This window comes from Heterodontus francisci, chromosome 12 (genome assembly GCF_036365525.1).
Source record: "Heterodontus francisci isolate sHetFra1 chromosome 12, sHetFra1.hap1, whole genome shotgun sequence".
In the NCBI taxonomy this organism is placed as follows: domain Eukaryota; kingdom Metazoa; phylum Chordata; class Chondrichthyes; order Heterodontiformes; family Heterodontidae; genus Heterodontus; species Heterodontus francisci.
In genome coordinates this window covers 17224609-17296697 of record NC_090382.1, presented here as the reverse complement: position 1 = coordinate 17296697, position 72089 = coordinate 17224609, and positions in this window count along the sequence as shown.

Genomic DNA, 72089 nt, shown 5'->3' with positions numbered 1-72089 from the left:
AAAGGGCGGGGGTGCGGGCGTGTCATGCTCTGAAATTATTCAATTCAATGTTCAGTCTGGCCCGGTGTAGAGTGCCTAATCGGTAAATGAGATGCTGTTCTTCGAGCTTGCGTTGATGTTCACTGGAACACTGCAGGAATCCCAGGACAGAGATGTGAGCATGACAGCAGTGAGGAGTGTTGAAATGGCAAGCAACCGGAAGCTCGGGGTCATGCTTTCGGACTGAGCGGAGATGTTCCGCAAAGCGGTCGCCCAGTCTGCGTTTGGTCTCCCCAATGTCGAGGAGACCACATTGTGAGCAACGAATACAGTGTACTAAATTGAAAGAAGTACAAGTAATCACTGCTTCACCTGAAAGGAGTGTTTGGGACCTGGGATAGTGAGGAGAGAGGAGGTAAATGGGCAGGTATTATACCTCCTGCGATTGCAGGGGAAGGTGCCGTGGGAAGGGGATGAGGTAGTGTGGGTAACGAAAACAGATTGTAAGAACATTTACAAGTATATAAAAAGGAAGAGAGTATCTAAAATAAACCTTGGGCCCTTGGAAGCAGAGACAGGAGAAATTATCGTGGGGAATGAGGAAATGGCAGAGACGCTGAACAAATATTTCGTGCCTGTCTTCACAATAGAAGACACCAGAACCACAGGGTAAACTGGGGGCAAAAAAGAGTGAGGACATTAAAATATTAATATCAGTAGCGTATTGGAGAAACAGAAAGGACTAAAATTTGACAAGTCCCTAGGACCTGATGGCCTATATCCTAGGGCTATAAAAGAGATAGCTGCAGAGATAATGGATGCACTGGCTATGATTTTCCAAAATTCCCTGGATTCTGGAATGGTCCCAGCAGATTGGAAGTTAGAAAATGTAACATTTTTTTATTCGTTCATAGGATGTGGGAGTTGCTGGCTAGGTCAGTATTTATTACCCATCCCTAAATGCCCTTGAGAAGGTGGTGGTGAGCTGCCTTCTTGAACCGCTGCAGTCCGTGTGGGGTAGGTACACTCACAGTGCTGTTAGGAAGGGAGTTCCAGGATTTTGACCCAGCGACAGTGAAGGAACGGCGATATAGTTCCAAGTCACGATGGTGTGTGACTTGGAGGAAAACTTGCAGTTGTTGGTGTTGTCATGCAACTGCTGCCCTTGTCCTTCTAGGCAGAGGTCACAGGTTTGGAAGGTGCTGTCGAAGGAGTCTTGGTGCATTGCTGCAGTGCATCTTGTAAATGGTACTGCCGCCACTGTGCTTCGGTGGTGGAGGAAATGAATGTTTGTGGATGGGGTGTCAATCAAGCGGACTGCTATGTCATGGATGATGTCAAGCTTCTTGAGTGTTTTTGGAGCTGCACCCATCCAGGCAAGTGAAGAGTATTCCATCACACTCCTTAATTGTGCCTTGAAGATGGTGGACAGGCTTTGGGGAGTCAGGAGGTGAGTTACCTGCCTCAGAATTCCTAGCCTCTGACCTGCTCTTGTAGCCACGGTATTTATATTGTTACTCCAGTTCAGTTTCTGGTCAATGGTAGCCCCTAGGAGGTTGATAATGGGGGAATTCAGTGATCATAATGCCATTGAAAGTCAAGGAGAGATGGTTAGAATCTCTCTTGTTGGAGATGGTCATTGCCTGGCACTTGTGTAGCGCAATGTTACTTGCCAATTAACAGGGCAAGCCTGGATATTGTCCAGGTCTTGCTGCATTTTTACACAGACTGCTTCAATATCTGAAGCATTGCGAATGGTGCTGAAAATTGTGTAATCATCAGCGAACATCCCCACTTCAGACCTTATGATTGAAGGAAGGTTATTGAAGAAGCAGCTGAAGATGGTTGGGCCTAGGACACTACCCTGAGGAACTCCTGCAGTGATATCCTGGAGCTCAGATGATTGACCTCCAACAACCACAACCATCTTCCTTTGCGCGAGAGAGTTGTCCCCCTGGTTTCCATTGACTCCAGTTTTGCTAGGGCTCCTTGATGCCATACTCGGTCAAACGCTCCCTTGATGTCAAGGACAGCCATTCTTACCTCACCTCTGGAGTTCAGCTCTTTTGTCCATGTTTGAGCCAAGGCTGCAATGAGGTCAGGAGCCGAGTGGCCCTGGCGAACCCAAACTGAGCGTCACTGAGCAGGTTATTGCTAAGCAAGTGCAGCTTGATAGCATTGTCTACGACACCTTCTATCACTTTACTGATGATTGAGAGTAGGCTGATGGGGCAGTAATTGGTTGGGTCGGATTTGTCCTGCTTTTTGTGTACAGGACATACCTGGGCAATTTTCCACATTGCAGGGTAGATGCCAGTGTTGTAGCTGTAGTAGAACAGCTTGGCTAGGGGTACGGCAAGTTCTGGAGCACAAGTCTTCAGTACTATTGCCGGAATATTGTCAGGGCCCATAGCTTTTGCAGTATCCAGTGCCTTCAGTCGTTTCTTGATATCATGCGGAGTGAATCGAATTGGCTGAAGTCTGGCATCTGTAATGCTGGGGACTTCAGGAGGAGGCTGAAATGAATCATCCACTTGGCACTTCTGGCTGAAGATTGTTGCAAATGCTTCAGCCTTATCTTTCGCACTGATGTGCTAGGCTCCCCCATCATTTGAGGATGGGGATATTTGTGGAGCCAACTTCTCCAGCTAGTTGTTTAACTGCCCAACACCATTCACGACTGGATGTGGCAGGACAGCAGAGCTTAGATCTGATCCGTTGGTTATGGGATCGCTTAGCCCTATCGCATACTGCTTACTCTGTTTGGCACGCAAGTAGTCCTGTGTTGTAATTTCACCAGGTTGACACCTCATTTTGAGGTATGCCTGGTGCCTCTCCTGGCACGCCCTCCTGCACTCTTCATTGAACCAGGGTTGATCCCCTGCCTTGATGGTAACAGTAGAGTGGGGAATATGCCGGGCCATGAGGTTACAGATTGTGGTTAAGTAGAATTCTGCTGCTGCTGATGGTCCACAGCACCTCATGGATGCCCAGTTTTGCATTGCTAGATCTGTTCGAAATCTATCCCATTTCGCACAGTGGTAGTGCCGCACAACATGATGGTGGGTACCCTCAATGTGAGGACGGGCCTTCATCTCCACAAGCACTGTGTCGTGGTCACTGCTACCAATACTGTCATGGACAGATGCATCTGCGACAGGCAGCTTGGTGAGGACGAGGTCAAGTATATTTTTCCCTTACCACCTGCCGCAGACTCAGTCTGACAGCTATGTCCATTAGGACTCAGCCAGTATTGGTGCTACCGAGCCACTCTTGGCGATGGACATTGAGATCCACCACCCAGAGTACATTCTGCACCCTTGCTACCCTCAGTGTTTCCTCCAAGTGCTGTTCAACATGGAGGAGTACTGAGTCATCAGCTGAGGGGGATCACAACAGGTGGTAATCAGCAGGAAGTTTCCTTGCCCTTGTTTGACCTGATGCCAGGAGACTTCATGGGGTCTGGAGTCAAAACATAAAAACATAGAAAATAGGAGCAGGATTAGGCCATTCGGCCCTTCGGGCCTGCTCCACCATTCAAAAAAAGATCATGGCTGATCATTTAATTCAGTACCCTGTTCCTGCTTTCTCCCCATATCCTTGATCCCTTTGGCATTAAGAAATATATCTATCTCCTTCTTGAATCTCGATGTTAAGGACTCCCAGGGCAACTCCCTCCCGACTGTATACCACTGTGCCGCCACCTCTGCTGGGTCTGTCCTATGGGTGGGACAGGACATACCCGGGGATGGTGATGGCAGTGTGATGGTTAGGACTCCTTGATGCCATACGCGGTCAAATGCTGCCTTGATGTCAAGGGCAGTCACTCTCACCTCACCTCTTGAGTTCAGCTCTTTTGTCCATGTTTGAACTAAGGCTGTAATGAGGTCAGGAGCTGAGTGACCCTGACAGAACCCAACCTGAGTGTCACTGAGCAGGTTATTGCTGAGCATGTGCTGCTTGACAACATTGTCCACGACACCTTTGTCACTTTCCTCATGATCGAGAATATACTGATGGGGCGGTAATTGGCCAGGTTGGATTTGTCCTACGTTTTGTGTACAGGGTATACCTGGGGAATTTTCTTGGTAGTAATCCAGAGATTATTACTTTGTGGTTCTGCTTTTTAATTTAGCCCCTAGCTACTCAGTGTGCCTGAGCAAACCTTCTTTCTTAGTCCTACCTATGTCATTGGTACTCACGTGGACCAAAACAACAGGATCCTTCCCGTCCCACTCCAAGTTCCTCTCCAGCCCCAAGGAGATGTCCTTCACCCTGGCACCGGGCAGTCAACACAGCCTTCAGGACTCACGCTCTCAGCTGCAGATAATAGTATCAATTCCCCTAACTATACTGTCCTCTACTACTACTACATTCCTTTCTACTTCACCACTTGAATGGCCCCCTGCACCATAGTGCTGTGGTCAGTTTGCTCATCCTCCTTGCAGTCCCTGCTCTCATCCACACAAGCTGCAAGAATATTGAATTTTTTGGACAAGTGCAAAGGCTTGGCTCCTCCATTGCTACCTTCTGGATCCCCATACCTGTCTCACTTGTAGTCACACCCTCCTGCCCCTGACCATAGACCAGATCTGAAGTACTTAACCTAAGGGTGGTGACTGCCTCCTGGAACAAAGAGTCCAGGTAACTTTCTTCCTCCCTGATGCATCGCAGTGTCGGAAGCTCAGACTCCAGCTCATCGACTCTGAGTTGAAGTTCCTCGAGCTGCAGACACTTTCTGCAGATGTGGTTGCTGTGGATCACACTGGTGTTCACCAGCTCCCACATGCTGCAACTGCAACACATAACCAGCCCTGCCATCTTTATTTAACTAATTCAGTTTCAAATTTAGAAATATCACTCAATGATATGCATGTACATGCGCCGCCACATCTACACACTTGACTTCTCTCTCCAGAAGCACCACCTCACCTTATCTCAAAGCTGTTCTACTCCGCAGTTTCATTTCAACCTTCGTCTTATCTGACGCATCAACAAAAAACGTTCTCTCTTCCTTTCAGGTGTTAAGGAATGCAAGCTCCAGCAGCTCATGGGTACCAAACACCCTTCCGGATCCTTCTTCCCCTTCACTTCCCCCTGACCCCATCCCTTTTGATCTGACCCCTTGCCGTGTATTCACTATACTCTCTGACCTTCCCATTTCTGACGCTGAACATTTTCTAATTAACAGAAGACTCAGTTTTATCCCCTTACGCCCCCAACTTAATGAATTTCCTACTCAGCATGACGTTGATCTCTTCTTCCGTCGTCTTCATCTCTGAGCTCACTTCTTTGGCCAGGAGTCCTCCCCCTGACCAGCGGACCCTTTCACCAATCTCCAGTATTCTCCCTCCACCTTGACCCCTCCCTCTGGCCTGTTGCCCACTTTTGATCTTTTCATTAAGAACTGTCAACGTGACATCGGCCGTCTCAATTTCTCTGCTACCCTCGTTCACTCTAACCTGTCACCAGACTTGCTGCACTCCGTTCCCTCAGGTATAACCCCAAAATTGTGACAAAGATGGTGATGTTGTTGTCTGGCGTACCGACCTCCACCTTGCCGAGGCTGAGTCCCAACTCTCAGACACTTCTTCCTACCTCCATCTGGACCAGGACCCCACCACAGAAGATCAAACCACTGTCTCCAGGACTGTCACTGACCTCATCTCCTCTGGAGATCTTCCCTCTACAGCTTCCAACCTCATAGTCTCACATCCCTGGACAGCTGCTTCTACCTCCTTCCCAAAATCCACAAACAGGACTGTCCTGGCAGACCCATTGTTTCAACCTGTTCCTGCCCCATTGAACTTATTTCTTCCTATCTTGACTTTATTTTTTCTCCCCTGGTCCAGTCTCTTCCCACCTACATCTGTGACTCTTTGGAAGCACTATGCCACTTTGACAATTTCCAGTTTCCTGGCCCTAACCATTTCCTCTTCACTTTGGACGTCCAATCGGCACGGTGGCGCAGTGGTTAGCACCGCAGCCTCACAGCTCCAGCGACCCGGGTTCAATTCTGGGTACTGCCTGTGTGGAGTTTGCAAGTTCTCCCTGTGACTGCGTGGGTTTTCTCCGGGTGCTCCGGTTTCCTCCCACATGCCAAAAAAGACTTGCAGGTTGGTAGGTAAATTGGCCATTATAAATTGCCCCTAGTATAGGTAGGTGGTAGGGAAATATAGGGACAGGTGGGGATGTGGTTGGAATATGGGATTAGTGTAAGATTAGTATAAAAATGGGTGGTTGATGGTCGGCACAGAATCGGTGGGCCGAAGGGCCTGTTTCAGTGCTGTATCACTAAACTATATCTCCATCCCCCACCAGGACAGTCTGAGGGCTCTGCGCTTCGTCCTTGAACAAAGGCTCAACCAGTCCCCATCCACCACCACTCTCCTCCGCCTGGCTGAACTAGTTCTTACATTGAACAACTTCTCCTTCAACTCCACTCACTTCCTTCGAGTAAAAGGTGTTGCTATGGGTACCCGCATGGGTCCTAGTTATGCCTGTCTTTTTGTGGATCGGTCCCTCCGCCACACCCTGTTCCACTCCTCCATTACCCCCGACACCTCGTCCTCTTCCCACGGCACCTTACCATGCAATCGCAAGAGGTGTAATATCTGCCCTTTTACCTCCTTTCTCCTTAGTATCCAAGGCCCCAAACACTCCTTCCATTTTAAGCAGTGATTTACTTACACTTCCTTCAATTTAGTATACTGTATTCTCTGCTCACAATACAGTCTCCTCTATATTGGGGCGACCGCACGCAGATTGGGGGACCGCTTTGCGGAACACCTCCGCTCAGTCCGAAAGTATGACTCCGAGCTTCCGGTTGCTTGCCAGTTCAACAGCCCCCACCTGCTCTCATGCTCACATGTCTGTCCTTGGCCTGCTGCAGTGTTTCAGTGAACATCAACACAAGCTTGAGGAGCAGCACCTGATCTTTCGATCAGGTACTCTACAGCCTTGCGGACTGAACATTGAGTTCAATAACTTCAGAGCATGACTGGCCTTTTCTATATTTATACATATTTATTTTATTTTATTTTATTTTTTCACCATGTGCCTGTTTTTTTTTTATGTAGTCAGAGCTGCTGATTATTCTACCATTAACATTGTCTCTGGACTAATGCTTTGTCTTTCACCATAAGCATTAACACACTCGTTGCCTTTTTCCCAGGACAGCTTTGTTCTTTCATCTCTCCTGCTCTCTGCCCTATCACACACCTTACCTTTTGTTCTCTTCCCCACCAACACCAACGCCCCCCCACCCGCCACTTCACTTGCTTAAAACCTAATTCTTTTATAACCTTTGCCAGTTCCGATCAAAGCTCTCAGATCTGAAAAGTTAACTCTGCTTCTCTCTCCACAGATGTTGCCTGACCTGTTGAGTATTTCCAGCATTTTCTGTTTTTAACCGGGATGTCGAAGCGGTTTGGGTCAAGATGAGGAATGATAAAGGCAAGAAGTCTTTGTAGGAGTGGTGTACAGACCTCCTAACAGTAACCACACAGTAGAATGGGTATAAAGGAAGAAATAATGGATGCTTGTCAGACAGTTACGGCGATAATCATGGGGGATTTTAATCTACACATAGATTGGAAAAGTCAGATGGACAAAGGTAGCCTAGATGAAGAGTTCAAGAATGTTTTTAGGATAGTTTCTCAGAACAGCACATTCTGGAGCCAACCTGAGACCAGGTTATACTAGACTTGGTGTTGTGCAACGAGATAGGATTGTTTAATGACCTCACAGTTAAGGCACCCCTAGGCAGCAGCGATCATAATATGTTTGAATTGTATATTCAGTTTGAGGGAGAGAAGAGTGGCACTAAAACTAGTATTTTGAACTTAAATAAGGGCAATTATGAGGGCATGAAAGCAGAGCTAGCAAAAGTGAACTGGCAAAGTAGGTTAAGGGATAGGTCAATAGAGATGCAGTGACAGACATTTAAGGGGATATTTCAGAATATAAGAACACAAGAAGTAGTAGCAGGAGTAGGCCATTCAGCCCCTTGAGCCTGCCCCGCCATTCAATAAGATCATGGCTGATCTGTCCCAGGCCTCAACTCCTCTCTCGGGCCTGCTCCGCATAACCTTCGACTCCCCGAGATTTCAAAAATCTATCTACCTCCTCCTTAAATAAAATTAGTGACCTAGCCTCCACAACTCTCTGAGGTAGAGAATTCCAGAGAAACCCTGTCAGAGAAGAAATTCATTCGCATCTCAATTTTAAATGTGTGCCCCCTTATTCTGTAAATATGTCCCCTAGTTCGAGATTCCCCCACCAGTGGAAACATATTCTCAGCATCTACCCTGTCAAGCCTCCTCAGAATCTTATATGTTTCAATAAGATCACCTCTCATTCTTCTAAACTCCAATGAATAAACGCCTAACCTGTTTAGCTGTTCTTGATAAGACAACCCCTTCATCCCAGGAATCAACCTAGTGAACCTTTTCTGAACTGCCTCCAATGCTAGTATATCTTCCTTAAATACAGGGACCAAAACTGTACGCAGTACCCCAGGTGTGGCCTCACCAACACCCTGTACGGTTGTAACAAGACTGCCCTATTTTTAAACTCTAACCGCCTAGCAATAAAGGCCAAAATTCCATTTGTCTTCAAATTTTTACACAGAATAGATACATTCAAATGAGAAAGAAAAATTCCAAGGGGAGGACTCACTATCTGTGGTTAACTAAAAAAGTTAAAGATAGTATCAAACTTAAAGACAAAGCATATAATTGCGCAAAGATGGCAGGTCAGAAGATTGGACAGAATATAAAAAGCAGTAAAGAATGACTAAAAGATTAATAAGGAAGGAAAAATAAGAGTATGAGAGAAAGCTGACAAGAAATATTTAAACAGATAGTAAGAGATATTCAAAAAAAAGAGTTAACAAAGTGAGTGTTGGTCCTATAGAAAGTGTGTCTGGGGAATTAAATAAGTAGATGGCAGATGAACAGGTATTTTGCACTGGTCTTCACCATAGAGGATACAGAAATAGCTGTAAATCAGGAAATGGAAGGGAGGGAGGAATTCAAGAAAACTACAATCACCAGGGAAGTGGTACTGAGCAAATTGTTGGAGCTGCGGGCTGACAAGACCCCAGGTCTTGATGGACTTCATCCTAGGGTCTTAAAAGAAGTGACCAGCGAGACAGTTGATGTGTTGGTTTTGATTTTCCAAAATTCCCTACATTCGGGGAAGGTTCCATTAGATAGGAAAATAGCCAATCTAACTCCTTTATTCAAAAAGAATGGGAGACAGAAAGCAGGAAACTACAGGCCAGTTAGCTTAACATCTGTCTTACGGAAAATGTTAGAAGCTATTATTAGAGATGTTATAGCAGGGCATTTAGAAAAATTCAAGGTAATCAGGCAGAGTCAACATGGTTTTGTGAAAGGGAAATCATGTTTAACCAATTTATTGGCGTTCCTTGAAGAAGTAACATATACGTGGATAAAGAGGATCTGGTGGATGTACTGTATTTGGATTTCCAGAAGGCATTTGATAAGTGCCACCTCAAAGGTTATTGCAGAAAATAAAAGCTCATGGTGTAGGGGGTAACATATTGACATGGATAGAAGATTGGCTAGATAACAGGAAACAGAGATTAGGCATAAACGGGTCATTTTCTGGTTGGCAAGATGTAACAAGTGGTGTGCCACAGGGATCTGAGCTGAGGCCTCAACTTTTTACAATTTATATAAATGACTTGGATGAAGGGACCAAATGTATGGTTGCCAAATTTGCTGATGACACAAAGATAGGTAGCAACATAGGTTAGGAGGCTACAAAGGGATATAGATAAGTTAAGTGAGTGGGCAAAGATCTGGCAAATGGAGTATAATGTGGGAAAATGGGAAATTGTCCATTTTGGCAGGAAGAATAAAAAAGAAGCATATTATCTAAATGGTGAGAGATTGCAGAGCTCTGAGATGCAGAGGGATCTGGGTGTCCTAGTGCATGAATTGCAAAAGGTAAATATGTGGGTACAGCAATTAATTGGGAAAGCTAATAGAATGTTATCATTTATTGCGAGGGAAATTGAATACAAAAGTAGGGAGGTTATGCTTCAGTTATACAGGGCATTGGTGAGAATATGTACAGTATTGGGACAGGACATAGCCAGGGATGGTGATGGCAGTGTCTGGGACATTGTCTGCAAGATATGATTCTGTGAGTATGACTATGTCAGGCTGTTGCTTGACTAATCTGTGAGAGAACTCTCCCAATTTTGGCACAATCCCCCAGAAGTTACTTAAGGAGGGGTTTGCAGGGTCACCAGGGCTGGGTTTGCTATTGTCGTTTCCGGTCCCCAGGTTGATGCCGTATGGTCCATCCGGTTTCATTCATTTTAGACTTTGTCGCGGTTTGGTACAATTGAGTGGCTTGCTAGGCCATTTCAGAGGGCATTAAGAGTCACATGGAGGCCAGACCAGGTAAGGATAGCAGATTTCCTTTCCTAAAGGACATTAGTAAACTAGTTGGGTTTTTACAACAATCAACAATGGTTTCATTGTCATCACTAGATTAGGTTTTAATTCCAGATTTTTATTAACTGAATTCAAATTCCACCATCTGTCGTGGGATTCGAATCCATGTCCCCTGAGCATTAGCCTGGGGCTCTGGGTTACTAGTCCAGTGACATTACCAATACGCCGCCACCTTATTGTTATTGAGTATGTTGGGATATAGTTAATGAGTAATGAAGTTTAATGTCTGGTGTATTGGGATGTTGAAGTCTAATGATATCATTTTTGATGGGTACAGACCATGGGTAATGAAGCCTAATATCAGGGGTGGTGGGATACAGTTAAAGAATAATGAAGTCTAATGTTATCAGATGGTTTGGGATACAGTAAAAGGGTAATACAGTCTAAGGCGATTGGTTGTGTTGAGATAGAGTTAACGGGTAGTGAAGTCTAATGTCTCTTTCATTGGGATATATTTAATGGGTAGTAAAAGCTAATATTATTGGGTTTATAGGAATACCGTCAACTGGAAATGAAGTCTAATGTTCTCTAATGTGTTGGGATAGAATGAACAGGTAACGATGAATAATTTTATCAGGTATGTTGGGATAGAGTTATTGGGTAATGATGTCTCATTATATCTGGTGTGCTGGGCTATAGTGAAAGGGTAATGATGTCTAATGTCATCAGGGGCATTGGATACAGCTAATGGGTAATGAAATCTAATGTTATCTTGTGGGTTTGGAGACAGATATTGCATTATGAAGTATAATATTATCTGGTGCATTGTAATACAGTTAACAGATAATGAATTTGAATGATATTGGGTTTGTTGGGATACCATTGAAGGCACATGACGTCTAAAGTCTGTTCTGTTGGGATAAAGTTAACCAGTAATGAAGATGTGATCAAGTTTGTTGGGATACACATAACTCATAATGAAGTCTAATATTATCGGGTACATTAGGATAGACTTAATGGGCAATGAATTCTCATGTTATTGGGTGCTTTGGTTTACAGTTAATGGGTAATGAAGCCTAAAGTTACATGTTGTGTTGGGATATAGTTAACAGGAAATGAAGTCTAATGTTACTGGTGTGTTGGGATCGATTTAACAGGTAACGAAGTTTAATATTATCAGGTGCGTAGAGATACCATTAACTTTTAATGAAGTCTCGTGTTTTCTAATAGGTTGGGATACAATTAATGGGTAATGAAGGTTATTGTCTGATGCGAGGTGATACCTTTACAGGGTTATGATTAATAATGTAATCGGGTATGTTTGGATACAGTTAACAAATAATGAAGTCTAATGTTATCAGGTGTGTTGGGATACATTTGAAGGGAAATGAAGTCTAAAGTCTGCTATGTCGGGAAACATTTAATAAGTAATGAAGTCGAATGTTATCTGGTGTTTTGGGATACAGTTAAGGTGTAATGAATCTAAAGTTATTTGGTGTGTTGGAAGACAGTTGATGGGTAATGAAGTCTAATGTTATCTGGTGCATTGGGATACAGTTAACAGGTAATGAAGTCTATTATTATCTGTTGTGATGGGATATAGTTAATGGGTAATGAAGTCTTATGTCAGATGTGTTGGGATGCAGCTACAGAATGATGAAGTCTAATGTTATCGGGTATGTTGCAATACAATTAATGGTAATGAGGTCTAATGACTCATTCGTTGGGATACAGTTAATGGGTAATAAAGACTCATGTTATGTTGTTATGTAGTTAACAGGTAATGAAGTCTGATGTTATCAGGTGCATTTGGATACAGTGAAAGGATAACTAAGTCTAATGTTATCGGGAGAATGAGATATTGTTAATGGGTAATGAAGTCTCATTTTTTCTGGTGCATTGTGATGCACTTAATGGGTAAAAATGTCTAAAGTTACCTGGTGGTTTGGGATACAATTAACAGGTAATGAAGTTTGATGTAATATCTGGTGTGTTGGGACGCAGTGAATTGTTCATGAAGTCTAACGTTATTCTGTATGTAGGGATACAGTTGAAGGGAAATGAAGTTTAAAGTCTGGTGTGTTGGAATACAGTTAACAGATAGTAAAATCTAATGTTATCAGTTATATTGGAACACAGTTAATGGCTAATGAAATCAAATGTTATCTGTTATGATGGGACGCAGTTATTGGGTAAGGAAGTCTTTTGTCAGGTTTTTTGCAATACAGTTAACGAGTAATGAAGTCTAATGCTATCGGGTGTGTTGGGGTACAGGTAACATGTAATAAAGTCGAATGATATCTAACACATTGGGGTACAGTTAATGGATAATGCATTCTAATGATATGTGGTGCATTGGGATACAGTTAACTAGCAATGATTTCCAATGTTATCGGATGGCTTGGGATACATTGAATGGTTAATGAAGTCTAATGTTATAGGGTGTGCTGGGATACAGTTATTGGGTAATGGAGTAAAACATTCTCTCTTTGGACATAGTTAATGGATAATGATGTTGATTGTCTGATTTGTTGGGATACAGTTAACGGGTAATGAAGTCGATTGTCTGGTTAATTGGCATGTTGGGATATGGTTAACAGGTAATGCAGTCTAATGTTATCTTGTGTGTTTGGATACAGTTACCGGGTAATGAAATCTATCTCATGTTATCAGATGTGTTGGGATACACTTAATGGGTAATGAATTCTAATGTCTGGTGAGTTGGGGCACGGTTAATAGGGAAGGGATTCTAATGCCTGGCATGCTGAGATACAGTTAATGGGTAATGAAGTCGAATGTTATCAGGTTTGTTGAGATACAGTTAACGGTAAGAATGTCTAATGTCTAATTGCAAACATACGGCAAGTTTCCGGTCATAGACACACGGGCTTTTGCAAGTCCAAGCTTTTGGAAAAACAAGGCTTTGCCAAACAATCAGCTTTGGTAAGGATCAGCACTGTGCAGTTAACTGTATACAAGCGAAACCTCTACATTTCCCACTGAAAACAAAGTAGTATGATTGTCAAAACTTTTTAATGTCAGTACCGTAATAGAAAGTTTGTTAGCGTAAACAAAAATTGTATGCTGCTGTACTAACTGCCTTTTGAAACCTTTTCCCCAGGCGAGACAGCAGTGAGATCTCTTGATTGTGTAAAAGATCCTGTTGGTTTCCATTCCTACCAAAAGCCTATCCTTAAACAAACAAGGAAGATGCAATCTTTATTTTCATTAGGAATTCGTGGGGATTTTTCAGGTGGCTACACTACATTGCTGGGTCCTGCTAATGGTAATGTTGCACCTCTGTCTGCAGACACATATCTCTCTCTCACCTTCAAATAAGTGAATATACCTGTATATAATGTGTTTTTTGTGCAAACGTTAAAAACAAAGCATTTTCCATTTTATGTCTTTCTTTCTGTCTTAGACAATGGACCCACAATTAAACTGGCAATGCTTTGACATGATAAATTGTGATAAATACTTTTCTTGCTCTTTATGTGTGGTGCTGTATAAAATGGAACAGAGAATGACATAGATATTGTGAATTATGCAGTGCATGTGAGCCACAAAAATGTCAGTTGTAAGGGTGAAAGAGCTGTTGTCTTGCAGCATTCAAATCTGAATCTTTGCGTAATCTTTAGTTTTTTTGGGGTGAGTATATACACTTCTGTCCATTTCTTGTTACTTTTCTCCGTCCCTTGATTTAGATATTTGCGACCAATGTGCCAACTACAGACACTAGCTCTGACACCGACAGTTATTGTCCCAACCTCTGGGAGATGTGTAAATGTAACCCAGAACATGACATGTGTTATTGTGCATCAAGGTTATGTCTTGACACCTGTGATTGACATTTAACACCTGACATTCTGATAATATGGACTGAGAAGCCGAAAATCTGATGTTTTGTATGCCTATGAACAAAGTCACTGGACAATAGGAATAGCGAATGATTTGTGCTATTGGTCAAGGATGCTGTCAGTCTTTTAGCCGAATTACTGCAGCGACCTATCATATTGAAATGGCAGTCGTTGTGAAGTTGTGATCATTCTAATTGTTAAACCAATATAAATGCTTTATTAAGTAGTTGATTTAACCTATGCTAACACTGGCAGTCAAAAATAAAAGGGGAAGAAATAGGAATAAAAGAAAAATGAAAGGGGAAGAAATAGGAATAAAAGAAAAATGAAAGGGGAAGAAATAGGAATAAAAGTGAAGGGGGTATATTTAGGAGTAAGAAAACATTAAGCCCCTTGAGCCTGTTCTGCCATTCAATTAGATCATGACTGATTTGCATCTTATCGCCAGCTACTGGCCTTGGTTCAATAACTCAAAAATCTATTAATCTCACTTTTGAAGTTTTCAATTGACCCCCAGCTTCAACTGCTTTTGGGGGAAGAGTTCCAGATTTCTGCTACCCTTTGTGTGAAGTACTGCTTTCGAACATCACCCTTCAACTTTATAAGGTTGTTCACTGCCACCGAAGGTAATAGTTTATCTCTACCTACCCTATCAAATTCATTAATCATCTTAAACACTTCAATTAAATTACCCATTAATCCTCTATATTCGGGGGAATACATATCTATTCTATGTATCCTGTCCTTATAATTGAACCTTTTTAGCCTCTGTATTATTCTGGTGAATCTCTGCTGCATCACCTCCAAGGTTAATATATCCCTTCTGAGGTGCGCTGCCCAGACCTGAATACAATAAAATTTGACAGTGCATGAGGGCTGGTGGAGATATTGAGGTAATTAACCATTCAGTTTATTGTTGAATGGCCTTTGACTGAAGAATAGTGGTAGACAAAATGACATCTGCACTGTGACTTGGAGTTGGGGAGGAAAGTGCAGCAAAGAGATGCAAATGGTGGGAGGGGGTAAAAGAGAGATCACAAATGAAACCTATAGGCCATCTAAATGGTCTTTAGCCTCCCATAGCATCAGAGAACTCTACATCTTAAATAGTAATTTTAAAATGCAGCTTTGCAATTTATAGGCTTTTTGATTAAATGTTATTCAAATTAGTCCTTTAAAAAGCACCAGTAAAATGAAGTAAGTGTTTCAGTTGGTTTCATCATTATAGATCTTTGGAATACACAAAACTGTAATGAGCACTTTTCATTACACCATTTAATCTGCCCTGACAGATCACCTTTAAGGAATGAACTTTTCCCAACACGTGAACGGAACCTCTTCGCAACACACGACAGACATAGAGAGCACAATCTAATCAGGCTGTATTTAGGACTATTTCATTTGTTCTCTCTTATTGAGAGGGACACATACAATATTCAGACAGCATTATAGTGAAGGGCCACTTAACTGAGGTATTGAGGTAATAGCAGAATTGGGTGTACGATTTTATGCAGCAATATACTGAATCTCCTTTTGTACAAGTATGTTTGATTTTAAATAATGCCATGAGTGAGGTACAGTGATGCACTTTTCATGAGGTATAATCAAGATTATGCTATCTCATTGCCAATCATGCCATCATTCTTACTTCTATTGACTTAACAAATGGGTTGGTTTGCAAGGCAATTTATCAAATGAGAAGGCATTTTTTTTCAGTGTACATATATTTCAGTGAATGTAGTTGAGGTGAAAAATGGTACTTCCGGAGAACCCAACACCTTCCCATTTTTAGTCAGTGTCACCATCAAGCAGTCCCAGTCAGGTATACGACAACTCTGCCCCAACAAGTTGCAGTAATATTGTTGCAGAAAAGCACCTCTTAAATGGCCTTTTCATTTCCAACATCATTGTGGTTTCACTGAGTAAGATGTCCAGTTAATGTCGACAAGGAGCTGTGTTCAGACTTTTCAGGGTGGCACAGTGGCACAGTGGTTAGCACCGCAGCCTCACAACTCCAGGGACCCGGGTCCAATTCTGGGTACTGCCTGTGTGGAGTTTGCAAGTTCTCCCTGTGTCTGCGTGGGTTTTTGCCGGGTGCTCCGGTTTCCTCCCACCTCCAAAAGACTTGCAGGTTGATAGGTAAATTGGCCATTATAAATTGCCCCTAGTGTAGGTAGGTGGTAGGAGAATGGTGGAGATGTGGTAGAAAATATGGAGGTAATGTAGGGTTAGTATAAATGGGTGGTTGTTGGGCTGCACAGAGTCGGTGGGCCGAAAGGCCTGATTCACTGCTGTATCTCTATATAAAAAAAAATATTAAAAATCCCTTCCATTCAGTCGAGAGTAGACCTTGATTCTATCCATCTGAGCTAGGATCAAACCTGTGTATCCACATGGTGCTTTAACACATGTCATAGTTTTCAAGAAAGAAAGAATATTCACCATGAGAAAAATTAGAAATTAAAATGAAATAACTTAGCTGGATTTAATTAAACTTTTTTTCTATTATTTGTTCATGGAATATGGCCATCGCTGGCTAGGCCAGAATTTATTGCCCATCCCTAATTGCCATTGAGAAGTGGTAGTCAGCCGCCTTCTTGAACCGCTGCAGCCCGTGTGGTGTAGGTATGTCAACAGTGCTGTTAGGGAGGAAGTTCCAGGATTTGATCCAGTGACAGTGTCGGAATGGCAATATAGTTCCAAGTCAGGATGGTGTGTGGCTTGGGGGGGAACTTGCAGGTGGTGGTGTTCCCATGCATTTGCTGCCCTTGTTCATCTAGGTGGTAGAGGTTGTGGGTTTGGAAGGTGCTGTCTAAGAATCCTTGGTGAGTTTCTGCAGTGCATCTTGTAGACTGTACACACTGCTGCCACTGTATGCTGGTGGTGGAGGGAGTGAATGTTTAAGGAGATAGATGGGGTGTCAGGCAAGTGGGCTGCATGGTCATGGATGGTGTTGAGTTTCTTGAGTGTTGTTGAAGCTACATCCATCCAGGCAAGTGGGGAGTATTCCACCACACTCCTGACTTGTGCCTTGTAGATGCTGGAGAAGATTTGCGAGTCCAGAGGTGAGTTACTCACCAAGAACACCCAGCCTCTGACCTGTTCATGTAGCCACAGTATTTATGTGGCTGGGTCAAAATCCTGGATCTCCCTCTGTGGGTGTGCCTACTCTACATGGACTGCAGCGGCTCAAGATAACGGCTCATCACCACCTTCTCAAGGGCAATTCGGGATGGACAATAAATGCTGGCCTCCTGCGATGCCCACATCCTTTGAATGAATTTTAAAAATGCTCTTCTACATTCCTTGTTGAACCAGGGTTGGTCCCCTAATTTGATGGTAATGGTAGAATGTGGGCTATGCCGGGCCATGAGGTTACAGATTGTGGGGGAATACAATTCTGCTGCTGCTGATGGCCCACAGCTCCTCAGGATGCTCAGTTTTGAGCTGCTAAATCTGTTCTGAATCTATCCCATTTCGCATAGCCGTAGTGTCACAGTAGCGGCACAGTGGTTAGCACCACAGCCTCACAGCTCCAGCGACCCGGGTTCAATTCTGGGTACTGCCTGTGTGGAGTTTGCAAGTTCTCCCTGTGTCTGCGTGGGTTTCCTCCGGGTGCTCCGGTTTCCTCCCATATGCCAAAGACTTGCCGGTTGATAGGTAAATTGGCCATTATAATTTGCCCCTAGTATAGGTAGGTGGTCGGGAAATATAAGAACGGGTGGGGATGTGGTAGGAATATGGAATTAGTATAGGATTAGTATAAATGGGTGGTTGATGGTTGGCACAGACTCGGTGGTCCGAAGGGCCTGTTTCAGTGCTGTATCTCTAAACAATGGAGAGTGTCCTGAGTGTGAAGAAAGGATTCTGTCTCCACAAGGACTGTGTGGTGGTCATCCCTACCTCTACTGTCATGGGCAGATGCATCTGCGACAGGTATGTTGGTATGAGGATGGGGCTCAAGTAGATTTTTCCCTCCTGTTGGTTCTGTCACCACCTGCCACAGATATGTCCTTCAGGACTCAACATGCTTGATCTGTAGTGATCTACTGAGCTGTCCTTCATGATGGACATTGAAGTCCCCCACCCAAAGTACATTCTGTGCCCTTGCTACCCTCAGTGCTTCTTCCAAGTGGTTTTCAACATGGAGAAGACTGATCAGCTGAGAGAGGGCAGTAGGTGGTAATCAGCAGGAGGATTCCTTGTCTGTGTTTGACCGGATGCTATGAGACTTCATGGGGTCCGGAATCAATGTTATGGATCCCCCCACAAGGAGAATAGGGCCTCTTTATAAGGCTATGGACCAAGAGCCAGAAAATAGGATTAGCCTGGCACAGAGACGATTGGCCGAATGGCCTCCTTCCCTGATGTAAATTTCTATGACTCTATGGCCCTGGGAGTCCTCATATTAAAATTCTCCAGTCCAGGCAGAATCCTCGTCGATCTCCTCTGTACCATCTCTAGTGCAATCACATTTTTCCTATAGTGCGGTGACTGGAACTGCACACAGTCCTCCAGCTGTGGCTCCACTAGTGTTTTATACGGCTCCAGCATAACATCCCTGCTCTTATATTCTCTGCTTCAGCTAATAAAGGCAAGTATCCTGTAAGCCTTCTTGACAACCTTATCTATCTGTCCAGTCACCCTCAGGGATCTGTGGACATGCACACCAATTTCCTCTACACTTCTCAGAATCTTACCATTTATTGTGTATTCCCTTGGCTTGCTAGCCTTCCCAGATGCATTACCTCACACTTCTCCAGACTGAACTCCATTTGTCACTGCTCTGCCCACCTGACTACTCCACAGATATTTTCCAACTGTCTGCGGCTTTATTCTTCATTATCAACAACATGGCCAATGTTTGTATCATCTGCAAACTCCTTAAATAAACCCCATACATTCAAGTCCAAATCATTGATTATCACCACAAAAAGCAAGAGACCTTGTACTGAGCACTGCAGAGCCCCATTGGAAACAGCCTTCCAGTTACAAAAACACCCTTTGACCATTACCCTTTGCTTCCTGCCTCTGAACCATATTTGGATTCAACTTGCCGCTTTGCCTTTGACCTCATGGGTTTTTATTTTTGTGACCTTTCTGCCATTTGGGACCTTATCAAAAGCCTTGGTAAAATCCACATAGACTGCACCAAACACTCTACTCTCATCGACCTTCCTTGCTACCTCCTCAAAAAATTCAATCATGTTCGTCAAACATGACTTTTGCTTAACAAATCCATGCAGACTATCTTTTATTAATCCATGTCTCTCTAAATGAAGATTTATCCTATCGCTCAGAATTTTTTCCAATAATTTTCCCACCACTGAGGTTAGGCTGATTGGCTTGTAATTACTCAGTCTATCCCTTTCTCCGTTTTTAAACAATGGTACCATGTTAGCTGTCCTCCAGAACCATGCCTGTAGTCAGAGTGGTTTGGCCACTCCCTCCCGGCTGTATACCAGTGTGCCGACACCACTGGTTGTTCTGTCCTGCCAGTGGGACAGGGCATACCCAAGGATGGGATGGAATAGCGTGGGACATTGACTGTAAGGTATAATTCAGCAAGTATGATAATGTCAGGCTGTTGCTTGATTAGTCTCTCAATTTTGGCACAAATTGCAAATGTTAGTGAGCAAGACTTTGTAGGGGCGACTGGGTAGACTGTGTCTTTGTCATTTCTTGTGGCTAGCACAATGCCAGGTGGTCCATCCAGTTTTAATCTTATTGTTTTTCATATTGGCTTGCTCGGCTATTTGAGAGGGCAGTTAAGAGACAATCACATCGTTGTGTCTCTGGAGTCACATATAGGCCAGACCAGGTAAGGATGGCAGATTTCCTTCCCTAAAGGACATTAATGAACCAGAGGGGTGTTAATGACAACCCAGTAGTTTTCATGTCACTATTACTGAGACCAGCTTTTTATTACAGATTTATTGAATCACCTAAATTTAAATTCTATGGCTGCTGTGGTGGGATTTGAACTCACATTATTGGATTATTAGGTTAGACTTCTGGATTATTAGCCTAGTAACATAACCACCAAGCTACTAGTCCCAAAGCATTTTTTTAAAAACTGTTACAACCAGATGAGAAAGGGGTCTAGGGGTTCCCTCTCAGCTTTTGCCTGGTTTAACCGTAACAGGGTTTAATTTTAAAAACACCGTGTTTTTAGCTCCCACTCAGTGAATCCTTGTTCACTGCTTCCCAACTGCAAGGCAAAGAAATCAAATCAGACAGGTTTTCTTAGATTTAAACAAGAAAGATGGAAGTTTATTCATCTTAAACTCTAATTCGGTTAACGACTGCGATTATGCGACGCAACCACGCTAGCATGCATATGCAATAAGCAGATAGAGACAAAAATAGTAGAAAGAATAAAGGGGAAAAGTTTGAGGCAAGTTTTTTACACAGAGGGTGGTGAGTGCCTGGAACTTGCTGCCAGGGGAGGTTGTGGAAGCAGATACGATAGCGACGTTTAAGAGACATCTTGACAAATACATGAATAGGAAGGGAATAGAGGGATATGGGCTCCGGAAGTGCAGAAGGTGTTAGTTTCGGCAGGCATCAAGATCGGCGCAGGCTTGGAGGGCCGAATGGCCTGTTCCTGTGCTGTACTGTTCTTTGTTCTTTGTTCAATATTTGGGTTGTAACTACAGTCCTTTGAGTTCGATGTGGAGTCTTTGGTTGCTGGTAAGTCTTGCTGTTCGTTGGGACACAGTGCACACTTTAACTTATTTTGATGTAGGAGTTTTTTCTCTCTTGAGGTTTAAGCGACTTCAGTAGGTCCGGAGGGTTGTGAGAAAACGAGAGAGAGCCAGCCAGGAGAGAGGCTGTCTTGTTCCAGGTTCAGCTGCAATCTGCAGCCTGTCTTCAAACTGTCCTGTGAGCACAATTCAAAACTCCAAGTTGACCAGCAGGGTAGTCATGTGACTAACTCTTTATTTGGGAACAACCACTCCTGCGGTTTGTGGATTTCAAAGTGTGGGGGTATAGTGCTGTCTCTTACACCGACAAGATGTGGATCACCATTGGCCAGACCAATCTCTGTTAATTGAATCAGTGAGCGATTCTTTTGTCTCTCCAAGCACTGGCTCTTAGTATCCAAATGTACTCTAGCCAAATGTCTGGTGATCTCTTTAAACAAGACACTTTTTCACTCCAGCAACAGTTTAATATTAATGTTCATATGACAAAATTAATATGCTTCATTCTTGGCAGGTGGGGGTCTTCATGCCAAAAGGCATACTGTAATCCATTTGTGAAAACAATCAGAATTGTTTTGGAGATGGAATATTACTTGATGTGTGAGGGTGTAAATACATTTCTACACATATACTAGAACTTTTCTGTATGGCACCAGGAAAAATCATATAATCATATGAGAACAGGTCAGCCAGCCGCTGAGTATGTGCCAGTGAGTTTCCCCATATAAACTTACCCAGGAGAGCGGAGAGGCAGCGGACCTGTGAGGAAACACACTAGAGAGGGATAAATCCAGCTCGAGGCTTGGGGCCTACGCTTACCTGGGAGAGTGGAGAGGCAGTGGACTGGAGAGGAAATGCACCAAAGAGGGACAGTAAAAATCCAGCCCGATGCTTGGGGCCTACGCTTACTTGGGAGAGTGGAGAGGCAGGCTGGATGGAAGTCGGCGCATGCTGAGTTTCAAGAAAGAGTGAAAAAAATATTAATGACAGCACAGGAAAGTCGTAAGTTGATTGGTTGGTGTGTAACTGTTGTTAGGGTTTATCTGTATATAGCTGGAAAATTAGAAAAAAAAATTATTTTAAAAATAACCCTACCTTATAAGTGGTCAGATTTATTAGCATTACTAAGGTTTAAATTAGTAACATGAGTGATTGGTGAGTAGAGGCATTATTTAAAAATAATTTAATTAATTAATCAAATAGTTAATTAAAACACAATCAGGACGACGGGGCAAATGATGTACAATGTGGGAGCTACTGGCAACCACATCTGCAGTAAATGGCTACGGCTTGAGGAACCTTGTTTCAGAGTTGATGAGTTGGAATCTGAGCTGAAGACATTGCGATGCATCAGGGAAAGGGAAAGTTACCTGGACATTTTGTTCTAGAAGGCAGTCATACCCAATAGGATAGGGTCTTCTGATTTGCTCAGTGGTCAGGGACAAGGGGGTGTGACTGTGAGTGAGGCAGGTAAGGGGATCGGGAAGGCAGAAGTGGAAGGGCCTGTCCAACAGGTTCTGTCAGCTTGTATGGATGATAGTGAGGGCTGCAGGGTAGATGAGCAAACTGACCATGGCACCATGGTACAGGAAGCCATTCAAGCAGGGGGAGTAAATAGGAATGCAGTGGTAGTAGGGGACAGTATAGTCAGGGGGATAGACACAGTTCTGTGCAGCCAAGAGTGGGAATCCTTGTTCACCCCTTTCCAATTGTAAGGCAAAGAAATCAATTCAGACAGGTTTTCTTAGATTTTAAACAAGCAAGGTAGAAGTTTATTCAACTTAAACTCTAATCCGGTTACTGACTACAAATATGTGACATGACCACGCTAGCATGCATACGCAATAAACACACACGCAGGTAGAGACAGAAAAGGTAGAAAGAATAAAGGGGAAATGTTTGAGGCAATAGATAGGTTTCTATTTTACTGTCCTTTGAGTTTGCTGTGAAGTCTTTGGTTGCCTGTCAGACTTGCAATTCAATGGGGCCCAGTGCACGCTTCAACTTGGTTTGAGATCAGAGTCTTTTCTCTCTTGAGGTTTACGTGTCTTCCATGGGTCCAGTGGCTTGGGAGAAAGCGAAAGAGAGAGCTTCCTTGCTCCCGCTTCAGTTTTCAACAGCCTCTTCTGTCTTTCTCTATGGCACAATTCAAAAAACCCCAGGTTGCCCAGCAGGTTAGTCATGTGACTAGCTGGTTTGACCACTTCTGTTTATGGATTCTGCCATCTTAGCAGTCATCCTGGAATGTGAGCATCCTCACCTTCAATGACTGGTGATCAAACTCCATTTTGGATTAAGTGAACCAGGGAATAATCCTTTGTCTTTCCAGAGGAGTTGAGGTCTGTGGCAGATCAGCCATGATCTTATTGAATGGTGGAGCAGGTTTGAGGGGCCGAATGGCCTACTTCTGCTCTTATGTTCTGTTCGTATGCAGATATTATTCCAGCCAAGTGTCTGGTGATTTTTTTAACAAGTCCTTTCTTCACTCCAGCAAGTTTAAAATCAATGTTCAGAAAAAAATAATAGGCCTTATTCTTTGCAGGTGGGGATCTGCATGACAACAATTTGGGTTTTCCTTGGTTTTACCTGCCAATAATTTTTCATGTCCTCTCTTTGCTTTTCTAATTTCCTTTTGTACTTCACTCCTGTACTTTCTATACTCCTCTAGGCTTTCTAAAGTATTAAGTTTTTAGTGACTGTCATAAGCTTTCTTTTTCTGCTTTAACTTACCATGTAAGCTTCCAGATAAATAGGGGGTTCTAGATTTGGCCATATGGCCCTTTATCTTTGTGGGGAAATTCCTACACTGCGCCTGTAGGATCTCACTTTTGAATGCCTCCCACTGGTTTGCCACTGATTTTCCTTCAAGTTGCCGTATCCAGTCTACTTTCACCAGATCACCCCTCAGTTTCGTAAAAATTGCCTTCCCCCAAATTAGAACTTTTACTCCTGTTTTATCTTTGTCCTTTTCCATGATTATGCTAAAACTAACTGTATTATGGTCACTATTTCCAAAATGGTCACCCCCGCTACTTCATCCACTTGTCCAGCTTCATTACCGAAGAGTAAATCTAGAATTGCACCCCCTCTCGTTGGGCTTGTTGTGTGCTGGCTAAAAAATGTTCTCTTGAATACAGTTCAAGAATTTTGTGCCCTCTGTGCCCTTCAGACTGTTTGTGTCCAGGTGATATTTGGCTAGTTTAAATCCCCAACTATTATTGCCCTATAGTTTTTGCATTCAGAAATTTGCTTACATATTTGTTCTTCTATCTCCCTCTCACTATTTGGGGATCTATAATACACTCCTAGTAGTGTGGCTGCCCCTTTTTTATTTCTGATCTCCACCCATATGGCCTCATTTGATGAGTCATTTACCATATCATCCCTCCTCACAGCTGTTTTTGATTCCTTAACCGATAATACGACACCCCTTCCTTTTTTATCCCCCTCTCTATCCTGCCTGAAAACACTATATCCAGGGATGTTGAGTTGCCATTCTTGCCCACTTTAAGCCAAGTTTCCATAATAACAATGATATCATGTTGCCATGTGTCTATCTGTGCCCTCAGCTCATCGATTTTATTTACTATACTCCTTGCATTTAAATAAATAAATACCCTTTAACACTGCCAAATTCCCGTGCTGCACACTTTTTAACCTTTTCTTCTTTTGTCTTTCAGAGTCTAAGAACAAAGAACAAAGAATAGTACAGCACAGGAACAGGCTATTCGGCCCTCCAAGCCTGCCTAAACTAAAACCTTCTGCACTTCCGGGGTCCGTATCCCTCTATTCCCATCCTATTCATGTATTTGTCAAGATGCCTCTTAAACGTCTCTATGGTACCTGCTTCCACCACCTCCCCCGGCAACAAGTTCCAGGCACTCACCACCCTCTGTGTAAAGAACTTGCCTCGCACATCCCCTCTAAACCTTGCCCCTTGCACCTTAAACCTATGTCCCCTAGTAACTGACTCTTCCACCCTGGGAAAAAGCTTCTGACTATCCACTCTGTCCATGCCGCTTATAACTTTATAAACCTCTATCATGTCGCTCCTCCACCTCTGTCGTTCCAGTGAAAACAATCCGAGTTTATCCAGCCTCACCTCATAGCTAATGCCCTCCAGACCAGGCAACATCCTGGTAAACCTCCTCTGTACCCTCTTCAAAGCCTCCACGTCCTTCTGGTAGTGTGGCAACCAGAATTGCACGCAATATTCCAAGTGTGGCCTAACTAAAGTTCTGTACAGCTGCAGCATGACTTGCCTATTTTTATACTCTATGCCCCGACCGATGAAGGCAAGCATGCCGTATGCCTTCTTGACTACCTTATCCACCTGCTTTGCCACTTTCAGTGACCTGTGGATCTGTACGCCCAGATCTCTCTGCCTGTCAATACTCCTAAGGGTTCTGCCATTTACTGTATACTTCACACCTGTATTAGACCTTCCAAAATGCATTACCTCACATTTGTTCGAATTAAACTCCATCTGCCATTTCTCCGCCCAAATCTCCAACCTATCTATATCCTGCTGTATCCTCTGACAATCCTCATCGCTGTCCGCAACTCCACCAACCTTTGTGTCGTCCGCAAACATACTAATCAGACCAGCTACATTTTCCTCCAAATCATTTATATATATTACAAACAGCAAAGGTCCCAGCACTGATCCCTGCGGAACACCACTCGTCACAGCCCTCCATTCAGAAAAGCACCCTTCCACTGCTACCCTCTGTCTTCTATGACCGAGCCAGTTCTGTATTCATCTTGCCAGCTCCCCTCTGATCCCATGTGACTTCACCTTTTGTATCAGTCTGCCATGAGGGCCCTTGTCAAAGGCTTTACTGAAGTCCACATAGATAACATCCACTGCGCTTCCTTCATCAATCATCTTTGTCACTTCCTCAAAAAACTCAATCAAATTAGTGAGACACGACCTCCCCTTCACAAAACCATGCTGCCTCTCGCTAATAAGTCCATTTGTTTCCAAATGGGAGGAAATCCTGTCCTGAAGAATTCTCTCTAATAATTTCCTTACCACTGACGTAAGGCTCACTGGCCTATAATTTCCTGGATTAACCTTGCTGCCCTTCTTAAACAAAGGAACAACATTGGCTATTCTCCAGTCCTCTGGGACCTCACCTGTAGCCAATGAGGATGCAAAGATTTCTGTCAAGGCCCCAGCAATTTCTTCCCTTGCCTCCCTCAGTATTCTGGGGTAGATCCCATCAGGCCCTGGGGATTTATCTACCTTAATGCTTTGCAAGACACCCAACACCTCCTCCTTTTTGATAATGAGATGACTGAGACTATCTACACTCCCTTCTCTAGGCTCATCATCCACCAAGTCCTTCTCCTTGGTAAATACTGATGCAAAGTACGCATTTAGTACCTCGCCCATTTCCTCTGGCTCCACACATAGATTCCCTTCTCTGTCCTTGAGTGGGCCAACCCTTTCCCTGGTTACCCTTTTGCTCTTTATATACGTATAAAAAGCCTTGGGAATTTCCTTAATCCTGTTTGCCAATGACTTCTAATAACCCCTTTTAGCCCTCCTGACTCCTTGCTTAAGTTGCTTCCTACTGTCTTTATATTCCTCAAGGGATTCGTCTGTTCCTCGCCTTCCAGCCCTTACGAATGCTTCCTTTTACTTTTTGACTAGGCTCACAATATCCCACATTATCCAAGGTTCCCGAAACTTGCCAAACTTATCCTTCTTCCTCACAGGAACATGCTGGTCCTGGATTCTAATCAACTGACGTTTGAAAGACTCCCACATGTCAGATGTTGATTTACCCTCAAACAGCCGCCTCCAATCTAAATTCTTCAGTTCCTGCCTAATATTGTTATAATTAGCCTTCCCCCAATTTAGCACCTTCACCTGAGGACTACTCTTATCCTTATCCACAAGTACCTTAAAAGTTATGGAATTATGGTCACTGCTCCCGAAATGCTCCCCTACTGAAACTTCGACCACTTGGCTGGGCTCATTCACCAATACCAGGTCCAGTACGGCCCCATCCCTAGTTAGACTATCTACGTATTGTTTCAAGAAGCCCTCCTGGATGCTCCTTACAAATTCTGCCCCATCCAAGCCCCTAGCACTAAGTGAGTCCCAGTCAGTATTGGGGAAGTTAAAATCACCCACCACTACAACTCTGTTACCTTTACATCTTTCCAAAATCTGTTTACATATCTGTTCCTCTACCTCCCGCTGGCTGTTGGGAGGCCTGTAGTAAACCCCCAACATCGTGACTGCACCCTTCCTATTCCTGAGCTCCACCCATATTTCCTCGCTGCATGATCTCTCTGAGGTGTCCTCCCGCAGTACAGCTGTGATATTCTCCTTAACCAGTAATGCAACTCCCGCACCCCTTTTACATCCCCCTCTATCCCGCCTGAAGCTTCTAAATCCTGGAACATTTAGCAGCCAATCCTGTCCTTCCCTCAACCAAGTCTCTGTAATAGCAACAACATCATAGTTCCAAGTACTAATCCAAGCTCTAAGTTCATCTGCCTTACCTGTTATATTTCTTGCAATGAAACAAATGCACTTCAGACCACCAGTCCCGCTGTTCTCCGCAACATCTCCCTGCCTGCTCTTCCTCTTAGCCTTACTGGCCTTATTTACTAGTTCCCCTTCATTTATTTCACTTGCTGTCCTACTGCTCTGGTTCCCACCCCCCTGCCGCACTAGTTTAAACTGCTCTGGTTCCCACCCCCCTGCCACACTAGTTTAACTGGTCACTTGCTAATTTTCTACCTCCTGTTCCCAGCTCTGAATGTGTCCTAACTGAAACTGCCCTCAGGTTCCCATCCCCTGTCAAACTAGTATAAACCATCCCCAATAGCACTAGCAAACCTTCCTGCCAGGATATTCGTCCCGCTTCTGTTCAGGTGTAGACCGTCCGGTTTATACAGGTCCCACCTTCCCCATAACCGGTCCCAATGCCCCAGAAATCTGATGCCCTCCCATCTCTCCAGCCACAAAATTCATCTGGTGTATTCTCCTATTTCTGTACTCACTAGCATGTGACCTTGGGAGTGATCTGCAGATTACTACCTTTGAGGTCCTGCTTACTAATCTCTTTCCTAACTCCCTAAACTCAGCCTGCAGGACCTCATCCCTCTTTCTTCCCAAATCCTTGGTACCAATGTGGACCACGACCTCTGGCTGTGCACCCTCACTCTCTAGAATGTTCTGTAGCTGCTAGGTGATAGCTATGACCCTTGCACCAGGGAGGCAACATACCATCCTGGAATCACGTCTACGACCACAGAAACGCCTATCTGTTCCCCGAACTATAGAATCCCCTACAAGTATTGCTCTCTTGTCTTAATTCCTCCTCCCCTGCACAGCTGAGCCACCCATGGTGCTCTGGTCATGACTCTTGCTGCACTCTCCAGAGGAACCCCCTCTCCCATTGGTATCAGAACTGGAGGAAAATGTAGCTGGTCTGATTAGGATGTTTGCGGACGACACAAAGGTTGGTGGAGTTGCGGATAATGATGAGGATTGTCAGAGGTTACAGCATGGATATAGATCGGTTGGAGACTTGGGCGGAGAAATGGCAGATGGAGTTTAATCCGGAAAAATGTTAGGTAATGCATTTTCGAAGATCTAATACAGGTGGGAGGTATACAGTGAATGGCAGAACCCTTAGGAGTATTGACAGGCAGAGAGATCTGGGCATACAGGTCCACAGGACACTGAAAGTGGCAACGCAGGTGGATAAGGTAGTCAAGAAGGCATACGGCATGCTTGCTTTCATTGGTCGGGGCATAGAGTATAAAAATTGGCAAGTCACGCTGCAGCTGTACAGAACTTTAGTTAGGCCACACTTGGAATATTGCGTACAATTCTGGTCGCCACACTACCAGAAGGACGTGGAGGCTTTGGAGAGGGTACAGAGGAGGTTTACCAGGATGTTGCCTGGTCTGGAGGGCATTAGCTATGAGGAGAGGTTGGATAAACTCGGATTGTTTTCACTGGAACGACGGAGGTGGAGGGGCGACATGATAGAGGTTTACAAAGTTATGAGTGGCATGGACAGAGTGGATAGTCAGAAGCTTTTTCCCAGGGTGGAAGAGTCAGTTACTAGGGGACATAGGTTTAAGGTGCGAGGGGCAAAGTTTAGAGGGGATGTGCGAGGCAAGCTCTTTAAACAGAAGTTGGTGAGTGCCTGGAACTTGCTGCCGGGGGAGGTGGTGGAAGCAGGTACGATAGCGACGTTTAAGAGGCATCTTAACAAATATATGAATAGGATGGGAATAGAGGGATACGGTCCCCGGAAGTGCAGAAGGTTTTAGTTTAGACAGGCATCAAGATCGGCGCAGGCTTGGAGGGCCGAATGGCCTGTTCCTGTGCTGTACTGTTCTTTGTTCTTTGAATACCGATTAGAAAGTGGGATGCCCTCCAGGGACTCCTGCACTACCTGCCTTGACCTTCTTGTCTGTCTAGCAGCCACCCAGTCCCTCTCTGCCTGTGCTCTCTTAAGCTCTGGAGTGACCACCTCCTGAAACGTGCTATCCATGTAGTTCTCTGCCTGGCTGATGCATCACAGTGACTCCAGCCGCCGCTTGAGTTCCAAAGCCCAGAGCTCAAGGTTCTGTGGCCAGTGACACTTCCTGCAGATGTGTTTGTCAAGGACAGATGGTGCATCCACGACTTCCCACATACCACAGGAGGCACATTCCACTTGGCCGAGCTGCCCTGCCATACCTTAGCTTTACAAACTAATTATTTACTTGCCAATCTGCTTCTTCCCCTATACCGTGGAGGCTGGCAAGGCAGAAAAGAAAGAGACCAAAGAGCACCTCCTTCCCCTAGTCAGTGAAATCCCTCACACACTATTCACAGCCTGACTGTCCAAACAGCAATATTCTAAATAGTAATTATTAATTAATCACACTAACTAAAACCTTAGTAGCACCAACCTTACCATTTGCAAGGTAGCTACTTGAGGGCTCTTTAAAAAGAAAAATGTCTCTGAATTTTTTAAAGCTATTTACAGACAACATCAGTTGTTACTTACCAACCAATCAGCTTACAGATTTCACATGATGTCACTAAGTTTTTTTCACTTTTCAACCCAGTGCGCACTGCCACAGCTGGAGATATTGCTGACTGCTGCTCCGCTCTCCCAGGTAAGTAAGGGCCTCGAGTCCCATTCTTGATTTATAGCTCCTGCTTGGGCTTGGATTCCTCCCAGGTCCGCCGACAGCTGCTTCGCTCTGCCAGGTAAGTCATGATAATGTTGGGCATGGTATAAATCAAGAAATTAGAGGTGCGTGCAACATGGGTAATACAGTAATAATGGGCGACTTCAATTTACATATAGACTGGGTAAACCTAATCCGCACTAATGCTGTGGAGGATGAATTCCTGGAGTATGTACAAGCTGGGTTTCTGGAGCAGTACGTTACAGAACCAACGAGGGGTTGGGCTATTTTAGATTTGGCATTATGTAATGAGAAAGGGCTAATTAATAACCTTGCTGTAGAGGAGCCTTTGAGAAATAGTGACCATAATATAATAGAATTTTACATTAGGTTTGAAAGTGATCCAGTTCATTCTGAAACTAGAGTCTTAAATCTGAACAAAGGAAACTATACAAAGGTATGAGGGGCAAGTTGGCTATGGTGGATTGGTAAAATCCACTAAAAGATTTGACAATAGACTGGCAATGGCCTTAAAAAAAGTATTACATGGTCTACAACAAATATACATTCCTCTAAGCCACAAAAACCCAACAGGTAAGATGAATCAACCGTGGCTAACAAAAGACGTTAAAGATTGCATGAGATCAAAGGAAGTGGCTTAAAAGGTTGTCAGGAAAAGTGGTAAACCTGAGGATTGGGAGCAATTTAGAATCCAGCAGAGGAGGACCAAAAAACTGATAAAGAAAGGGAAAGAGAATATGAATTCAAGCTAGCAAGAAACATAAAGGCGGACTGTAAAAGCTTCTTTAGGTATGTGAAAAGGAAATTTCTTACATTTTACAGGCGGAGACAGGAGAATTTATAATGGAGAGTAGGGAAATGGCAGATTATTTGTGTCTGCCTTCATAGAGGAAGATACAGTAAATCTTCCAGAAATACTAGGGAACCAAGGGACTTGTGAAAATGAGGAACTGAAAGAAATTAGTATTAATAAAGAGGTAGTACCCGAAAAATGAACTGGATTGAAGGTTGATAAATCCCCTGGACCTGATGAGCCACATCCCAGAGTGTTGAAGGAGGTGCTGATAGAGATAATGGATGGATTGGTGGTTATCTTTCAAAATTCTATAGATTCTGAAAGGGTTCCTGCAGACTGGAAAGTAGCAAATGTAATCCCACTATTTAAGAAAGGAGGGACAGAGAAAACGGGGAACTACAGATCTGTTTGTTTGAGGTCAGTAGTAGGGAAAATGTTAGAATCTATTATAATGAATGTGATAACTAAACACTTAGAAAATAATGATGGAGTTGGGCAGAGTCAACATGGATTTACAAAAGGAAAAGCACGTTTGACAAACCTGTTGGAGTTTTTTGAGGATGTTACTTGTAGCATTGATAAGGGGTATAATTGGTAAGGTCCCACACAGGAGGTTAATAAACAAAATTAGAGCACATGGGATTGGAGGTAATATACTGGTATGGATTGAGAATTGGTTTACAGACAGAAAACAAAGAGGAGGAATAAACGGGTCATTCTCAGAATGGCAGGCTGTTACTAGGGGGCGATATTGCAAGGATCAGTGCTGGGGCCTCAGCTCTTCACAATCTGTATCAATGATTGAGATGTTGGAACCGAATATAATATTTCCAAATTTGCTGAGGACACAAAACTAAGTGGGAATGTAAGTTGTGAGGAGGGTGCAAGGGAACTTGGGCAAGTTAAGTGAATGGGCAAGAACATGTCAGATGGAATATAATGTGAATAGGTGTGAAGTTATCCATTTTGGTAGAAAAAACAGAGACAGTGGGCTGCAATTTGTGCTGGAGACGGGGTTCCTGTCGCCAGGCCGAAAGGCACGGAAACTCTGCCTCGACCTTTTTCCGCACCCCCTCCCGGAGCGATCATCTGGTCTTTTTGTGTCAAAGATTTAGGAGGCGGGATCCCCGTTTCTTTAAAGACTTTAAAAGGGTGGGGATCCCGCCTCCAAGAGCTGCTGGCCAATCACAGGGCTGGCAGCACAGCTGTATTAGCAGCGCCATCGGAAGCGGGGGCCATTGCCGGTACTGCAGAAGCCTCATACCCAGGCCGGGCACTGGAACCCTGGAGAAGAGCTAGGTGAGGCGGGGTCGCTGGGGCCAGTTCAGAAGGCCCCAGGAAGGGGGTGTGGTGGGGTGGTCTTCCAGTCCATGGGAAGGGTGATTATGGGGTGAATTGATTCCAGGTGGGGGTCCTCTGTGGGCCACAAATTACCCATGAAGGAGGGACCACTCCCGCAAACCTCATTTTACAAGATGTCCTCCCTGTGAGGTGGAGGTCCACCCCCAGCACTGGTAAGATCCCAGCAGCAGTGGGTAGAGGCCGTTAATAGGCCACTTAAGGGCCTCAATTTGCCTCTGGGTGGGAGATCATCGTCTGCCCATCCCACCTCCAGGAAGATTGCTGGGCGATGGGGAAGCGATGGGCCCTCCACCCCGCTGGGCCCGTCACCCCTCCCCCTCCCCACCTCCACCAATCATCATGATTCTCCATGACCCCCTGCTTCCGATTTGCCTCTGGGAGGCCCGGAAAATACCGGACAGAATATTTCTTAAATGGTGAGAGGTTGGGAAGTGTTGATGTCCTGAGGGTCCTCGGTGCCCTTGTTCATGAGTCACTAAAAGCTAGTATGTAGGTGCAGCAAGTAATTAGGATGGCAAATGGTATGTTGGCCTTCATTGCAAGGGGTTTTGAGTACAGAAGTAAAGAAGTCTTGCTGCAATTGTATAGAGCATTTGCGAGACCACACCTGGAGTATTGTGCACAGTTTTGTTTTCCTCATCTAAGGAAGGATATACTTGCCATAGAAAGAGTGTGATGGAGGTTCACCAGACTAGTCTCTGGAATGGCTGGATCGTCCTATGAGGAGAGATTGAGGAAACTGGGCCTGGATTCTCTAGAATTTCAAAGCTCATTGAAACTTACAAAATTCTTCCAGGGTGTGACATGGTGGATGTAGATAGGATGTTTCCTCTGGCTGGTGAGTCTAGAACCAGGGGATATAATCTCAGAATAAGGGGTAAGCCATTTAAGACTGAGATGAGGAGGAATTTCTTCACTCAAAGGGTGGTGAATCTTTGGAATTTACCCGAGAGGGCTGTGAAGCTCAATCATTGAGCATGTTCAAAACAGCAATAGATAGATATCAGGATACTAATGACATCAAGGGATCATGGGGATAGTGTGGGAAAGTGACATTGAGGTAGATGATCTGCCATGATCTAACTGAATAGTGGAGCAGACTCGATGGGCTGAATGGCCTACTCCTGCTCCTATGTTCCCACATTCCTAACCTAATCCCACCCACCTGTTTGATTCCCATGCTGTTTAATTTTTTCCCAAGTGATCATAAAATTCTCCACTTTCAGAAGAATTTATAGGCTCTGCTTTAACAATATTTTGTGATAGAGAATTCCACATTCTGCTATCTTTGGTACAATAGACTAACTGTCCCTTTAACTCTTTTTTCAATTAGACAAGTTCTTTTCAATGTGTTGCAGCTTAATCTTTTGTATGTAACTGCTATTAATATAACACAAGGTGGTGTGGTATGAGACGAGCCGATTTGGCCACAGTCTGCATGTACTTTGTGTACAGCACCCAACCTGTTCGGCTAAGGAATCCAATCTACTCTGGTCAGACTCCTGGTTTCTACTCTTTCCTGTTGTCACTGTGGCCGCTCCACAGTTGTACATGGTTTTACTCTGATGGGACAATAATAAGTCTGACAGTTTTTAAATATTCCATCACATAAAATTTTATGCTGGATGGAATTATGGAGTCTTATCACAATATAGATGTTCTCATAACTGCATAGTAAACTTTGCTTCTGCAGTTAAGCAACCTTACCAGAACTCCACAATTGTGATACACTCATACGCAGGGCAGCACATGTTTGTGGGTTTATTTGCTCATGGAATGTGGGCATCACTGGCAAGGCTAGCATTTACTACCCATTCCTAATTGCCCTTGAGAACTGCCCATGGCCGAACTTGCACCAAATCCTATTCCTGATCCCTGTGCTCACTGACCTACATTGGATTCCGGTTAAACTTTTAAATTCTGCTCCTTGTTTTCAAATCCCTGCATGGCCTCGCCCCTCCCTATCTCTGTAAATTCTTCCAGCCTGAGAACCCTCTGAGATATTTGTGCTCATCTAATTCTGCCCCCTTGAGCAATCCCCAATTTTAATTGCTCCACCATTAGTTCCTGTACCTTCAGTTTTTATTTTTTTTTAAAGATACAGCACTGAAACAGGCCCTTCGGCCCACCAAGTTTGTGCTGACCATCAACCACCCATTTATACTAATCCTACATTAATCCTATATTCCTACCACATCCCCACAATTCCCCTACCACCTACCTACACTAGGGGCAATTTACAATGGCCAATTTACCTATCAACCTGCTAGTTTTTGGCTGTGGGAGGAAACCAGAGCACCCGGCAAAAGCCCAAACAGTCACAGGGAGAACTTGCAAACTCTGCACAGGTAGTACCCAGAATCGAACCGGGTCGCTGGAGCTGTGAGGCTGCGGTGCTAACCACTGCACCACTGTGCTGCCTAGGTCATAAGCTCTGGAATTCCCTCCCTAAACCTCTCTGTCTTGCTACCTTACTTTTCTCCTTTAAGATACTCCTTTTGGTCATCTGACCCACAACCTGCTATGGCTAGGGCTGTTCTCCTTGGAGAAGAGAAGCTAAAGAGGAGATTTGAGAGAGGTATTCAAAATCATGAGGGGGCTGGACAGAGTGGATCGAGAGAAACTGTTCCCATTGGCAGAAGGATCAGAACCAGAGGACACCCACTTATGGTGATTGGCAAAAGAAGCAGTGATTGTTTAGTATCTGGAATGCGCTACCTGAGAGTGTGGTGGAGGCAGATTCAATCGAGGCCTTCAAAAGAGAACTGGATAATTATCTGAAAAGAAAAAAAATGCAGGACTACAAGGAAAAGGCAGGGGAGTGGGATCTTGCAGACAGGCTGAATAGTCTCCTTTTGTGCTGTAACCATTCAATGATATATTTGTTTTATAATGCCCCTCTGAAGCACCTTGGGACTTTTATTGCATTAAAGGCACAATACAAATAACAGTTGTAATTTAGAGTCATAGAGAGATACAGCACTGAAACAGGCCCTTCAGCCCACCGAGTCTGTGCTGACCAACAGCCACCCATTTATATTAATCCTACATTAATCCCATATTCCCTACCACATCCCCACCATTCTCCTACCTACACTAGGGGCAATTTATAATGGCCAATTTACCATCAACTTGCAAGTCTTTGGCTGTGGGAGGAAACCAGAGCACCCGGCAGAAACCCACACAGTCACAGGGAGAACTTGCAAACTCCACACTGGCAGTATCCAGAACCAAACCCAGGTTGCTGGAGCTGTGAGGCTGTGGTGCTAACCACTGTGCCACCTGTAATTGCTGTGTAGGTGGTGTTAAACTGCTTTTTTGAATCACTTTTTTGAACCACTGGAATCCATGTGGTGTAGATGCTCCCACAGTGCTGTTATGTAGGGAGTTACAGGATGTTGACCCAGCGATGAGAAAGGAACAGTGACATAGTGGTGCTACTGAGCCAGCCTTGGTGATAGACATTGAAGTTGCCCACCCAGAGTGCATCCTGTACCCTTGCTACTCTCAGTGCTTCTTTCAAATATTGCTCAACAAAGAGGATTCATCAGCTGAGGGGCAGCGGGGTGGGGCGGTAGGTGGTAATCAGCAGGAGGATTCCTTGTCCATGTTTGACCTGATGCCATGAGACTTCATGGGGTCCAAACTCAATGTTGAGGACTCCCAGGGCCGCTCCCTCCCAATTGTATATCACTGTGTTGCCACCTCTGGGGATGGTGATGGAGGAGTCTGGAACACTGTTTGAAAGGTGTGATTCTGTGAGTATGAATATGTCAGCCTGTTGCTTGCCTAGTCTGTGGAACAGCTCTCCCAGTTTGTTAGTGCGGAAGACCTCGCAGGGTTGACTGGGCTGGATGTGATTTTGTTGTGTCCGGAGCCTAGGTTGATGTCGGGTGTTCCATCTGGTTTTATTCTTATTAGACTTTTTTGTAGAGGTTCTATACAACTGAGCGGCTTGCTGGGCCATTTCAGAGGGCAACTAAGAGTCAACCACATTGCAGCCGGTCTGGAGTCACACAGATCAGTCAGTGTAAAGCTGGCTATTGCTTTCCCTAAAGGATCAGATGTGCTTTTACAACAATCCGATAGTTTCATGGTCACCATTAGGAAGGATGTGACCTTGAGAGGGTCCAGAGGAGATTTACTAGAATGGCTTAGGGATGAGGGATTTTAGCTACAGGGTTAGGTTGAAGAAGCTGGGATTGTTCTCCTTGGAATAAAGGAGTTTGAGGGGAAATTTGATGGAGGTGTACAGGATTATGACAGGTTTACATAAGGTAGGCAAATGAAAGCTGTTCCCATTAGCTGATGGTACAAGGACCAGGGGACACAGATTTAAGATTTTTGGCAAGAAGATACGGGTGGTGGTGCAGGAGGTGGCAGATGTGAGGAAGAGCATTTTTACACTGTGAATGGTAATGACCTGGAACTCACTGCCTACGAGGGTAGTGGAAGTGGAAATAATTAATGATTTGAAAAAGAAGTTGGACACTTGAAGGAAATAAACCTGCAGGGTTACGGAGACAGTGTGGGGGAATGGGACTGCCTGGATTGCTCTACAGAGAGCCAACATGGACTTGATAGGCCAAATGGCCTACTTCTGCACTGTAATGACTCTATGATGAGCTTTTTTATTCCAGATTTATTTAATTAACTGAATTTAAATTCCCAGCTGCTGTGGTGGGATTTCAACTTCAGTCTCCAGAACATTTGTTCAGGCCTCTGGACTGTTCATCCAGTAAGATAACCACTTGCTATCCTACCCTCAGTTATCTTTCTATAAAAAATAATTTGTGAGTTACGCTAATCCTTAAACTAATGAATATATAGTGTGAAAAATGTCATCTTGTTATATTTCTCAAAAATTTTCACAATAGATCCAATCGAAAAGACTAGGAAAGGTATGAATGAAATGGAGTTGCCTGTTTCTCAGACTCTTCGTCCTGTAAGCAGCCTATTTATTATCATTGTAGATGTATCTTTGCTATTGTTAACTGCTGTCCTAAATATAATGGCAGCTGGTGTTATGGAGGTTGGTTGGCGACACTTTGTTGGTTGGCAACCTTCCATCTTTGAAAGATGATGGACACGCAGCAAACTATCCATTTAGCTGGGGTGTCTTCTCTTGGTGCACCTTTGCTGATGGCTGTGAAGGCCAATCCTTGAGAGGCAGGTTCTGCCACACGTGAAGCTGCCAAGTGACGCTGTGAGTTGTTGTTTTCGGTGTTGGCGCCTGCTGTCAAGCTGCTGTAGCAACTGGTCATTGGGGTAGTGCTAAAAAATGAAAATATTGCATTTTTATTTTTAAAACAAAGTATCGGAGAAGTTTAGGAAATGTCACAGCAGTAGTAATGGCCCTAAAACACGATTCAGGATTTCTGGCTATGCCACTACAGAGACTTCTGTGTAATATATATTATAAAAACACCACGATTCAGTTAAACCGAAGGGATTAAGTTCACAGGACAGCAAGGCTGGGAGATGAGCCTAGAATTCAAAAGTGGAGAAAGTGAAATCTAGTTCTACATTCTAATGAGTAGTTCACACTCCTCGTTACTGTGACAACTCTATCCATTTGTACGCAGCAGGAGTCATTGTCAAGTTAGACTGGTGGATTCAGCTCTCTGGTGGGAGACTTATTGGTTTAACAAGAAGCTGACACTGAAATATAGCTGACAGAATTAAGAAGATGGGATTGTGCAAGGAGAGGAAGTTCTGTCCTTGGCTGCAGGCCAATATGCATGGTTCAGATTCTCAAAACCTGTTGTGCTGCAGCAAGTAAAGTCAAAAGTCAAGTAAGTCAGTCCCATAACAATGTGGAAAAATGCAGCAAGTTCATTATTTTCTTTATGGGGAGTAAAGTGAAACTGAGAGGAGTATATAGATTTTTATTACAACTGACTACCTGAGCTTTCTTACCATTTGCAAAAAATAACACAGCCTAATAATTCTGCCCTCATCTTACCAAGTTTATACTCTGTCCACCTTTATCAAGATTGGAGAGGCACATGAGGACACATGTAGACATATCAATATCTGCTGCAAATCACAAGGGGGAAATACTGTTAAACCCCTGGGTTCAGCTATTGCACAAGTAGCTATCAGGCAGTGTGGGTTAACTGTCACTCACTTACAGCAGCAACTGACTCCACTAAACCTGAGAAGGTCTTTGGCAGACCTGAACTTGAAACGGATATTGCCCTGTATTTGTGTTAATTCTATTTTAGCAATTATAAAAGCCCTGAACATTTTTGTTCCTGCTAATATCAGTGTGTAATGTAGATGATTAAATATGTTGACATGTTGCTATTTTGTAGATTAGTGTTAGCCAGCTAGGAAAAACACCTTTACAGTTTGATTTATCCACCAGCGGAGTAAAACCCGTGGCTGAGGATCTCAAAAGGTTGACATCAGAAATTGTGAGTCTTAACGAATAGATTTAGCTGTAACATTTAAAGGCTAGTGTTGAGCCTTGGAGAAAGTTAAAGCTGAACCAAGTGAATATGCACAGATTGCAAGATGAAGGAAAATAAACCCTGTTTGTATATCACAAATGCGAAATATTGCATCATGAAAAATTATTCCCTTTTTAGTATTCTGAATAGTGGTTTCCAATTGTAACCTAAACAATGCCAGACAGGGGACGGTGTCAAATTGGCACTGTGCCACATCTGTGCTGTTTTAAATGCACACATCACGATTGCCAGCAGTTCCCTTCTGAAACATATGCATGGGATTTGAATTGTGGGGATGATAGACGTACAGTGCAGGAGAGGATGAAACATCCAGGGTGTCTCAAAAACGACAATGTTGAAACCATTTGCACTTTCTGTGGATTTCTCCAATATATTCCTATACTTCAGAAAGACCCTGTCACTGGGTGACACAGTCATTTAAAAATATATCTCGCGACTGCCCTGGATTTAGGTGGTAGCAGAGCCAAAGGCACATAAAAAACAGAACGGCCAACTCTGGTTGCTGCTGGTTCACAGGACCTCGATTTAAGCAGCCAGAACTTCTGCCGGAAATGTGTGGAGGTGTCATTTACATATGTAAATTGGGATCTAAAGATATTGTCAGGACATTGGTGCTATTTTCATCCTTGGCTATATTGTTACCATCAGTTCCTTGATAACCCCCACAAATCAGAGCAGGATACTTGCCTTCATTCCGGGAATGCTGGACTTGGGTCTGGCATTTATTTTTATTGCAGTCATTTATTTGTTCTGAGCCTCAGCAGCTTCCGATATGTCATCTTCTTGCTGCTATTGGTATTGCAATAATTTCCTTGCTGCTGTAAATTGTGGCTACATTTCCGTTCCCGATACTCTTCCCTCCCCCCCCCCCACCCACCCCACTTTGAGGTGCTGTAATTGGCCCATTGACTGCCTCCCTGAATTCCACCCTACCCTTCCCAATCATCGAGCTGCCTACAAACATATGATTAGAGCTGACAACTTACCAATTCAACACAAATGAAGCTTGGCCACAAATATTGATTGGGTTGTGCAGATGAACTAGCCCATCACCCACCCCATGTGCACTCAGCAGCAAAATCAACCTCATTATCACTTTACCTCTGAACTTTAGCTTTGAATCCAAGTCTTCTTGCAGTGCATCCAACCTGCTATTCATTTACACAGTCTCAACAGGATTCCTGGTGAGTGGGAGCCCAGACCATCATGTTTTCCATGTTGGAAACCATAGGGATACCGGATCTGAAATGGAATTGCTGCACTTGCAGCATTTCGGGTGCTGTTCTGAAGTTAAGGGTTAAAATAGTTAGGGAAGAGTAGGCAGACCATTATTCGTTATGTTGTACCTGAGCTGTGTGTGTTTCATGTGGAGACAACGTGATGATAACATGTGTGTTCCATCCCTCACCAATTGAGAAACCCTCCTTCCAGTTTATTTTATCCCGGGGAAGCAATGATCTAGTTTTCATGCACCGCCACATGTACACACTGGACCTCTCTCTCTCTCTCCACATGTACACTCTGGACCTCTCTCTCTCTCTCTCTCTCCACATGTACACACTGGACCTCTCTCTCTCTCTCTCTCCAGATGTACACACTGGACCTCTCTCTCTCTCTCTCTCTCTCTCCACATGTACACACTGGACCTCTCTCTCTCTCCACATGTACACACTGGACCTCTCTCTCTCTCTCTCTCTCTCTCTCCACATGTACACACTGGACCTCTCTCTCTCTCTCTCTCCACATGTACACACTGGACCTCTCTCTCTCTCTCTCCACATGTACACACTGGACCTCTCTCTCTCTCTCTCTCTCCACATGTACACACTGGACCTCTCTCTCTCTCTCTCTCTCTCTCCACATGTACACACTGGACCTCTCGCTCTCTCTCTCCACATGTACACACTGGACCTCTCTCTCTCTCTCTCCACATGTACACACTGGACCTCTCTCTCTCTCTCTCTCTCTCTCTCTCCACATGTACACACTGGACCTCTCTCTCCCTCCACATGTCCACACTGGACCTCTCTCTCTCTCCACATGTCCACACTGGACCTCTCTCTCTCTCTCTCCACATGTACACACTGGACCTCTCTCTCTCTCTCCACATGTACACACTGGACCTCTCTCTCTCTCCACATGTCCACACTGGACCTCTCTCTCTCTCCACATGTCCACACTGGACCTCTCTCTCTCTCCACATGTACACACTGGACCTCTCTCTCTCTCCACATGTACACACTGGACCTCTCTCTCTCTCTCTCTCCACATGTACACACTGGACCTCTCTCTCTTTCTCTCTCCACATGTACACACTGGACCTCTCTCTCTCTCTCTCTCTCCACATGTACACACTGGACCTCTCTCTCTCTCTCCACATGTACACACTGGACCTCTCTCTCTCTCTCTCTCCACATGTACACACTGGACCTCTCTCTCTCTCTCCACATGTCCACACTGGACCTCTCTCTCTCTCCACATGTCCACACTGGACCTCTCTCTCTCTCTCCACATGTACACACTGGACCTCTCTCTCTCTCTCTCTCCACATGTACACACTGGACCTCTCTCTCTCTCTCTCTCCACATGTACACACTGGACCTCTCTCTCTTTCTCTCTCCACATGTACACACTGGACCTCTCTCTCTCTCTCTCTCTCCACATGTACACACTGGACCTCTCTCTCTCTCTCTCTCCACATGTACACACTGGACCTCTCTCTCTCTGTCTCTCCACATGTACACACTGGACCTCTCTCTCTCTCTCTCTCCACATGTACACACTGGACCTCTCTCTCTCTCTCCACATGTCCACACTGGACCTCTCTCTCTCTCCACATGTCCACACTGGACCTCTCTCTCTCTCTCTCTCCACATGTACACACTGGACCTCTCTCTCTCTCTCTCTCCACATGTACACACTGGACCTCTCTCTCTCTCTCTCTCCACATGTACACACTGGACCTCTCTCTCTCTCTCTCTCCACATGTACACACTGGACCTCTCTCTCTCTCTCTCTCCACATGTACACACTGGACCTCTCTCTCTCTCTCTCTCCACATGTACACACTGGACCTCTCTCTCTCTCTCTCTCCACATGTACACACTGGACCTCTCTCTCTCTCTCTCTCCACATGTACACACTGGACCTCTCTCTCTCTCTCTCTCCACATGTACACACTGGACCTCTCTCTCTCTCTCTCTCTCCACATGTACACACTGGACCTCTCTCTCTCTCTCTCTCCACATGTACACACTGGACCTCTCTCTCTCTCTCTCTCTCCACATGTACACACTGGACCTCTCTCTCTCTCTCTCTCCACATGTACACACTGGACCTCTCTCTCTCTCTCTCTCCACATGTACACACTGGACCTCTCTCTCTCTCTCTCTCCACATGTACACACTGGACCTCTCTCTCTCTCTCTCTCCACATGTACACACTGGACCTCTCTCTCTCTCTCTCTCCACATGTACACACTGGACCTCTCTCTCTCTCTCTCTCCACATGTACACACTGGACCTCTCTCTCTCTCTCTCTCCACATGTACACACTGGACCTCTCTCTCTCTCTCTCTCCACATGTACACACTGGACCTCTCTCTCTCTCTCTCCACATGTACACACTGGACCTCTCTCTCTCTCTCTCTCCACATGTACACACTGGACCTCTCTCTCTCTCTCTCTCCACATGTACACACTGGACCTCTCTCTCTCTCTCTCTCCACATGTACACACTGGACCTCTCTCTCTCTCTCTCTCCACATGTACACACTGGACCTCTCTCTCTCTCTCTCTCCACATGTACACACTGGACCTCTCTCTCTCTCTCTCTCCACATGTACACACTGGACCTCTCTCTCTGTCTCTCTCCACATGTACACACTGGACCTCTCTCTCTCTCTCTCTCTCCACATGTACACACTGGACCTCTCGCTCTCTCTCTCCACATGTACACACTGGACCTCTCTCTCTCTCTCTCTCCACATGTCCACACTGGACCTCTCTCTCTCTCTCTCTCTACATGTACACACTGGACCTCTCTCTCTCTCTCTCTCTCTGTCCACATGTACACACTGGACCTCTCTCTCTCTCTCTCCACATGTACACACTGGACCTCTCTCTCTCTCTCTCCACATGTACACACTGGACCTCTCGCTCTCTCTCTCCACATGTACACACTGGACCTCTCGCTCTCTCTCTCCACGTGTACACACTGGACCTCTCTCTCCAGCAGCACCGCCTCACCTTATCTCAAAGATATTCTACTCTGCAGTTTCATTTCATCCTTCGTCTCATCTGACGTATTAGCAAAAACTTTTTTTTCTTCCTTTCAGGTGTTAAGGAACACAAGCTCCAGCAGCTGATGGGGTCTAATGCCCCTCCAGATCCTTCTTCCCCTTCACTTCCCTCTGATTCCATCCCTTCTGATCTGACACCTTGCCATATATTCACTATACCCTCTGACCTTCCCCTCTCTGACGCTGGACGTTCTGTACTCAGCAAAGGACCTTACGCCCCCACCTCAACGAATTCCATGCTCGGCACGATGTTGAGCTCTTCTTCCAACGCCTTCGCCCCCGGGCTCACTTCTTTGACCAGGAGTCCGCCCCCGACCAACGGATCCATTCATCCGCTTCCAGCATTGCCCCTCTACCTGGACCCCTCCCTCTGGCCTCTTACCCGCTCTTGATCTTTTCATTGAAAACTGTCGGCAAGACATTGGTCATCTCAATTTCTCTGCCCCCCTCACTCACTCTAACCTGTCCCCCTCTGAACTTGCCGCACTCTGTTCTCTCAGGTCTAACCCCAACATTGTCATCAAACCTGTTGACTACAACACCTGGTGCTGTTGTCGTATGGCGTACCGACCTCTACCTTGCAGAGGCTGAGCGCCAACTCACAGACACTTCTTCCTACTTCCCCCTGGAACATGACCCCACCACTGAACATCAAGCTACTGTCCACATCCACAAACAGGACTGTCCTGGCAGACCCATCCTTTCAGCCTGTTCCTGCCCCACTGAACTTATTTCTTCCTACCTTGACTCTATCTTTTCTCCCCAGTCCAGTCTCTTCCCACCTACATCCGTGACTCTTCTGACGCCATACGTCATTTTGACAATTTCCAGTTTCCTGGCCCTAACCGCCTCCTCTTTACTATGGACGTCCAATCTCTCTACACCTCCATCCCCCACCAGGACGCTTTGAGAGCTCTCTGCTTCTTCCTTGAACAGAGGCCCAACCAGTCCCCATCCACCACCACCCTCCTCCACCTGGCTGAACTTGTTCTCACATTGAACAACTTCTCCTTCAACTCCACTCACTTCCTCCAAGTAAAAGGTGTTGCTATGGGTGCCCGCATGGGTCCTAGTTATGCCTGTCTTTTTGTGGGATATGTCGAACATTCCTTGTTCCAGGCCCCCTGCCCCAACTCTTTTTCCGGTACATTGATGACTGTATCGGTGCCGTTTCCTGCTCCCACCCGGAACTAGAAAACTTTATTAACTTTGCTTCTAATTTCCACCTTTCTCTCACCTTTACATGGTCCATCTCTGACATTTCCCTTCCCTTCCTTGACTTTTCTGTCTCCATCTCTGGGGATAGGCTGTCTACTAATATCCATTATAAGCCCACTGACTCCCACAGCTATCTTGACTACACTTCTTCACACCCTACCTCCTGTAAGGACGCCATTCTATTCTCCCAGTTTCTCTGTCTCGGACGTATCTGCTCTGATGATGCTACTTTCCATGACAGTGCTTCCGATATGTCTTCTGTTTTCCTCAACCGAGGATTTCCCCCCCACTGTGGTTGACAGGGCCCTCAACCGTGTCTGGCCCATTTCTCGCACCTCTACCCTTCCCCTCCCTCCCAGAACCGCGACAGGGTTCCCCTTGTCCTCATTTTCCACCCCATCAGCCTCTACATCCAAAGGATCATCCTCCGCCATTTCCGCCACCTCCAGTGTGATGCCACTACCAAATGCATCTTCGCCTCCCTTCCCCTGTCAGCATTCCGAAGGGACCGTTCCCTCCGTGACACCCTCGTCCACTCCTCCGTTACCCCCACCCTCGTCCCCTCCCCATGGCACCTTCCCCTGCAATCGCAGGAGGTGTAATACCTGCCCATTTACCTCCTCTCTCCTCACTGTCCCAGGCCCCAAACACTCCTTTCAGGTGAAGCAGCGATCTACTTCTACTTCTTTCAATGTAGTGTACTGTATTCACTGCTCACAATGTGGTCTCCTCTACATTGGGGAGACCAAATGCAGACTGGGTGATCGCTTTGCGGAACACCTCCGCTCAGTCCGTAAACATGTCTCCGAGCTTCTGGTTGCTGGCCATTTCAACACCAACCCCCCCCCCCTACTCTCATGCTCACATCTCTGTCCTGGGCTTGCTGCAGTCTTCCAGTGAACATCAACGCAAGCTCGAGGAACAGCATCTCATTTACTGGTTAAGCACACTACAGCCTGCCGGACTGAACATTGAGTTCAACAATTTCAGAGCATGACGGGTCCCCCTTTTTACGCTTAGTTATTTTTTCTGCTTTTTTCTTTTTCCTTTTTTATTTGCTTATTTTATTTCAGGTTTTTCAGTTTGTTTAGTTTGTTTCCTCTGTGCTTACCCACTGTTTTGTTTTCTTTTAATGTGTTTTTTTATATTTGTACTTGGAGTGCTTTGTGCTCTACAGTCTATTCACACCCTCTCTGTACTAATGCTTTGTCTTTCAGCACACCATTAACATACCGTTCGCCTTTGTTCCATGATCTTCTGGTCAGTTATTCTCTGTGACCTTGTCCTATCAACACCTTCACCTTTGTTCTCTTTTGCCCCACCCCCGCCTTACTTGCTTAAAACCTTTTACATTTCTAATATTTGTCAGTGCTGAAGAAGGGTCTTTGACCTGAAACGTTAACTCTGCTTCTCTCTGCACAGATGCTGCCAGACCTGTTGAGTATTTCCAGCATTTCTTGTTTTTATTTCAGACTTCCAGCATCTGCAGTATTTTGCTTTTATTATTATTGATCTAGTTTTCATGCTGCACTTTGTAGGGATATTCTTCTCAAATATATTTTGAAATTCTGACATAGCAATGCAAGAATTGGCTGGAAATCAATAGCAGTGCAAAGAAATTCAAATTCATTCCACTTGTGTATAATTTCAGGATCTAATACCCACCACTCGGGTTTCAACTAACCAGGTGCAGAGCAAGAGTTTGTCTGAAGCACCGATCTACGTAATGCCACCTCCAAGGTTTGGTGCTACCTTTCAGTTTTGACTAATATTTCGAAAGTAATAGCTGCTGGAAAATCAAATTAATGAAGTACCTGTTCATCTGACTAAAACTGTTGTAACCATTTGCATTATTAGTTTGTTGAAAGTATTGATTTTAATTTTGTCTCATTGCATAATTATGTTACTTTTATATTATGATAAATCTATTTATTTCACCAGAATGTGATGACTTGCCTTCAGGTGGTCTGTTTCTGCTCACTCCAGTCGAGTTTTCCAGAAACTGTGTGCATTCACGTTCTGGAGAGATTTGTATAAAATGTGCTTTGTTTAGGATATTGGATACTCCAATATTATCACAATATAAATGAATCTCCACTGAGAAGTGACTCCAGTTGACTAAAGCTTTAAAATACAAGCTATGATATACAGTTCATCTTTTTAAAATTACTCACTCCCCTTAAACGAATGAGACATCTTGTGAATTTCTCGTGGATGTTTCCAATCTTTTCAGTGTCCTGATTTTCACCATTTTCTCTGCTCACTGCGTGTATGCACATTGCTGCAACTATTGATGTAACTGTAATTGTTTAAACTCCATTTATCATCACTTTTAACTCAATGCTTGTTACCGAGTATATTAATTTCATGGACCTAATGGTAATATTATAACTAGATATTCTTGTATTTGGGTTTTTACAGTTCACTTTGCATGTGCTGAAGTGCCCACTGTAACATTTATTCTCATTCACCGTTGTCAAATTATATATGTATACAGATTACAGATTGCTGAAAGTATGTGTTCTGAAAATGTTAAAAGTCTTGTGTCATGCTGCGATAATTATATTAATTTTGAGTGTCCCCTGGAACTATTTTACAGAAAAAGAAATGTTTCAACCTCTTTTCCCAGAGTTTCACAAGGACACACTCCCAGTACAGGCTGTGCGTACAAGATAAGGAGAAGCCCTGTACCATATCGGATCAGCGCTGGTCATTTCTCAGCATGGGGTGTCGAAGATGATCAAGTCCTTTACTATATGCAGGTATACTAGACAATGGCAGCTAAAACAGCATTGACTGTGGAACCTTTTGTGAGGGTGAGATCCTTGTGAGCTGATTGTCTAGTTGTAAAATGGCAGGAGAAGTAAAACAGGATAAAGTACAGAGCCGACTTGAATGATTACCAGCTTCATGAAGCAAAGTGTTCTTGTAGATGGGATGATTACAGAATTAGAAGTATGTTTGTGTAAGAATACTGGATCAGTCACATAAATACTGTGGCTAAAAGAGCAGGTCAGAGGCTGGGAATCCTGTGGCAGGTAACTCACCTCCTGACTCCCCAGTGCCTGTTCACCATCTACAAGGTACAAGTCAGGAGTGTGATGGAATACTCTCCACTTGCCTGGATGGGTGCAGCTCCAACAACACTCAAGAAACTCGATACCATCCAGGACAAAGCAGCCCGCTTGATTGGCACCACATCCACCACCTTCAACATTCACTCCTCTCACCATCGACGCACAGTGTGTACCATCTACAAGATGCACTGCAACAATTCACCAAGGATCCTTCGACAGTACCTTCCAAACCCCCGACCTCTACCACCTAGAAGAACAAGGGCAACAGATGCATGGGAACACCAACACCTGCAAATTTCCTTCCAAGACACTCACCATCCTGACTTGGAACTATATCACTCTTCCTTCACTGTCACTGGGTCAAAATCTTGGAACTCCCTCCCTAACAGCACTGTGGGCGTACCAACACCCCAAGGACTGCAGCAGTTCAAGAAGGCAGCTCACCACCACCTTCGCGAGGGCAATAAATGCTGTCCTAGCCAGCGATGCCCACATTCCATGAATGAATAAAAAAAACACTGCACATGCAAACATTCCTTATTCAGAGCAACAATCTGTGAAGGAGATTTAAGGTGCTTTTGGGGATTGCCTGAACGCTGAACAATTTCTATTCAGGACAGAACATGCTGTGTAGTGAGAAATTTTTTATTTTAGAAGAATATACCAATTTGCTTCGAAGTGTTGAACTTTCCCATTTTTCTCTGCATCTGTGTTCCAAACCATAAGTTGATCAATTGATTTTTGCAAAACATGCATTTCAGTTGTGTTACGACCAGGTGAGAAAGGGGTCTAGTGGTTCCCTCTCAGCCTTTGTCTGTTTTAACCGTAACAGGGTTTAATTTTAAAAACACTGTTTTTAGCTCCCCCTCAGTGAATCCTTGTTCACTGCTTCCCAATTGTAAAGCAAAGAAATCAATTAGACAGGTTTTCTTAGATTTAAACAAGTAAGGTGGAAGTTTATTAATCTTAAACTCTAATTCGGTTAACGACTGCGAATACGCGACACGACCACGCTAGCAGGCATACACGATAAACACACACACAGAGACAGAAAAGTAGAAAGAATAAAGTGGAAAAAGTTTGAGGCAATAGTTGGGTTGTAATTACAGTCCTTTGAGTTTGATGTTGAGTCTTTGGTTGCTGGTAAGTCTTGCTGTTCGTTGGGGCCCAGTGCACGCTTTAACTTATTTTGATGTCGGAGTCTTTTCTCTCTTGAGATTTATGTGTCTTCAGTGGGTCCGGAGGCCTGTGATAAAGCGAGAGAGCCAGCCAGGAGAGAGGCTGTCTTGTTCCAGGTTCAATTACAATCTGCAGTCTGACCCCAAACTGTCCTGTGTCTAGTTCAAAAAGCCTGGACCAACTGGTTAGTCATGTGACCAGCTGGTTTAACCTGTGTTTGTGGATTCCAAAGCTTTTGGTGGGGGGTGTAGTGCTGTCTCCCACCCCGACAAGATGTGGATCACGATTGCCCAGCCCAATCTCTGTAAATTGAATCAGTGAGCAATTCTTTTGTCTCTCCAAGCACCGTCTCTTAGTATGCAAATGTCCTCCAGTCAAGTGTCTGGTGATCCTAGTGACTCATCACTTTTTGAGCTGTCTGCAGCCTTTGACACGGTTGACCACACCATCCTCCTCCAATGCCTCTCCACTGTCATCCAGCTAGGTGGGACAGCACATGCATGGTTCCATTCTTACCTATCAATTGTGGCCAAAGAATCTCACGCAATGGCTTTACCGTTACCTCCGGTGTCCCCCAAGGATCTATCCTTGGCCTCCTCCTATTTCTCATCTACAAGCTGCCCCTCAACGCCATCATTCTAAAGCACAGCATCAGTCTTCACATGTACGTTGACAATGCCGAGCTCTACTTCACCACCATCTCTCTCGACGACTCCACTGTTGATAAATTATCAGACTGCTTGTCCAACATCCAATACCAGATAAACAGTATTAAAATTGGGAATATTGAAACTATTGTCTTCAGTCCCCACTACAAACTCCATTCCCTAGCCACTGACTCTAACCCTCTTCCTGGAAAATGTTTGTGACTAAACCAGACTTGCATCCTTGGTGTCATATCTGACCCCAAGATGAGGTTCTATACCATCACTAAGACTGCCTATTTCCACCTAAATGACATCACCGGTCTCCACCCCTGTCTCAGCTCATATGCTGAAACCTTCATCCATGCCTTCATTACCTCTAGACTTGACTATTCCAATACACTCCTGGCTGGCCTCCCACATTTTACCCTCCAAAAACTTGAGGTCATCCAAAAATCTGCTGCCCATGTTTTAACCCACACTAAGTCCCGTTCAGCTATCACACCTGTGCTCACTGATCTACATTTGCTCCCAGTCAAGCAATGCCTCGATTTTAAATTTCTCATTCTTGTTTTCAAATCCCTCCATGGCCTTGCCTCTTCCTATCTCTGGCAGTGCAGCACTGAAGTGTCAGCCTATACTTTTGTGTTTAACTCCCAGAGTGAGACTTCAACCCACAATGTTCTGATTTAGGACATGAGGGAATTGTCTTCTGAGCCTTCCCCTCCCTCCCAGAACCACGACAGGGTTCCCATTGTCCTCACTTTCCACCCCATCACCCTACATTCCAAAGGACCATCCTCTGCCATTTCCGCCACCTCCAGCATGCTGCCACCAACAAACGCATCTTTCCCTCCCCTCCCCTGTCAGTATTCCGAAGGGACCATTCCCTCTGTGGCACCCTGGTCCACTCCTCCATCACCCCTGACACCTCGTCCCCTCCTGACGGCAATCGCAGGAGGTGTAATGTCTGCCTTTTTTTTCCACTCCCCTCACCATCCAAGGCCCCAAACACTCCCTTCAGGTGAAGCAGCGATTTACTTGTACTTCTTTCAATTTAGTATATTGTATTCGCTGCTCACAATGCAGTCTCCTCTACACAGGGGAGACCAAACGCAGATTGGGTGACCGTTTTGTGGAACACCTCCGTTCAGTCTGTAAGCATGACCTTAAGCTTACAGTTGCTTGTCATTTCAACACTCCTCCCTGCTCCCATGCCCACATCTCTGTCCCTGACCTGCTGCAGTGTTCCAGTGAACGCAAGCTCGAAGAACAGCACCTCATTGTCTAATTAGGCACTTCCAGACTCAACATTGAGTTCAATAATTTCAGAGCATGACTGGCCTTTTTTATTTTTATTTTATTTTTTAACCATGTGCCTGCCTTAAACTTGTTTTCTCATGTTTGTGCTCTTGGACAGAGCTGTCTATTATTTTGTCATTAACCCTCTCCCTGGTCTAATGCTTTGGCCGGAATTTTACAGTGGATGGACGGGAGCGGGACTCCGACGTGAAAGTCGGTGGTGAACCCGCTTCCGTCTAGCCTGGGGATCCGTCCCGTATTTTACCGGTCCCCAGGCTTTAGTTGTCCCGAGGCGGGACTTCCACCCGCTTAAGATTAGATTAGATTAGAGATACAGCACTGAAACAGGCCCTTCGGCCCACCGAGTCTGTGCCGAACATCAACCACCCATTTATACTAATCCTACACTAATCCCATATTCCTACCTAACATCCCCACCTGTCCCTATATTTCCCTACCACCTACCTATACTAGTGACAATTTATAATGGCCAATTTACCTATCAACCTGCAAGTCTTTTGGCTTGTGGGAGGAAACCGGAGCACCCGGAGAAAACCCACGCAGACACAGGGAGAACTTGCAAACTCCACACAGGCAGTACCCGGAATCGAACCCGGGTCCCTGGAGCTGTGAGGCTGCGGTGCTAACCACTGCGCCACTGTGCCGCCCTTGAGGGAGGAGGTCCCGCCTCTGTGAGCTGGCGGCCAATCAGCGGGCCGGTAGCTCTTTCCCAGCAGCGCCACCAGGAGCGGTGGCCATTGCTGGGACTGCAGCCTAGCTGCGCCATGAATCAAGGAGGGAAGGTAAGTAGGGGCACACCTCACCAAGGGGAATTGGGCCTTCCCTGGTGAGGCTGGAGTGGTCGTTTGGGGGAGGGGTTGTCTTGGGTCCCGGGAGTGAGTTGGGAGGTGGGGGCGGCCTTCAATCGGGCACCCTGTGCCCGACTGGCATGCCCCCCGCCCCCCCGTCATCGGGACGCGGAAAGGCCGGCAGCTATCACAGGGTAGCCTTTCATGTCCCCAACACACCCATGGAGGCGGGCGAGGGCCCTTAAGTGGCTGTTAAGTGGCCACTTAAGGGCCTTGATTGGCCTTGGGCGGGCGGGCTGTTTCCCACCCCCCGCCTGATGTCGGAAACTTGTCCGGAGGCGGGGCGGGTAGGCCTCCCGGAGCCTGCTGCTCAACTTTACGCCGCCCCCACGCCACCATCAGACCCGCTATGGTGGCGTAAAATTCCGGCCTTTGTCCTTCACCACACCATTAACACTCTCTTTGCCTTTCCCCCATGACCTCCTTGTCAGTTAATCTCTCCAGCCCTCTGTCCTATCACACACCTTCCTCTTTTGTTGTCTTTCCCCCCACCCCTGCTTCACTTACTTAAAACCTATTACATTTCTAACCTTTGCCAGTTCTGATGAAAGGTCACAGAGCTGAAACATTAACTCTGCTTCTCTTTCCACAGATGCTGCCAGACCTGCTGAGTATTTCCAGCACTTTCTATTTTTATTTCAGATTTCCAGCATCTGCAGTATTTTGCTTTTATCCTTTCTACCATCGACAAGGCACAAGTCGAGAGATGGAATACTCTCCACTTACCTGGACGAGTGCAGCTCCAATAACTCTCTCAAAGCTCAACGCCGTCCAGGCCACTTAATCAGCACTCTTTTCACCTTAAACATTCACTCCCTCCACCACCCATGCACTGTGGCTGTAGTGGGCATCATTGACAAGACGCAGTGCAGAAAAGTTGTCAAGGCTCCTTAGTCAGCGCCTTCCAAACCCATGACCTCTATCACCTAAAAGAACAAGGGCAGCAGGAGTATGGGAGCACCACCACCTGCAATTCCCCTCCAAATCACACACCATCCTGACTTGGATATTTATCGCCATTCTTTCTGCTGTGCTGGGTCAATATCATGGAACTCCTACCTTACAGCAGCATTGTGGGTAAACCTTCATCACATGGACTGCAGTGTTTCAAGCAGGCGACTCACCACCACCTTCTCAAGAGCAATAAGGGATGGGCAATAAATGCCACCTTTGCCAGCCATGTCCAGATTCCAAAAATTAACTTGAAAAAACTCAGTGAATCCATGTGGTCAGATGACGTGAGAATTGAAAATGCCAAATTGTTATGTTTTTCTGTGCACTCCCAGGCTGCGCTAATTTCTGGGTAGTGGAGCAGAGGCAGTCCTTCCTTATGGATATTGTACTGCCTATGATGAGTACATTTACAGAGTCGTGTCTCATTTTAAATGTTCAATGTTCTGAAATATTAGTCAGATGTGAAGAGCATAACTGGGAGCTTTCCCATTGACGTCCTGAAGGTGAATTTTGACAGCTGAAGTAGTTCTGATCTGGTGGAAGGGAAATCATTTCATTCTGTTTCTCTTTCTTTAACAGAAAGTGGCCAGTGCTGGCCAATCTGTGGGTGTTACATTCAATCCAACATCTTCCCAAAAAGGTAAAGTTTACTAAATGACATTTTGAAAGGTCATAGAGTGTTTATAAACTGAGTATTATTCTGCATGGAGATGGAGCATGGGAGGTTCATTTGTATATGCCTTCCTGGACCACAGATGAATTGTTTGGGGCTGTTGTCTTTAATACATTCCAACTGTGTCATAGTAAGTTTATTACAAGGTAAATTACTTGGAAAAGTGCCTTAATTAAAGTGTGGGCTGGCCATCAGGGTCAGTGATGGTGTGGAATAGTAGCTTTCTTTATCTCTCAGCACCCCAGCTGTTACCCTTTAATAGGTAACAGGTTTTTATAGAATGGCGAGGGCGCAGGATATTCTGCAGGGGGAAGGGAGTGAGCCAGAAGCTGTTGTACATGTTGGTACCAAAGACATAGCAAGGGCAGGTTTTGAGGTTCTATGGTCAGATTTTCAGGAGCTAGGGAGAAAGGTAAAGAGTAGGACCTCAAAGGTAGTAATCTCTGAATTGCTCCCAGTGCCACGCGCTAGCGAGAGTAGAAATAGGAAGATAGGGAGGATCAATGCATGGCTTGAAGCATAGTGCAGGAGGGAGGGCTTCAGATTCTTGGGGCATTGGGAAGAGTTCTGGGGCAGGAGGCACCTATTCAAAAGGGACAGGATCTCAACAGGACTGGGACCGATGTCCTCGCAGGGAGGTTCACTAGTCTGGTTGGGGAGAGTTTAAATTAAATCGGCGGGGGGATGGGCACCAGCATATAGAAGTGGAAAAGAGGAATAAGATGCATAATGTGAGCGTGTTCGACAGTACTGGAGAAGGGAGTAATTCCATATTAGATAGGAGCAGATTGAGGAAGGCTATGAGGAATGCAAAGACAGGATTACAATGTATGTATGTAAATTCACAAAGTGTGGTGAATAAGGTTGTTGAGCTACAAGCACAAATAGCAGTATGGGAATATGATGTAGTGGAAATAATGGAAACGTGGCTTAAAAATGGTAGAGATTAAGAGATTACTACCTTTGAAGTCTTTCTCTTTAACTTCCTCCCTAGCTCCTGAAAGTCTGACCGTAGGACCTCAATACCTTCCCTTGCTATGGTGTTGGTAAGGACTGTGTGCTTAATATACAAGGATATAAAGTGTTCTGAAAAGATGAAGAAAGAAAAAAGGGAGGTGGGGTGGCAGCACTGATGAGAGAAGACATTGCAGTGTTGGAAAGAGGGGATGTCCTTTTAAAGGACAAGAACAGACAGAATCCATTTGCTTAGAGTGGAGAAGGAAAAAGGGTATGATCATGGTACTGGGGGTATTCTATAGGCCTCCAAATAGTGAGAGAGATAGAGGAGCAAATCTACAGAAAAGTCACCGAGATGTGCAACAACAATGAAGTGATATTTGGGGGACTTTAATTACCTAAATATCGATTGGGATAATGTTAGAGTAAAGGGCCAGGAGGAGGAGGAGTTTCTGGATTGTGTTCAGGAGAACTTCCTTGATCAGTATGCTCTTGGCCCAACTAGAATGGAGGCATTTCTGGATCTGGTGCTGGGAAATGAGGTGGGCTATGACTAGGATAAAATTGAGAGTGAGGAAGTACTGGAAAGGTTGGCTATGCTTCGGGTAGATAAGTCACCTGGTTCAGATGGCTTGCATCCCAGTTTGCTGAAGGAAGTAAGGGTGGAGATAGCAAAGGGCTTGCCATAATCTTCCAATCTTCCCTAGATACGGGGTAGGTGCCAAAAGATTGGAGAGTGACAAATGTGACACCCTAATTCAAGAAAGGGTGTAAGGACAGTCCTAGCAACTACAGGCCTGTTAGTTTAACATCATTGGTGGGTAAGATTTTAGAAGCAATAATCAGGGAAAAAAATCAATAGGCACTTGTCGAGAAGTTTGAGTTACTTAAGGAGAGATCCAGCATGGATTTGTAAAAGGCAGGTCATGCTTGACTAATCTAATTGAATTTTTTGGTGAAGAAACCGAGAAGGTTGATGAGGAAAATGTGGTGGATGTTATTTATCTATGTGGGTTTCAAGAAAGCATTTGATAAAGTTCCACATAAAAGGCTGGTTAACAAAAATGAAGCTCATGGAATGGGAGGGTCAGTGTTCAATTGGATAAAAGAAAATTGGCTCAAAGACAGAAAACAGTGAGTTGTGGAAAATAAAAGCAAAATACTGTGGATGCTGGAAATCTGGGCTGGAATTTTTTGTTGGGCAGGAGGCCCTATTCCACCAGCCAAAAAGTGAGTAGCAAGCACACCTCTGCCGGACCTGGGGAGCCAGATCGGCATTTTTCACTCCCCATGCCTTTAATTGGTCTTGGGCAGGACTTCCACCTCCTTGAAGCAGGAAGTCCCGCCTAATGGAGCTGCCAGACAATCAGCGGGCCGGCAACTCTTAGTCCCAGCAGTGCCAGCGGGAGTGGTGGCCATTGTTGGGACTACACGCAACAATCAGAAACAAGATGTAGGACCGCCTCGGACTTAAAGTAAGTGTCCCTGGCGAGGCCCTAAAAAATCAATCAGGCCCTGGTGAGGAAAGGGAGGGTTGGTTCTGTGGGGGCAGGGGTGTGTGTTCGGGGCGGTCGGGGCTTTGGGGGGAAACCCTCTGTGGGGCACAGTGTGCCCGATCAGGTGGGCCCCCACCAGTTCGCAAGCAACCAGGCGGGGTTTTTGAGGTCTTAGCCACCAGCCAGCCAAGGGTAAAATACCCACGGCGGCGGGCAGAGGCCCTTTAGTGCCAGTTAATGGCCACTTAAGGACCTTGATTGGCCTGGAGGCTGTTTCTCGCTACCCCCGCCGCCCCGCGTAAAACTTTACACCCGATCAACCCCCCCTACCCCCGCCACCAACCCACTTGTTTGGGGGGCAGAAAATTCCAGCCCTGGAAGTCATGGTGAATGGTTATTTTTCAGACTGGAGGGTGGTAAACAGTGGTGTTCCCCAAGGGTCAGTTCTAGATCACTGCTTATATTGCTATATATAAATGACTTGGATGTTGGAATATGGCGTAGAATTTCAAAATTTGCCGATGATACCAAACATGGAGGAATGACCAACAGTGAAGATGATACGGCATAGATAGACTCACAGAATGGACAGTCAGGTGGTCGATGGAGTTTAATGCAGAGAAATGTGAAGTGATGCATTTTTGGCAGAAGAACTTGGGTAAGGTATTATAGACTTAATGGCACAGTTCTAAAGAGTGTGCAGGAACAGAGGGATCTGGGGGTGCATGTGCATCGATCTTTGAAGGTGGCAGGACATATTGGGAGAGTGGTTAGCAAAGCATATGAGATCTTGGGCTTCATAAATAGAGGCATTGAGTACAAAGGCAGGGAAGTTATGCTGAACGTTTATAAAGCTCTGATTAGGCAACAACTAGAGTATTATGTCCAATTCTGGTCACCACAATTTAGGAAGGATGTGAGGGTCCTTGAGAGGTTACAAAGGAGATTTCCCAGAATGGTTCCAGGGATGGGGAATTTTAGTTACAAGGTTGGTTGGAAAAGTTGGGTTTGTTCTCCCTGGAGCAAAGGAGATCGAGGGGATATTTGATAGAGGCGTACAAGATTATGACAGACTTACATAAGTTAGACAAGGAAATACTGTTCCCATTAACCGATGGTACAAGGACTAGGGGACAGAAATTGAAGGATTTGGGTAAAAGATGCAGGGGGGGAATGTGAGGAATAACTTTTTTATGCAGCGAGTGGTGATGACCTGGAACTCACTGCCCACAAAGGTGATGGAAGTGGAGATAATGAATGATTTGAAAAGGAAAAATATTTACAGGGCTACGGGGATTGAACAGAGGGATGGGACTGACTGGATTGCTCCGTGAAGAGCCAGAATGGAACAGTGGGTCAAATAGCCTCCTTCTATGCCATAAATGACTGTCGATAACTTTATCTTATTAACTGTTACTTGGGATAGAATCAGGAGACGGTTGAAAATGCTTCAGATGGATCCTGGTATATGGACCTCTTCGATGGGATGAGCATTATGACTCCCTTCCTTTTATTCTTAGATTTTTCCCCAGGTGTTTATTAATCTATTCATGTCACTATGTATTTGTATTTTTATCTCTGTTTTGTGCTATCCAGTGCATTTTTTGTAGTTACCTTTCAAGCTTGAATTGTTTGACTGAAGCCTTTCTTTAACCTCCAGTAATGGTCGAAATCCGAGGTATCCTATTCCCCAATTTTTGGTTATTTCTTGAGATTTTTGTTCTGATTACAATCCTGATGGTGTGTGTGGAGGTGGCGGGGAAGGGTTCAGGGGAATCACCTAATAGCAGCTCGAACCACTAGCAAATGTTTACTGCCTTTAGAAAAGGTTTAAATTCACTGTGCGATTTGTATCTTAATTCATATTAACATGGGACTTCATATTAGGCAGAGAGGTTCGGTGGGAGGTTTAAGGAATTAAATAGAACCATAGAATCATAGAAAAATTACGGCACAGAAGGAGGCCATTCAGCCCATCATGTCTGCGCCGGCCGAAAAACTAGCTGCCCAATCTAATCCCATCTTCCAGCACCTGGTCCATAGTCTTGCAGGTTGCAACACTTCAGGTGCATGTCCAGGTACCTTTTAAAAGAATTGAGGGTTTCTGCCTCCACCACCATTCCTGGCAGTGAATTCCAGACACCCACCACCCTCTGGGTGATAATGTTTTTCCTCATGTCCCCTCTAATCCTTCTACCAGTCACCTTAAATCTATGCCCCCTGGTAATTGACCTCTCCGCCAGAGGAAACAGGTCCTTCCTGTCTACTCTATCTAGGCCCGTCATAATTTTGTACACCTCAATTAAGGCACCCCTCAACCTCCTCTGTTCTAAGGAAAAACAACCCTAGCCTATTCAATCTTTCCTCATAGCTGCAATTTTCCAGCCCTGGCAACATTCTTGTAAATCTCCTCTGTACTCTCTCCAGACCAATTATGTCCTTCCTGTAATGTGGTGACCAGAATTGTACACAATACTCCAGCTGTGGCCTAACCAGCATTTTATACAGTTCCAGCATTACATCACTGATTTTGAATTCTATACCTTGGCCAATAAAGGATAGCATTCCATATACCTCTTCACCACTCTATCTACCTGTCCTGCCACCTTCAGGAACCTGTGGACATGCATTCGAAGGTCTCTCATTTCTTCTACCCATCTCAATATCCTCCCGTTTATTGTGTATTCCCTCGCTTTATTTCCCCTCCCCATATGCATTACCTCATACTTCTCTGGACTGAATTCCATTTGCTGCTTCTCCGCCCACTCAGCCAAACCATTGATATCATTCTGGAGTTTACAGCTATCCTCTTCACTATCAACTACACGGCCAATTTTTGTGTCATCAGCAAATTTCCCAATCATGCCTCTGCATTTAAGTCCAAGTCATTAATATATACAGCAAGGGACCCAACACTGAGCCCTGTGGACCACCACTGGAAACTGCTTTCCATTCACAAAAACATCCGTCGACTACTACCCTTTATTTCCTAAAACTAAGCCAATTTTGGATCCAACCTGCCACATTCCCCTGTATCCATGGGCTTTCATTTTACTGACCAGTCTGCCATGTGAGACCTTGTCAAATGCCTTACTAAAATCCATGTCGACCACATTCACTGCACTGCCCTCATCAATCCTCCTTGTTACTTTCTCAAAAAACTCCAATCAAGTTAGTAAGACATGAACTTCCCTTAACAAATCCATACTTATTATCACAGATTAATCTGTGCCTTTCTAAGTGGCAGTTTATCCTGTCCCTCAGAATTGATTCTAATAATTGACTCACCACCAAGGTCAGACTGACCAGCCGATAATTATTTGGCCTGTCCTTCGCACCCTTTTTAAACAATGGTGTAACGTTTGCAGACCTCCAATCGTCTGGCACCTCACCCATATCCAGTGAGGATTTGAAGATGATCCTCAGCATATCTGTTATTTCCTCCCTGGCTTCCTTTAACAACCTGGGATACAATCCATCTGGCCCTGGTGATTTATCTACTTTCAAGGATGTCAGACTCTCTAGTACTTCCTCTCTCATTCTGCTTATCGTATATAATATTTCACATTCCTCCTCTTTTACCACAATGTCTGCATCATCCCTCTCCTTTGTGAGGACAGAGACAAAAAACTCATTAAGAACCCTGCCCACATCTTCTGCATCCACGTGTAAGTTCCCTTGTACATCTCTGATAGGCCCTACCCTTTCCTTAGTTATCCTCTTGCTCTTAATGTACTGAGAAAACATCTTTGGGTTTTCTTTGATTTTACCTGCCAATAATTTTTCATGTCCTCGCTTTGATTTTCTATTTCCTTTTTTACTTCACCCCTGCACTTTCTATACTCCTCTAGGCTTTCTAAAGTATTTTTTTTTGTGACTGTCATAAGTTTTCTTTTTCTCCTTAAACTTACCCTGTAAGCTTTTAGATAACCTGGGGGTTCTAGATTTGGCTGGATTTTACATTGGGAGCTGGCCACCGACATAAAAGTCGGTGGTGAACCCGCATCCGCCCGGCCTGGGGATCCGTCCCGCATTTTACAGGTCCCTGGGCTTTAATTGTTATGAGGCAGGACTTCCACCCGCTTGAGGGAGGAAGTCCCACCTCATTGAGCTGCAGGCCAATCATCGGGAGCGATGGCCACTGCTGGGATTGCAGCCCAGCCGAGGACATGAAGCCAGGTCTACAGGTAAGTTTGGGTTTCCTCACCTGGCTAATTGATCATGCACTGGCGAGGCAAGGGGGGGAAAGAGGGGGGCGTCCTGGGTCCTGGGGGTGGTTGGGGAAGCGGGGGCAGCCCTCCATCGGGCACCTTGTGCCCATTTGCCCGCCCCCCCCCCCCCTCCTCCCCGGTGCGTTGACAGGCTGCCAGGTTTCATTGGGCAGCCTTTCATGTCTCCTGGATGCCCACTTGCCACAGGTAAAATCCCCGTGGAGGCAGCTGAAGGCCCTTAAGTGGCCACTTAATGGCCCCTTAAGGGCCTTGATTGGCCTGGAGCCGTCGACCCATTTCTCGTTCCCCCACCAACGGTTGGCATAAAAATTCTGGCCGTTATCTTTGTGGGGACATGCCTATGCTGTGCCCATAGAATCGTGCTTTTGAGTGCCTCTGATTTTCTTTCCAGTAGCTGTATCCAGTCCACTTTCGCCAGATCACCTCTCAGTTTTGTAAAATTTGCCTTCTCCCAATTTGGAACTTTTACTCCAGTTTTCTCTTTGTCCTTTTCCATGATTATGCTAAAACCAACTGTATTGTGGCCACTAACACCAAAATAGTCACCCACTTGCCCAGCTACATTACTGAAGAGTAAATCTAGAATTGCACCTCCTCTCATTGGACTTGTTGTGTGCTGGCTAAAAAAGTTCTCTTGAATACAGTTCAAGAATCTTGTTCCCTATGTACCCTTAGCAATGTTTGTATCCCAGTTGATATTCGAGTATTAGAAATCCCCAACTATTATTTCCCTATAGTTTTTGCACTCCATAATTTGCCTACATATTTGTTCTTCTATCTCCCTCTCACTATTTGGGGATCTATAATACACTCCTAGTAGTGTGGCTGCCCCTTTTTTATTTCTGATCTCCACCCATATGGCCTCATTTGATGCTTCATTTAGCATATCATCCCTCCTCACATCTGTTATTGATTCCTTAACTAATAATACTACTCTTACTCTCTTACTCTTTGGCCTCCTTATCTCGAGAGACAATGGATAAGCGCCTGGAGGTGGTCAGTGGTTTGTGAAGCAGCGCCTGGAGTGGCTATAAAGGCCAATTCTGGAGTGACAGGCTCTTCCACTGCTGCAGAGAAATTTGTTTGTCGGGGCTGTTACACAGTTGGCTCTCCCCTTGCGCCTCTGTCTTTTTTCCTGCCAACTACTAAATCTCTTCGACTCACCACACTTTAGCCCCGCCTTTATGGCTGCCCGCCAGCTCTGGCGATCGCTGGCAACTGACTCCCACGACTTGTGATCAATGTCACAGGACTTCATGTCGTGTTTGCAGACGTCTTTAAAGCGGAGACGTGGACGGCCGGTGCGTCTGATACCAGTGGCGAGCTCGCTGTACAATGTGTCTTTGGGGATCCTGCCATCTTCCATGCGGCTCACATAGCCAAGCCATCTCAAGCGCCGCTGACTCAGTAGTGTGTATAAGCTGGGGATGTTGGCCACCTCGAGGACTTCTGTGTTTGAGATACGGTCCTGCCACCTGATGTCAAGTATTCTCCGGAGGCAGCGAAGATGGAATGAATTGAGACGTCGCTCTTGGCTGACATACGTTGTCCAGGCCTCGCTGCCATAGAGCTGAGGACACAGACCTGATACACTCGGACTTTTGTGTTCTGTGTCAGTGCGCCATTTTCCCACACTCTCTTGGCCAGTCTGGACATAGCAGTGGAAGCCTTACCCATGCGCTTGTTGATTTCTGCATCTAGAGACAGGTTACTGGTGATAGTTGAGCCTAGGTAGGTGAACTCTTGAGCCACTTCCAGAGCGTGGTCACCAATATTGATGGATGGAGCATTTCTGACGTCCTGCCCCATATGTTCGTTTTCTTGAGGCTGATGGTTAGGCCAAATTCATTGCAGGCAGCCGCAAACCTGTCGATGAGACTCTGCAGGCACTCTTCAATGTGAGATGTTAAAGCAGCATCGTCAGCAAAGAGGAGTTCCCTGATGAGGACTTTCCGTACTTTGGACTTCGCTCTCAGACGGGCAAGGTTGAACAACCTGCCCCCTGATCTTGTGTGGAGGAAAATTCCTTCTTCAGAGGACTTGAACACATGTGAAAGCAGCAGGGAGAAGAAAATCCCCAACAGCACTAGCAAACCTTCCTGCCAGGATATTCGTCCCGCTTCTGTTCAGGTGTAGACCGTCCAGTTTATACAGGTCCCACCTTCCCCAGAACTGGTCCCAATGCCCCAGAAATCTGATGCCCTCCCATCTCTCCAGCCACAAAATTCATCTGGTGTATTCTCCTATTTCTGTATTCACTAGCATGTGACCTTGGGAGTGATCCGGAGATTACTACCTTTGAGGTCCTGCTTACTAATCTCTTTCCTAACTCCCTAAACTCAGCCTGCAGGACCTCATCCCTCTTTCTTCCCAAATCCTTGGTTCCAATGTGGACCACGACCTCTGGCTGTGCACCCTCACTCTCTAGAATGTTCTGTAGCTGCTAGGTGATAGCTATGACCCTTGCACCAGGGAGGCAACATACCATCCTGGAATCACGTCTGCAACCACAGAAATATCTGTCTGTTCCCCGAACTATAGAATCCCCTACCACTCTCTCTTGTCTTAATTCCTCCCTCCCTGCACAGCTGAGCTACCCATGGTGCTCTGGTCATGACTCTCGCTGCACTCTCCAAAGGAACCCTTTCTCCCATCGGTATCGGAACTGAATACCAGTTAGAAAGTGGGATGCCCTCCAGGGACTCCTGCACGACCTGCCTCGACCTTCCTGCCTGTCTGGCAGCCATCCAGTCCCTCTCTGCCTGCACTCTCAAGCTCCTGGGTGACTACCTCCTGAAACGTACTATCCACTCCCAGCATGATTCACATGCACCCAATGCCTGTTTTACAGTGGCAGATATCAGAGTGTCCAAGTGTCCCCTTGTGGAGGAGCAGAACACTTAATTAACACATTTAAGTCAGGCTCCCCCAATGCAGTTGGGAGCCCAATTTAACATTGACTGCCACTTCACAGGTTTCCCAGGGTCAACAAATTCTGCAGAAAAAGGGAGCCAGGAGCTGCTGGCCCTGCGTGTGTTTTTCCTGTACTCCTTGTGGGCCATGAGGAACACGGCCTCTGGCCCCTCAAGGAAGCCTTTTGCCTCCCCGTTATTGATGGCGGCCTCTCTCTCCTCACTGCTGATCATGACCTCTCTCTCCTCTTTCCCAGTCACCAACCACCGCCCGCCATCCAGTCCCAATCACCAAGCTTTCCCCCTCCCGGTTGCCAGGGATGGTCCCCGAGGTTCTGGCCTCCTGAGACTGGTACTTCCTCTTTGAATCTGCTGGACCTACAATTTGCTCGTCCTACGGTCTTTGATTGGTGTGTGGGGAAAGTATATATTTGTGTCTTCTCAGTGACCATATTAAAAACCTAATACCGCTTGTGATTAAACCCTTCTTCCAGCTTTGAATAGAGGATGTTTTGAAACCTATCATTCTCTGTTCTTCTTTAACACCCAAGTTATCGCAAAGTTTCCAGAATTCCAACTCAAATGATGTAAATGAAAAGAACAGATATACCATCTCCATCTAGTGTGATCCCGACCAACAAAAACAAGAAGCACTTTGCAACCTGGATGAGGGCTAACTCAAAAACGAACGCTGTAAAATTGCTCTCAGTAGCACTGCTGGTGCCAGTAAATAGTGCGTGCTGTGCTTCCTGCATCACAAGCTAGGAAGGGCACTAGTGTAGAGTGTGCTGTGCGTGCGGCAGAAGTGTCAGGAGTGGTCGGAGCGTGACATCAAACGGCCTTTCTGACTGATATGATGCAGGTCGTTGAAACTTGGACTGCACAGGTCCAGTGTACACATGTGTTAATCACTCTCAGCTGAACATGCATTCAACAGAATGAGGGCGCTGACAGCAGCGTTATTTAAAGCGACAGGCATGCAACCTGCAGGTGAGGTGCTTTTGATTTCCTTCTGCTGTGGCGAAGTTTGTGGAAATACTGTGGCTTGTTTTTGGAGGTCTGTTGGTCAGTTGGTGCATCCAATCAGGGAGGGCAAAGGATTTGGTCACCTGTCCTCACCAAGTCTGTAAGAGGTAAGGGGGCTGTACTTGCAGTGCCTCTGGGTCTGCAACATGACCAACAAATGGAGCAGAGGCTACAGAGAGGGGAGGCTCTGTTCAGAGGGAGGGAGGAGGAGGGCTCTCCAAATAAGGCCCTACCCACCAAGGGTCTTCAGGGAACACTTCTTCTGCCTCCACCTCAGCCAGGAGCAGTGTTTGAGGCAACTCAGATTCACCAGGGAGGTGCTCACTGAACTGTGCTACCTCCAACAAGACTTACAGCCTCACACCAGGGCAACAATGGTGCTTTCAGTGGCCGTAAAGGTCACTGTTGCACTAAGCATTTACGTGGCTGGATTATTCTAGACAGGAGTGGGTGATATATCTTCCAGTATGCCGTCGATCACTGCCTCCGAGAGGTGACCGAGGGCCTTTAAGCGAGGAGAGGTGAGTTCATCAGTTTCTCTCTAAACAGAGAGAAGCAGGATGTGCGGGAACCTGGCATTCCCAATGTTACAGGGAGCCATCCACGGTACACATACGGCTCTGTGGGCACCTCATGCCAATGGGGAGAGGCACAAGAATGACCAGGTCCACCACTCCACCAGTGTGCAATTGGTGTGCCACCATGCACAAACTATTATGTCAATGAATGCCCGCAGTCCTGGCAGCAACCACGATGTCTACATCCTGAAGCAGTCTGTCGTTCCTGCCGTCTTCAGATCTTCAGGAAGAACCTGAGGTTGGCTGATGAGAGACAAGCTACCCCTCCCCGCTACACCTTGATGATGACCCCCCCCACCCCCCGCCTTCTGCCACCTAACCATGTGAGAGCAACAGACGAGTAATGAAAGCCATGCAGACACCAGAAACACCAGAGCAGCAGGGGAAGCCCTACATTACTCTCGGAGATCACATTTGTGCTGCATCCTTCACAACCGCACCATAATGAGGACGCAGCCATTGCCACCAGGCATCCGGAGACCACCCCGGGAGGAGGCGGAGGAAGAGGAGGAGGCAGGGAGGATGCAGCCTTTTCTCTGGATAGACTGCCTGAGAACACCTGCTCAGAGACGGCTTCCCTTAGGGGAACATCCCTTCATCATAATGGCTCCACCATTCCCCAGCTTACTGTTCATATGAAATGTCACCTTGACTAAGATCCTGCAATAAAAACCAACATCGATAACCCTTACATAACATCTTTATCCAGAAACACATCCAATTATAGAAACAAAACTGAACTAATCATCCTTGTGCATTCCCTTAGTGCCTCTCTCCATGTGCCTTTGCCTGTCCTCATGTTACCCCAGTGACTACAACATGGTGGAAGGCTGCTGACTTTCACTGGCGGAGACTGCAGATGGTCTTGAAGGACAATGTCAAGCTGCTCTGGGCCTAGAAGGCCTGACTTCAGACTGCACCAACTTGGTATGGGCAGCTGTTGTTGAGGGTGGCTGGCTCATAGGCAACAGCTAAGCTATTGGGTGAGTGGCAGAGGTGGGAGCACGAATGCTGTCACCCTGAAGAGGACTGTTGCACCCACGGGGCACCCTCTCAGCAATCCTAGTAATCTGTTGCAGGTTGAGAGAGCCTGCATGCCCCTTTGTGCACTGAGATCTGTAGCCATGATGGCAGCAGCCTGAGCTTGTATGGCAGCAACCATGGATCTCATGACCTCTGTCTGACCTTCCACTGCAGCACTGAGACATTGGGTGGCTTCTGCCTGCAGTGAAGGCTGAGACAGTGGACAACAGATGCTTCATCATGGGTTAGTCTTCCATTGCTCTCATGGAGTTGGTCACCACTCGAACTCTAGAAAGGATGGGCTCCAAGATCTGTGCCATGTTGGAGCTGGGCTCCTCCATGCTCTGACAATGACAAGAGGCTGTCTAGCAGGCTTGCCAATGCACCAAACATCTCGGTCTTCATGACAAGGGACATTCTCCTGTAGGCCACACCATTGAAATCCTCATTGGAACCCCCTGCAGCAGAACTCATCTGCAGTCTCGCTCTCCGGGGAGTGGTTCGTGGTTACACTTTACATGCTCTTACACTGCATGCTCTAATCAGGCAAATGAGGAGGCATCACCAAGTTTGCATGCTGCCTGCCTCAGTGGGACAGGACGCAGGCGGAACATGAATTGCAACCCCCGTTACCAAAAATGGGTGCTGATAAATTTTTAGCCCAAGGACTTTTCTCTGTACTCAGCATGTCCAAGACCACATTGCCCGGAGGATCCAAGAACCGTGATGAGCCAAACCCTCCCAATTCATCAAAGATATGGACTTGTAATACATGCTCGATAACAAATAAAGCTCCAGTGGTGAAATATAGGGACTGTGACATACAGATTAGTACTGCAAAGCTGTAAAAGGATCCAGCCAAACTGTAATTACAAATAGCTTTCTCAATATCATAGATTCATAGAATTAGAGAATGGATACAGCACAGAAAAAGGCCATTCAGCCTGTCATGTCTGTACTCGCTTTTTTCCCCCTAAAATGTGATGCCCAGAATTGGACCCAATAGTCCAGCTGAGGCTGAACTAGGGATTTATAAAGGTTCAGCATAACTTCCCTGTTTTTGTACTCTATGCCTCTATTTATAAAGCCCGGGGTTCTTATGCTTTTTTACTCACTTTCTCATCCTGCCCTGCCACCAGGTCTCTGTTCCTGCACCCTCTATAGAATTGTATCCTTTATTTTCTATTGCCTCTCCTCGTTCTTTTTATCAAAATGTATCACCTCACACTTCTCTGCATTAAGTTTCATCTGCCACTTGTCTGCCCATTCCACCAGTCTGTCTATATCCTCTTAAGTTTATCACTAGCCTCCTCACATATCACAATACTTCCAAGTTTTGTGTCATCTACAAATTTTGAAATTGTGCCCTACACATCCAAGTCGAAGTCATGAATAGAGATCAAGAAAAGCAATGGTCCTAACACTTTTATTTTCCTGGGGAACCGCACTATATATCTTCCTCCAGTCTGAAAAACAACTGTTCACCACTACTGTCTGTTACCTGCCAACTTTGTATCCATGCTGCCACTTTCCCCTTTATTCCATGGCTTCAGCTTTGCTGACAAGCCTGTTATGTGACACTTTAACAAATGCATTTTGGAAATCCATATAGACCACATGAACTGTATTAGCTCATCAAATAACTCAGTCAAGTTACATAGGAACATAGGAAATCAGAGCAGGAGTAGGCCATTCATGCTCGATTAAACACAATTTGCCCTTAACAAATCCATGCTGGCTTTCCCTAATTAATCCAAACTTGTCCAAGTGACTGTTCATTTTGTCCCTGACTGTCTTCTCTGAAAGCTTTCCCACCATCAAGGTTAAACTGACTGTCATGTAGTTGCTGGGTTTGTCCTTACATCCTTTTTTTAAAAAAAGACTGTAACACTTGCAATTCTGACACCACCCCTGTATCCAAGGAGGATTGGAAGTTTATGCTCACTCATCATGTTCAGATGCATCCTATCCGGTCCAGGTGACTTATCAACTTTAAGTACAGCAGCCTTTCTAATATCTCCGCTTTATCAATTTTTAGCCCATCCAGTATCTCAACAACCTTCTCTTTTTCACTATGACTTCAGCAGCACCTTCTTCCTTGTTAAAGACAGATGTAAAGTACTCATTTAGTATCTCAGCCATGTCTCTGCCTCAATGCATAGATCACCTTCTTCACCCCTAATTCACTCCACCCTTTCTCTAATTTTACCCTTTTACTATTTATATTCTTATACAAGATTTTTGAAATCTCTTTTATGTTAGCTGCCAGTCTCTTCTCATACTCTCTCTTTGCCTCTCTTATTTTCTTTTTCACTTCCCCTCCGAACCTTTTATATTCAGCCTGGTTCGCATTTGTATTATCAAACTGACATCTGCCATATGCCCCCTTCTTCTGCTTCATCACTCTCTATCTCCCTCATCATTCAAGAAACTCTGGCTTTCGTTGCCCTACCTTTCCCCTCATACCTGAACCACCTTCCCTTTACAGGCCATTGTTCTGTAACAGTTTTGCCTGCTAATGTTTGATTCCAAATTACCCAGGACAGGTCTGTTCTCACTACACTGAAATTGTCCCTTCTCCAATTTAGTATTTTTACTCTAGATTGCTCCTTGTCCATTTCCATAGCTAACCTAAACCTTATGATACTATGATCACTATGTTCCCCTATTAATACTTGATCCACTTGACCCACCTCATTGCCCAGAACCAGATCCAGCAGTGCCTCCTTCCTCATTGGGCCAGAAACATACTGATCAAGAAAATTCTCCTGAACACACTTCAGAAACTGTTTCCCCTCTCTACCCTTTACACTATTACTATCCCAGTCTATATTAGGATAATTGAAGTCTCCCATTATCACTACTCTATAGTTTTTGCACCTTTCTATAATTTCCTTTCTATAATTTCCACTAGTTGGTGGCTTATAGCATACACCTAGTAATGTAATGCTACCTCTACTGTTTCTTAGCTCGGACCATATAGATTCGGTCATTGATCCCCTCCAGAACATCCTCTCCCTCCAGACTTGTTATATTCTCCTTAATCATTGCAGCCACCCCTGTTCCTTTCTTTCTTTCCCTATCTTTCCTGAATATTTGTAGCCAGGAATATTTGGTACCCAGTCCTGCCCTTTTATGAGTCAGGTCTCCATATTGTCACAACATCATACTCCCATGTAGCTATTTGTGCCTGTAGCACACAAACCTTATTTACCATGATTCATGCATTTACATACATGCATTGTAAACCTAATTGCATTCCCTCTTACTCTGAGCCCACCTAATACCTTCCTGTTTCTTACTCTAGTGCCATCTGTCTCTCCCAATCCTTTGTGCACCTCGTTTCTCCTTTCTATTGCCACATCTTGTACCCAACGCTTTTCCAAGTTAGTTTAAACCCTCCCCAAGATGGTGGAGTTAATAGACATGTCTGTCTGATTTATTAATTAATCAATTATTAATATTAATGAATTTTCAACTAATTTATCAGCCTTATAAATTATATACATCTATATTTTTTGATATCAGCTAGCAAGGCTTTTGATACCATTTCACTCAAGTCTACAAGGCAGCAAGTTATAGAAAACAAAGAAAGCTTTTGAGGTGAATTTGAAAGTTAATTAAACCAGAGAAAGCGAAGAGTGGTTGTGAGTAGAACTGTATCAGCAGGGCAAAGTGTAGTTGCTTAACTGAGAGTCAACATAGGTCAGCGAGCACAGGGATGGTGGGTGAAGGGGACTTGGTGCAAGTTAGGACATGGGCAGCAGAGTTTTGGATGAGGATAGAATGTGGGAAGCCAGCCAGGAATGTTGACAGTGTCCGTGTGGAAACTTATGTGTTTTCGGATGATATCACCGAGGGGCAGCATGTTGGTGAGAAATAGAAGGGGCCAAGGTAATGTTGTGGGAGCAGAAAGAGAAGCCATTGACGATGATTCTCTGGCTACAATTGGATAGATAAGAATGGAACCAGATGAGAGCAGTCCTACTCAGCTGGACGACAGTGGAGAGATGTTGGAGGAGGATGGTGTGGTCAACCGTGTCAAAGGCTGCAGACAGGTTGAGAAGGACAAGGAGGGAAAGTTTACCTTTGTCACGGTCACATAAGATGTCATTTGTGACTTTGATAAGAGCTGTTTCGGTACTGTGGCAGGGGCGGAAGCCAGATCGGAGGAATTCAAACATGGAGAAGATGGAAAGATGGACACAGATTATGCTCCATAGCTCCCTCACACACTTTACATTGATGTAAGCCTCACACCCACAACTTGCTCACACTTTCAGCTCTTCAACCATGACAGCCACATCACCCAAACATATTACAGGACACTCACTGAGACACTTCCCTCGCCTGCAGGAGAAGGTGGCACCTAAACGGAGGCTGCAGGAGCTAACCAGAGGGGGAGAGGCAGGCCTGGTTTGTTCCAGCCCTCATGGGGAAACAATGCTGGCCATTTTGGGAAGGGTTATTGCTGTGGGCTGAATCCATTGAAGATGGCAGGATGCTCCCCTCTAATCCTCCTTCTTACTACACACTTCCCCCTCATTCCACTATTGCTTCTGACTTACAATTGCAGATGGCGTAAGCATGGAGCTCTTATTTTCCCACTCGCCTCACCATGAACTTTACCCTTGTCCCTTTCAGATATCCAAGAATTGCAGCCCAGCCAGGCAGTGGAGGAAACCAAGAAGGCAGTGATGATGAAGACACACTGTCACTTAATGTCACCTTCGCAGCCACCAGCTCAGATACTGTCAGAGGTGGGATCTGCACGTGTTGAGATTTCGGCCAAAGGTGCACCACACCCAGGACAGGGGCAAGGGTAACGCAGTTGCCGGCTCACTGGAGGGTGAGACCTCACACAAGTTCTACTGCAGAGGACTCAGATGAGGCCTTCGGTGAGGAAGGCTACAGAAAAAGGCTGATGGGTATGCACAATGAAATGCTTGGTGCAATGGGGAGCCTGCCAGAATTCCTGCGTGCAATGTCAAGGAGCATGGAGGAGTCCAGCACCAACTTAGCACAGGGCTTTCTGCATAGCTTGGAGCCCATCCTTTCTAGCGTGGACTCCAGCTCCATGAACACACTTATAGGCCCAACCGTAATGCATCAAACGGCCAATGTCTCAGCTTCCCTTGCAGCACAAGCAGTTTCCACCAGAGGTCTGACTGCTGTCATGCCAGGTCAGGTTATGGCTGTGCAAGCTCAGATTGCTTCCATCATGGCTGGGATACCAGTGTTCAACTTGTAGGCTCTCACAGCAGTCCAGCAATCTGTCCTCCAATAGGATTGCCGAGGTGCCCCAGGAGAGTGGGAGTGGCTTCGTGTAGCACAAACCTGCTGTCCTCTCTCAGAATGACTGCATTTGTCATGTCAGCCCTGCTACTCCATTAGTGCCCTTGCTGTTGCCTGTCAGGCAGCCAGCCGAGACTGCTGCTGCCCCATAACAAAATGGGCAGTCTGAACCCGGGCCTTCTCGGCCCAGAGCAGCTCCAGGTCATCCTCCAAAACCATCTGTAGTCTCCTCCATTGATAGTCAACAGCCTTCTACCAACCATACTGCAGCCACTGAGATAGCATTGTGTAGGAGCACTAAGGCAGGCAAAGGCACAAGGATTAGGCACTAAGGGAATGTACAAGGGTGATTAGTTAATTTTTTTTGCACAATGACATGATTTACAGATAAAGCCGGATTGGAATGTGTATTTTGTATTGGCTTTTATTGCAGCCAAGACGATGATGTGAGGATACAAGAACATAAGAATTAGGAGCAGGAGTAGACCATTCGGCCCCTCGAGCCTGCTCCACCATTTAATAAGATCATGGCTGATCTGATTGTGGCCTCAACTCCACTTTCCTGTTTGCCCCATATAACTCTTGACTCCCTTGTAAATCAGAAATCTGTCTAACTCAGCCTTGAAGATATTCAGTGAGCCAACGTCCATTCTCTCTGGGGAAGAGGATTCCACAGACAACGACCCTTTGTGAGAAAAAGACCCTCCTCATCTCAGTCTTAAATGGGAGACCCCTAGTTTTTAAAATGTGTCCCCTCGTTCTAGACTCCCCCACAAGGGGAAACATCCTCTCAGCATCCACTCTGTCAAGTATCCTCAGGATCTTATATGTTCAATAAGATCACCTCTCATTCTTCTAAACTCTAATGGATACAGACCCAACCTGTCCAAGATTTCCTCATAAGATAACCCCTTCGTCCCAGGAATCAGTGGAGTGAACCTTCTCTGAACTGCTTCCAAAGCAATTATATCCTTTCTTAAGCAAGGAGACCAAAACTCTACACAGTACTCCAGATGTGGTCTAACTAGGGCCCTGTTCAGCTGTGGCAACACTTCCCTACTTTTATACTCAATTCCCCTTGCAATAAATGCCAACATTCGACTTGCCTTCCTAATCACTTGCTGCACCTACATACTAACCTTTTGTGATTCATGTACCAGGACACCCAGATCCCTCTGTACCATACAGTTCTGCAATCTTCATTCAAATAATAAGCTGCTTTTCTATTCTTCCTGCCAAAGTGGTCACATTTCCTCACATGATACTCCATTTGCCAAATTTTTGCCCACTCAGTTAACCTATCTAAATCCCTTTGTAGACTCTATGGGCTGGATTTTCTGAGCTCCCGGTGTCGGGCTCCATGGCTGGAGTGGGGGCCGGAAGATTGGAGTGGCAGTGGCCCACCATGGAGCCCGACACCGGGAGTGCTGGTCTCAATCTTCCCAGTGGCGTGGAAGTTCCGTGGTGTCACATCCACCACTCAGTGATGGGACTCAGATTTCAATATTCAAATTGGCTTTTTAAATACATTTAAATGGAAGCTGGAGCGATCTTACCAGCA